Source organism: Mobula hypostoma, chromosome 22 (genome assembly GCF_963921235.1).
Source record: "Mobula hypostoma chromosome 22, sMobHyp1.1, whole genome shotgun sequence".
Classification (NCBI taxonomy): Eukaryota; Metazoa; Chordata; class Chondrichthyes; order Myliobatiformes; family Myliobatidae; genus Mobula; species Mobula hypostoma.
In genome coordinates this window covers 48141168-48213256 of record NC_086118.1, presented here as the reverse complement: position 1 = coordinate 48213256, position 72089 = coordinate 48141168, and the positions used below count along the sequence as shown (strand labels likewise).

At 42.9% G+C, this 72089-nt stretch overlaps 2 protein-coding genes across 5 annotated transcripts in view; one reads left to right on the top strand and one right to left on the bottom strand.

Annotated features, from left to right (window-relative positions):
* Window positions 1-5750, bottom strand: part of tk1 (thymidine kinase 1, soluble) — a 26220-nt gene extending 20470 nt beyond the window's left edge. Inside the window, exons 1-2 of the mRNA XM_063030513.1 lie at window positions 5404-5750; window positions 5200-5231 (exon numbers count right to left, since the gene is read on the bottom strand). Coding sequence (XP_062886583.1) covers window positions 5200-5231; window positions 5404-5460 — 89 coding nt within the window. The 5' untranslated portion in view covers window positions 5461-5750. The remainder of the gene's footprint in view (window positions 1-5199; window positions 5232-5403) is intronic.
* Window positions 5751-18632: 12882 nt separating this feature from the next.
* Window positions 18633-65007, top strand: afmid (arylformamidase). 4 transcript variants are annotated; one of them, XM_063074568.1, is made up of 12 exons: window positions 18634-18963; window positions 23794-23863; window positions 28129-28219; window positions 33021-33125; window positions 35670-35718; window positions 43491-43576; window positions 45494-45566; window positions 47979-48073; window positions 50798-50876; window positions 54153-54288; window positions 61116-61220; window positions 63203-65007. In XM_063074568.1, the coding sequence occupies exons 2-12, from the start codon at window positions 23834-23836 to the stop codon at window positions 63230-63232; spliced, it is 879 nt and encodes a 292-aa protein (XP_062930638.1). In that variant the 5' UTR covers window positions 18634-18963; window positions 23794-23833; the 3' UTR covers window positions 63233-65007. The 4 variants fall into 4 exon arrangements, with proteins under 4 accessions (XP_062930641.1, XP_062930638.1, XP_062930640.1 ...); XM_063074570.1 differs by lacking the exon at window positions 18634-18963 and adding an exon at window positions 19041-19128; XM_063074569.1 differs by lacking the exon at window positions 18634-18963 and adding an exon at window positions 20425-20733.
* The last annotated feature ends 7082 nt before the right edge of the window (window positions 65008-72089 follow it).

Genomic DNA, 72089 nt, shown 5'->3' with positions numbered 1-72089 from the left:
CTGGGTTTCAGATCAAAGCCACAGGGGAGATTTTTAAGACACAGGGGAGCTGTTGGAAATCTAAAGCAACACACACACAAATTGCTGGAGGAACTCAGCAGGTCAGGCATCAAGTATAGAAATGAATAAAGAGTTGAGGGTATGGGCCGAGATGCTTCTTCATAACAGAAGAGGACGGGAAAGGTGCCAAAATAAAAAGGCCAGGGGTGGGGGGTTGGGGGAAGAGAGTAAGGAGAAAGGCCAGGTGATAGGGGAAGCAACATACACAAAATGCTGGAGAGGGGAAGCAACACATACAAAATGCTGGAGGAACTCAGTGGGTCAGGCAGCATCTACAGAAATGAATGAACAGTCAACATCTCAGGCTGAAACCCTTCATCAGGACTGGAAAAAAGGTCAGAGTAAGAAGGTGGGGGGAAGGTAGTAAGTAGTACAAAGTGGTAGGTGATAGGTGAAAATAGGCCAGAGGGGAGGGGTGAAGTAAAGAGCTAGAAAGTTGATTGAAGGAGATAAAGGGCTGGAGAAGGAGGTATCTGCCAAGAGAGGACAGAAGAGCATGGAAGAAAAGGGAAGGCGGAGGAGCACCAAAGGGAGGTGATGGACAGATAGGGTGAAAGGGGGAAAACAGGAATGAGGAATGAAGGGGACAGGCAAAGGGGGCAATTACCAGAAGTTCGAGAAATCAATGTTCATTCCATCGGTTTGGAGGCTACCCAGATGGAATACAAGGTGTTGCTCCTCCAACCTGACCATGGCCTCATTGCAGCAGTAGAAGCAGCCGTGGACTGACATGTTGGAATGGGAATGGGCAGCCACTAGGAGATCCCGCATTTTCTAGTAGACAGAGCGTAGGGCACTCGGCGAAGCGGTATCCCAATCTACGTCGGGTCTCACCGATACACCAGGAGCACCAGATAAGTAGGTGACCCCAACAGACTCACAGGTGAAGTGTCACCCCACCTGGAAGGACTGTTTGGGGCCATGAATGGTAGTGAGGGAGGTGGTGCAGGAGCAGATGTGGGACTTGTTCCGCTTCCAAGGATAAGTACCAGGTGGGAGATAAGTGGGGAGGGGCGACTGGACAGGACAGGCGCGTAAGGAGCGATCCCTGTGGGAAGGAAAGATGTGCTTAGTGGCAGGATCCCATTGGAGATGGAGGAAGCTTGGAAATTTCAGAGAATTATGTGCTGAATGCGGGAGCTAGTGGGGTAGTAGGCGAGGACAAAACAAAAGGAACCCAGTCCCTGGTGGGGTGGCAGGAGAATGGAGTGATGGCAGAGATGTGGGTGAGGGCAGTATTGATGGTGGAGGAAGGAAAGCCCCTTTCTTCAAAGGAGAACACCTCATTAGTTCTGGAATGAAAAGCCTCATCCTGTGAGCAGATGCAGAGGAGACAGAGATGGAGGCCTGAAAAGAGAAGTTGGGGGGGGGGGGGGATGACACAGGGGAGATGACAGGCAGGTGAAAAGAGGTAAAAGGCCAGAGTGGGGAATAGAAGGGGGGGGGGGAAGTGAAGAAAGGGATTCTTTTTCAAACTGGAAAGCAAAATTGATATTCATGCTATAGTATCCAAGACATCTTCAAGAAGTGGTGCTTTAGGAAGGCGGCTTCCATCGTTAAGGAGCACAGAAGCCTGAAGGCACACACACAGGAACAGTTTCTTCCCCTCTGCCATCCGATTTAGAAATGGACACTGAACCCATGAAAACTACCTCACTATTGTTTTTAAATTTCTGGTATTTTGCACTATTTATTTTAGCCTAACTATTTAATAGACATAAATACTTAATGAAACTCAATTTTTTCCTCTATATTTATCATGTATTTCATTGCTCTGCTACCACAAAGTTAACAAATTTCACGATATATGCTGGTAATATTAAATCTGATCCGAAGCCAACAGGTTGGAGGCTACCCATATGGAATATGTGATGCTTCTCTGCTCTGAGAGTGGCCTCATCCTGGCACAGGAGGCCGCCATGGACCAACATGTCAGAATGGGAATCGGAATTAAAACATTTGCCCACTGGGATGTTCCGCTTTAGGTAAGTGGGGCTAAATTTGTCAGGCGTGTTCAAGAAGGATTCCTGACACAGTGTGTGGACTGGCCGACGAGAGGAGAGGCCATACTGGATCTAGTTCTAGGTAATGAAGCTGGTCAGCTGGCAGACCTCTTGGTGGGGGAGCATTTTGGTGAGTGACCACAACTCCCTCAGCTTTAGCGTAACTATGGAAAAGGATAAAAACAGAAAATGGGAAAGTGCTTAGCTGGGGAAGGGCCAACTATGAAGGGATGAGGCAGGAACTAGCGAGAGTAAATTGGAAACAGATGTTCAAGGGTGAAAGCACAGAAGCAATGTGGAGGAAGTTTAGGGGCCACTTGTGCTGGGTTCAGGATAGGTTTGTCCCACTGAAACAAGGAAAAAATGGTAGAAAAAGGGAACCATGGCTGACGAAACACATGAGGCAACTCGTCAAGAGGAAGAAGGAAGCACATGCTAGATATAAGAAGCAGGAGGGGCTCATGAGCAATACAGGGTAGCCAGGGAGGAGCTTAAGAAAGGACTTAGGAGAGCTCGAAGGGGGCATGAGAAGACCTTAGCATGTAGGATTAAGGAGAACCCCAAGGCATTCTACGCGTATGTAAAGAACAGAAAGATATCAAGAATGAAGGTGGGGCCACTAAAGGATAAAGAAGGCAACATGTGCCTAGAGGCAGAGGAGGTCCTAAATGAATACTTTGCTTCAGTATTCACAAGTGAAAAGGACCTTGATCAGGGTGAGGTCGAAATAGAACAGGCCTGTGTGCTGGACAATGTGGAGATGAAGGAAGTAGTAGTGTTGGATCTTCTTAAAAACATCTAAGTCCCCAGGGCCAGACATGATATACCCCAGGTTGCTGTGGGAAGTGAGAGAAGAGATCACTGGAGCAGTAGCTATGATCTTTGAATCCTCTTTGGCTGCAGGGGAGGTGCTGGAGGATTGGAGAATGGCAAATATAGTTCCCTTGTTTAAAAAAGGTAATAGGGAGAATCCTGGGAACTATAGACCGGTGAGTCTTGCGTTGGTGGTCTGCAAACTATTGGAAAGGATTCTTAAGAATAGGATCTACAAGCACTTGGAGAAGTACAGTCTACTCAAGGATAGTCAACATGGCTTTGAAGGGAAGGTCATGTCTCACGAGCCTAACTGAGCTTTTTGAAGAGGTAACAAAAGAAATTGATGAGGGTAGGGCAGTAGACTTTGTGATTTTTATAAATGACCTGGATGAACAGGCGGAAGGATGGGTGAGTAAGTTTGCGGATGACACGAAGATTGGAGTTGTGGATGGAGTTGTAGGTTGTCGAAGGTTACAAGAGGATATAGATAGGATGCAGAGATGGGCAGAAAAGTGGTAGATGGAGTTCAATCTGGATAAGTGTGAAGGACAAACCAGAAGGCTGAGTATAGGGTTAATGGTCGGTTACTTAAGTGTGTGGACTGAACAGAGGGACCTTGGGGTTCAAATCCATACATTCCTCAAGGTCACTGCACAGGTTGATAGGATAGTAAGAAGGCCTATGGGGTGCTAGGCTTCATTAATAGGGGGATTGAGTTCAAGAGTAGGGGGATTGAGTTCAAGAGTAGAGAGATTATGTTGCAACTCTACAGATCTCTGGTGAGACCACACAGAGTATTATGTTCAGTTCTGGTCACCTCATTATAGGAAGGATGTGGAAGCTATGGAGAGGGTGCAGAGGAGATTTACCATGTTGTTGCCTAGATTGGAAAACAAGTCTTATGAGGCAAGGTTAGCAGAGGGCTGGGACTTTTCTCTGTGGAGTGTAGAAGGACGAGAGGGGACTTGATAGAGATCTACAAGATTATGAAAGCCATAGCCAGTACCCGTTTCCCAGGGCACAAACAGCAAACACCAGAGGGCATATGTACAAAGAGAGAGAAGTTTAAGGCATCAGGGGCAAGTTTAAAAAAAAAGAGGGTTGTGGGTGCCTGGAATGACTTGCCAGGGATGGTGGTGGAGGCTAAAACATTAGGGGTATTTAAGAGCCTCTTGGACAGGCAAATGGACGAAAGAAAAATAAAAAGTTACGGGGTAGTGTGAGATTAGTACGTTTTTTTTAAAAAAAAGGAATATATGGGTCGGCACAACATCGAGGGCTGAAGGGCCTGTACTGTGCTGTAGTATTCTAGTGTCTAGTAATGGAGAGGGGGTGCTCAAACGAAGCAGACCCCAATTTACAACCCCAGCAGATTTACAGGTGAAATGTTGCCTCACCTGGAAGGGCTGTTTGGGGCCTTGAATGCTGGTGAAGAGGTATACAAGGGATAAACGCAAACAGGCTTTCCCCCCCACTGAGTTTAGGCTAAACTAGAACTAGAGGTCATGGATTAAGGGTGGAAGGTGAAATATTTAAGCGGACCATGAGGTGGTGAGAGTGTGGAACAAGCCACCAGTGGATTAGGTTTCTACTTCAACATTTAAGAGAAATGTGGACAAGTACATGGATGGGAGGGGTATGGTTCTTGGGACGATGGTCCAAATCGACAGGACTAGGCCCAGACCAGACGCCCAAAAGGCCAGTTTCTGTACTGCAACTCGTTTTTGGGACAAACCATCAAAATCTTTAGCAAAACTTATTTTAAAGGTGCGTCTTAAAGCACAATTATTTTGTTTACAGCGCCGGCTCCAGAGTTTGATCCTGCAAAGCCAAAGCGTTTTCACGATAAGCGGAGATTAAATTTGAAAACGACTTGACGGAGTTAACGCTCCAGCGGGTTACAGGGTTTGCACAGAATTAAAAAATAACCGTTTTCAAATAATATCATTGCACTGTTTCCAAAGTTGGCACCAATATCAGCGCTGAAGGAAATTAACCGGACATGCTGTACTGCCGCCTCTTTTAACAATTAGAGATTACAACCACGAAGCATTTTCCAGAGCTGTTTATAAAGGTAACGTGAGGTAAAAAGATTAAAAGAAAACTTGCAGGTTTTAACTGAGTTACTACTGGAAACACGACATTTAATAAAAATGCCTGAAATGAAAGAACGAATGAAAGCCGAGGTCAGGGCGGAAACGCGGGAAGTCACCGAAACAAAAGGGTGGTGGAACTATAGAATATCAGTACAAGAGAAAAGTGCAGGGAATAACATTTATTCAATCTACTACAAAAATGGCAAAAAAAACAATTGTTTTACCTTTTCCCTGAGAACATCGGTCCAAAGATGATCTGGAATCACACAAAAAAAATCAGTTAAATGTGTTCAAATCTGGCGCCTTTACGAAAGGAAGTGCGATGGTAACGTAAGCTATATCCTCTTCACAAACAGCAAACGCCAGCCAGAGATTAATTTATTTCATGCATTTAGTTGTTCAAGAGCCGACGGTCGTATTTTGCCTACCTGAATTTGTCCCTTCATTTTGTTGGGAGACGGGAGCGAGGGAGACAAGCAGTTCATCCTGCGGCAGATAATACAAAAAAGCTCCAAGGTAAAATAATTTAAACCCACGTAGTTAAAGATCGTAGTTGCAAATATGCTTCTTTCCCGTAAAGATTAGCAAATAACACGTAGAATGACAAGAGACAAAACTAAAAATTTCCACACACACTGCAGCGACTGAATTCAAACTACTCAACGCGCTGATGAATAAAAGTTTGGTCACTTTTCAACCAAGTTTTCGTCATGAGGAAGAATAAGCCAATTGGCTATCAGTTAGCCATGCAATCCCACCCAACCATACAGCTGGAAGGAACCGCTGGGCTAACTTTGTCTACTGCCGCAAAGTGATCTAAATACTGTAACGGCTAACTCGTTAAAAGGTGGTACATTGAATATAAAAAAAAAACATGTGAAAGTTGCAGTTATAACAAAGTTGATACGTGTCTGTGATGCTGCTGCAAGCAAGTTTTGCCTTTGCACATGCGCATACATGTACTTGCCCCTAACAATTCGACTTCTTATCATTGACGGTTCGGAAAAGAAACTAGCTTCCAATGTAGGCAGATAAACGACAGCTGATTCTGTCAGCATGTCGTGTACCTACACAGGGTTTTGCGGCCTTGTGAATTGCCAGAAAGTTACCACTAATAATAAATCAGAATCAGGTTTAATATCACTGATATACCGTGCAATGTATTGTTCTGAGGCAACAGTATAGTGCAATACATAAAAATATTAAAGAATTACAATAAAATGCATAATTAAAATTGGATTAATTAAGTACTGCAAAAGTAGTGCAGTAGTGTTCATGGGTTGGTTCATTGTTCGTTCAGAAATCTCATGGTGGAGGGGAAGAAGCTTTTCCTAAATCATTGAGTGTGTTACTGATGATAATAAACTGAAGATAGGCCTCGTGCAAAGAGATGAAAATGTATTTTTATGCTTATGCAAAATATGATTGTTATGTTTTAAACCACTGCTGCTGCAAAACAAATGATAATAAATATGATTCTCCGTAACTTCCGCCACCTCCAACGGGATCCCACCACTAAGCATATCTTTCCCTCCCCCCCTCTCTCTGCATTCCGCAGGGATCGCTCCCTACACAACTCCCTTGTTCATTCGTCCCCCCCATCCCTCCCCACTGATCTCCCTCCTGGCACTTATCCGTGTAAGCGGAACAAGTGCTACACATGCCCTTACACTTCCTCCCTTACCACCATTCAGGGCCCCAAACAGTCCTTCCAGGTGAGGCATCACTTCACCTGTGAGTCGACTGGGGTGATATACTGCGTCCGGTGCTCCCGATGTGGCCTTTTATATATTGGTGAGACCCGACGCAGACTGGGAGACCGCTTTGCTGAACATCTACGCTCTGTCCGCCAGAGAAAGCAGGATCTCCCAGTGGCCACACATTTTAATTCCACATCCCATTCCCATTCTGACATGTCTATCCACGGCCTCCTCTACTGTAAAGATGAAGCCACACAGGTTGGAGGAACAACACCTTATATTCCGTATGGGTAGCCTCCAACCTGATGGCATGAACATTGACTTCTCTAACTTCCGCTAGGCCCCACCTCCCCCTCGTACCCCATCTGTTACTCTTTTTTATGCACACATTCTTTCTCTCACTCTCCTTTTTCTCCCTCTGTCCCTCTGAATATACCTCTTGCCCATCCTCTGGGTCACCCCCCCCCCGTCTTTCTTCCCAGACCTCCTGTCCCATGATCCTCTCGTATCCCCTTCTGCCTATCACCTGTCCAGCTCTCGGCTCCATCCCTCCCCCTCCTGTCTTCTCCTATCATTTTGGATCTCCCCCTCCCCCTCCAACTTTCAAATCCCTTACTCACTCTTCCTTCAGTTAGTCCTGACGAAGGGTCTCGGCCTGAAACGTCGACTGTACCTCTTCCTAGAGATGCTGCCTGGCCTGCTGCGTTCACCAGCAACTTTGATGTATGTTGCATAAATATGATTCTGATTGGTTCTAAATTAACCTAAGAAATAGGAGCAGGAGTAGGCCATGCAGCCTGTCAAGCCTGCTATGCCATTCAATAAGATCATGGCTGATCTGGCCGTGGACTCATCTCCACCTACCTGCCTTTTCCCCCATAACCCTTAGTTCTCCTAAGGTGCAAAAATCTATCCAACCTAGTCTTAAATATATTTACTGAGGTAGCCTCCACTGCTTCATCGGGCAGAGAATTCCACAGATTCACCACCCTCTGGGAAAAGCAGTTCCTTTTCAATTCCATATGGATTCAAAATCATACTTTACTTTTTTAAAATGTCTGTCACAAGCAGCAGCAGGAGTTGGCCGTCGCATAGCAGTGAGCCCGACGCTGTTACAGCTCAGGGCATTGGAGATCGGATTTCAATCCCTATAAGGAGTATCTACGTTCTCCCCGTGACTTCATGGATTTTCTCCGGGTGCTCTGGTTTCCTCACAGTCCAAAATCGTACCAGTTAGTAGGTTAATTGGTCATTGTAAATTGTCCTGTTATTGGGCTAGGGTCAAGGGGCCTTTTCCATGCTGAATGTCCAAAATAATCCTTCATCCAGCTGCACACATCAAAGTTGCTGGTGAACGCAGCAGGCCAGGCAGCACCTCCAGGAAGAGGTACAGTCGACGTTTCAGGCCGAGACCCTTCGTCAGGACTAACTGAAGGAAGAGTTAGTAAGAGATTTGAAAGTGGGAGGGGGGGGAGATCCGAAATGATAGGAGAAGACAGGAGGGGGAGGGATGGAACCAAGAGCTGGACAGGTGATTGGCAAAAGGGATAGGAGAGGATCATGGGACAGGAGGCCAAGGGAGAAAGACAAGGGGGGGAGAAACTCAGAGGATGGGCAAGGGGTATAGTCAGAGGGACAGAGGGAGAAAAAGGAGAGTGAGAGAAAGAATGTGTGTATAAAAATAAATAACAGATGGGGTACGAGGGGGAGGTGGGGCATTAGCGGAAGTTAGAGAAGTCGATGTTCATGCCATCAGGTTGGAGGCTACCCAGAGGGAATATAAGGTGTTGTTCCTCCAACCTGAGTGTGGCTTCATCTTTACAGTAGAGGAGGCCGTGGATAGACATATCAGAATGGGAATGGGATGTGGAATTAAAATGTGTGGCCACTGGGAGATCCTGCTTTCTCTGGCAGACAGAGCGTAGGTGTTCAGCAAAACGGTCTCCCAGCTGCACAGCTTGCACTAGTAGTGAAAAACCGATTGAAAATCTGCTTTATTTGTCACATATACACCAAAACATATAGACGGAAAAGAAGGGGGAAGAAGCCAGATTAAGAAGGTAGTAGGGGGAGGGAGGGGAAAGAGTACAAGCTGAAGGTGGGTGGGTGGGAGAGGAGTTATCAAATACGAAGCTGGGAGGGGATAGGAAGAAGAGATAAAAGGCTGATGGTAGAGGAAGGGAAACCCCAATGTTTCCTCTACCATCAATGCTGCCCTCACCCACTTCTCCTCCATTTCCCAGACATCCACCCTCATCTGATCTTCCTTCAGCCATAACAGGGATAGCATTCCCCATGTCCTTACCTACCACCCCACGAGCCTTCATATCCACAAAACCATAAGACCTAGCAGCAGAATTAGGCCATTCAGCCCATTGAGTCCGCTCCGCCATTTCATCATGGTTGATCCCAGATCCCATTCAACCCCATACACCTGCCCTCTCACCATGTCCCTTGATGTCCAACTAATCAGGAATCTATCAACTTTTGCCTTAAATATACCCGCGGACTTGGCCTCCACCGTCATCTGTGGCAGAGCATTCCACAGATTCACCACTCTTTGGCTAAAAAAATTCTTCCTTACTTCTGCTCTCAAAGGTTGCCCCTCAATTTTGAGGCTGTGCCCTCTAGTTCTAGATACCCCCACCAGAGGAAACATCCTTTCCACATCCACCTTATCTAGTCCGTTCAACATTTGGTAGGTCTCAATGTGATCTCCACGCATTCTTCTAAATTCCAGTGAGTACAGGCCCAAAGCTGCCAAACACACCTCGTATGTTAGCCCCTTCATTCCTGGAATCATCCTTGTGAGCTTCCTCCAGACTCTCTCCAATGACAATATATCCTCTCTGAGATAAGAGGCCCAAAACTGTTGACAATAGTCCAAGTGCGGCCTGACTAGTCTCTTATAAAGCTTCAGCAATGTTTTCTTGTTTTTATATTCTATTCCCCTTGAAATAAATGCCAAATGGTACTTATGCACAAGAAATCTACTCACCAATAAGATGCTGGAGGAACTGAGCAAGTACATCATTCTTTGTAAATTCTGTGATCTACATAGAAACATAGAAATCTACAGCACGTTACAGGCCCTTCGGCCCACAATGTTGTGCCGACCATGTAACCTACTCTAGAAACTGTCTACAATTTCCCTACCACATAGCCCTCTATTTTTCTAAGCTCCATGTACCTATTTAAGAGTTTCTTAAAAGACCCTATTATATCCGCCACTACCACTGTCACTGGCAGCGCATTCCACGCACCCACCACTCTCTGTGTGAAAAACATACCCCTGACATCTCCCTTGTACCTACTTCCAAGCACCCTAAAACTATGCCCCAATCTGGACCAAACTTGAATCACTGAATGATGCTTGACAGCTGTGGCCAGATTTGAATGCTATTACCCCTTATGAAATAAAAGCATGTGGCATGGGTGACAACAGGGCTTCCCTACCAAATGAATTTGATGCTTCTGTGCTCACTTTGAACGTCAAAACATGGAGGTATCATCATGAACTCCCACAGCCTCTGATGACCCTCTGACTGCAGGCTCTGAGGCCAATGTGAGAGTGTCCTTCAGGAGAGTGAAACTATGGAAAGCATCTGGCCCGGATGGGGTACCTGACTGAGTACTAAAGTCCTATGCTGATCAACTGGCTGGAGTGTTCACCAATATCTTTAAGCGTCTGAGGTAGCCACTTTAATTATACCAGTGTCTAAGAAAAACGTGGTAACCTGCCTCATTGACTATCATCCAGTAGCACTTGCATCCGCAGTGATGAAGTGCTTTGAGAGGTTGGTGATGAAACGTATCAATTCCTGGTTGAGAAATTACTTAGATCTGCTCCTATTTGCTTGCTGACCCAACAGGTCCACAGCAGATGCTACTTCATTGGCTCTTCAGTCAACCCTGAAGCATCTGGATAGTGAAGAAGCACACACCAGGATGTTCTTCATCGATTACAGTTTGGCGTTCAATATTATCGTCCCCTTAAAACTAATCAATAAGCTTCAAGACCTTGGCCTTGATATCTCCTTGTGCAATTGGATCTTTGATTTCCTACTTGCAGACCCCAGTATGTTGGGATTGGCAAAAACATCTCCTCCACAATCTCCATAAACATGGGTGCACAACAAGGCTGTGTGCTTAGTCCCCTGCTCTACTCACTTTACATGTATGACTGTGTGGCTAAGCACAGTTCCAATGCCATATTTAAGTTTGCTGACAACACCCGAATCGAAGGTGGTGATGAATCAGCATGTAGGAATGAGATTGAAAATCTGGCTGAGTGGTGCCACAACTAAAGTCCCTCACTCAATGTCAGCAAGATCAGGGAGCTGAGTGTTGACTTCAGGAGGAGGAAACTGAAGGTCCATGAGCCAGTCCTCATCAGGGGATCAGAGGAGGAGAGGATCAACAACTTTAAATTCCTCAGTGTTCTCATTTCAGAGGATCTGCCTTGGGCCCAGCACATAAATAGCATTACAAAGAAAGCACTGCAGTGACTCTACTTCCTTAGAAGTTTGCAAATATTTGGCTTGACATCTAGAGCTTTGACAAACCTCATAGATGTGTGGTGGAGAGTATATTGACTGGTTCCACCACTGATATGGAAACACTAATGTCCTTGAATGGGAAATCCTACAAAAAGTAGTGATTATGGCCCAGACCATCACGGGTGAAGCCCTTCCCACCACTGAGCACATCTACACCAGTACTGTCACAGGAAAACAGCATCCATCAACGACAACCCCATCACCCAGTTCATGCTCTCTTCTTGCTGCTGTCATCAGGAAGAAGGTTCATGAGCCTCAGGACCCACACTACCAGGTTCAGGAACAGTTATTACCCCTCAGCCATCAGGCTCTTGAACCAGAGGGGATAACTTCAGTCAACTTCTCTTGTCCCATCAATGAACTGTTCCCACAACTGATGGACTCACTTTCAAGGTCTCTTCATCTCATGTTCTCGATATTTATTGCTTATTTGTTATTAGTAATTTTTATTTGTATTTGCCGTTTGTTCTCTTTTGCACATCGGTTGTTTATCCATCCTGCTGGGTGCGGTCTTTCGCTGATTTTATTGTGTTTCTTGGATTTGCTGTGTATGCATGCAAGAAAATTAATATTCAGTTTGTATATAGTGAGTGACATATATGTACTTTGATAATAAATTTACTCTGTACATGATTAGCTAATTAGATATTTGGATTAACGAGCTGGTGTACTGGTGTACAGGCAGTCCCCAGGTTACGAACGTCTGACTTACGGACAACTCATACTTACGAACGGAGTGCAATAAGCCTATTATATTAAAAATGTGAGTTAAATACAATGGTTTGTAATAACGAACGCACGCTCGTGAAAACATTGTACGGCTTCAGCAGTTCATCGGCTCAAAGAAGGAAAACGCCGTCCGCCATTTTAAGTTGGCTCACATCACCGTACAGTAACTTCGTATTTGGCTTAAAATTTCCTCTTATTTACCCTTGCAACCATGCCTCCAAAGCGTAAATCCAATGCAAATGCTGGTGATGCATCAAGGAAAAGGAAAACGATCACGATTGAAAATAAAGTGGAAATAATAAAGCGATCGGAAAGAGGTGAAATGCCATCACTCATTGGAAAAGTGTTAGGCGACAGTCGGTCAACAATCGGAACAATTTTAAAGGATAAAGTGACGATAGCATTTGAGGAAGAAGACTGGGACCTAAAAACTCCAGAACCCAAAAAGTTTTTGACAAAAGAGTTAGCTGAAGCCTTTTGTCTCATTGAAGCAGGGATGGCAAAGTTAGAGGAGCAAGATCCCAATACAGAGAGGTTCACCAAAGCTTACTGTACAGTTACCAAGGGCCTCAGCTGCTACCAGGCCAATAATGACAAGAAAAAGAAAAGCTCTGCAAAGAAAGGTAAAATACGTACTATAAACCATTTGACTAACTGGCACTAAACAAGAACCATATGTATGTGTTCCGACTTACCTACAAATTCGACTTAAAGACAGACTTAGGAATGAATCTCGTTCGTAACCCAGGGACTGCCTATACTTAATAAAGTGGCCACTGAATATAGTGTATATGTCGCAGAATTGTAAGCATGGATGTGTTAGGCCTCTTAACCATGTTGTGTTGGAGTATTTGTTGTGTTGTTGTAAAGTCCATTCACTGGAAGTGAACCAGTCAATAAAACTGGGTCTTTCCCCATATTAGCAAAATGAGTTCCCATTGATTATCTCTACTTTCTGGGTAGAAAGAGAAGAGAATGGAGAGATAAGGGGCATTGGGCAGCATATAAAAAAATAGATGTACTTATCAGCAGGTCATGCAATATCTATAGAAGTGTTCTTTCATGATTTTTAAAACAAGGTGATTTTTATTGCACACTCGCTAACACGAGGTGTCAATGGAAGAAGTCCTTAGTCTGATGGCAAGAGGATCTAGGATGATTATGAGGGTCCGGATGCTACCTGACCCGCTGAGTTCCTCCAGCATTTTATTGATGAGTAGGTTACTTGTGCGTAAGCACCATTTGATAGAAGTGCTACGTTTGCACGGCGTGGGATAGTCATAATCACAAACAAAAGAAAATTGCAGATGCTGGAAATCCGAGCAACACACACAAAATGCTGGAAGAACTCAGCAGGCCAGGTAGCATCCGGACCCTCATAATCATCCTAGATCCTCTTGCCATCAGACTAAGGACTTCTTCCATTGACACCTCGTGTTAGCGAGTGTGCAATAAAAATCACCTTGTTTCAAAAATCATGAAAGAACACTTCTGGCATTTAAACTCGAAACTGGAGCAGAAGTGGGCCATCTGTAACCTGAGAAAAGAAGCTTTCTGTGAGAATTCTTAAGTGTGATTGTCCTTTCAGCCAGATGGGTGACATCACCATTTTCAGTCATAACAAGTTGCCGCCTAATTGAAATACAGTAAAAGGGGAAATGTATAAGACAGATATCACTATCTTTGTGGGAAGCTTTCCTGTTATGGGTGCTATTCATTGCTACTGACCACATGAGCTGAGACTTTATAATTTACACTAACAATTGCACATATCGCTCCCAGCAGCAGCTACTGGTATTGGTGCTATCAAAGAAAAGGAGATGGCTCCTTCAGCCTGGCCTCCATTCAATAAGGACTTCTTAAACACAAGATGTACTTATCTGCAGGTGCTGGAAGTCTAGAGCAGCACCCACAAAACTGTTGGAGGAACTCAGCAAGCCAGGCAGCATCTATGAATAGATATGAAGAGTCAACAGTGCTTCCGGTAACTTCTTCCCTTCTCTCCTTTTCTATTCTCCATTCTGGCTCACCTCTTACCCTTCCTGTTCTCCTCACCTGCCTCTCACCTCCTCCTCCTCCCCTTTCACCTCTCCTATCAAATTCCTTCTTCTCAGCCCTTTACCTTTTCCACCCATCTCCCCCTAGCTTCTCACTTCACTCCCTTCCCCCACCCAACAACCTTCCTCCTCACTTCGTCTCACCTATCACCTACCAGCTTGTTATCCTTCCCCTCCATCCACCTCTTATTTTGGCTTCTTCCCCCTTCCTTGCCAGTCCCGATGAAAGGTTTTGGCCTGAAACATCGACTGTTTATTCCTCTCTATAGATATTGCATGACCTGCTGATAAGTACATCTATTTTTTTTATATGCTGCCCAATGCCCCTTATCTCTCCATTCTCTTCTCTTTCTACCCAGAAAGTAGAGATAATCAATGGGAACTCATTTTGCTAATATGGGGAAAGACCCAGTTTTATTGACTGGTTCACTTCCAGTGAATGGACTTTACAACAACACAACAAATACTCCAACACCACATGGTTAAGAGGCCTAACACATCCATGCTTACAATTCTGCAACATATACACTATATTCAGTGGCCACTTTATTAAGTATAGGCAGTCCCCGGGTTACGAACGAGATTCGTTCCTAAGTCTGTCTTTAAGTCGAATTTGTAGGTAAGTCGGAACACATACATATGGTTCTTGTTTAGTGCCAGTTAGTCAAATGGTTTATAGTACATATTTTACCTTTCTTTGCAGAGCTTTTCTTTTTCTTGTCATTATTGGCCTGGTAGCAGCTGAGGCCCTTGGTAACTGTACAGTAAGCTTTGGTGAACCTCTCTGTATTGGGATCTTGCTCCTCTAACTTTGCCATCCCTGCTTCAATGAGACGAAAGGCTTCAGCTAACTCTTTTGTCAAAAACTTTTTTGGTTCTGGAGTTCTTAGGTCCCAGTCTTCTTCCTCAAATGCTATCGTCACTTTATCCTTTAAAATTGTTCCGATTGTTGACCGACTGTCGCCTAACACTTTTCCAATGAGCGATGGCATTTCACCTCTTTCCGATCGCTTTATTATTTCCACTTTATTTTCAATCGTGATCGTTTTCCTTTTCCTTGATGCATCACCAGCATTTGCATTGGATTTACGCTTTGGAGGCATGGTTGCAAGGGTAAATAAGAGGAAATTTTAAGCCAAATACGAAGTTACTGTACGGTGATGTGAGCCAACTTAAAATGGCGGACGGCATTTTCCTTCTTTGAGCCGATGAACTGCTGAAGCCGTACAATGTTTTCACGAGCGTGCGTTCGTTATTACAAACCATTGTATTTAACTCACATTTTTAATATAATAGGCTTATTGCACTCCGTTCGTAAGTATGAGTTGTCCGTAAGTCAGACGTTCGTAACCTGGGGACTGCCTGTACACCAGTACACCAGCTCGTTAATCCAAATATCTAATTAGCTAATCATGTACAGAGTAAATTTATTATCAAAGTACATATATGTCACTCACTATATACAAACTGAATATTAATTTTCTTGCATGCATACACAGCAAATCCAAGAAACACAATAATATCAGCGAAAGACCGCACCCAGCAGGATGGATAAACAACCGATGTGCAAAAGAGAACAAACGGCAAATACAAATAAAAATTACTAATAACAAATAAGCAATAAATATCGAGAACATGAGATGAAGAGACCTTGAAAGTGAGTCCATCAGTTGTGGGAACAGTTCATTGATGGGACAAGAGAAGTTGAGTGAAGTTATCCCCTCTGGTTCAAGAGCCCGATGGCTGAGGGGTAATAACTGTTCCTGAACCTGGTAGTGTGGGTCCTGAGGCTCATGAACCTTCTTCCTGATGACAGCAGCAAGAAGAGAGCATGAACTGGGTGATGGGGTTGTCGTTGATGGATGCTGTTTTCCTGTGACAGTACTGGTGTAGATGTGCTCAGTGGTGGGAAGGGCTTCACCTGTGATGGTCTGGGCCATAATCACTACTTTTTGTAGGATTTCCCATTCAAGGACATTAGTGTTTCCATATCAGTGGTGGAACCAGTCAATATACTCTCCACCACACATCTATGAGGTTTGTCAAAGCTCTAGATGTCAAGCCAAATATTTGCAAACTTCTAAGGAAGTAGAGTCACTGCAGTGCTTTCTTTGTAATGCTATTTATGTGCTGGGCCCAAGGCAGATCCTCTGAAATGAGAACACTGAGGAATTTAAAGTTGTTGATCCTCTCCTCCTCTGATCCCCTGATGAGGACTGGCTCATGGACCTTCAGTTTCCTCCTCCTGAAGTCAACACTCAGCTCCCTGATCTTGCTGACATTGAGTGAGGGACTTTAGTTGTGGCACCACTCAGCCAGATTTTCAATCTCATTCCTACATGCTGATTCATCACCACCTTCGATTCGGGTGTTGTCAGCAAACTTAAATATGGCATTGGAACTGTGCTTAGCCACACAGTCATACATGTAAAGTGAGTAGAGCAGGGGACTAAGCACACAGCCTTGTTGTGCACCCATGTTTATGGAGATTGTGGAGGAGATGTTTTTGCCAATCCCAACATACTGGGGTCTGCAAGTAGGAAATCAAAGATCCAATTGCACAAGGAGATATCAAGGCCAAGGTCTTGAAGCTTATTGATTAGTTTTAAGGGGACGATAATATTGAACGCCAAACTGTAATCGATGAAGAACATCCTGGTGTGTGCTTCTTCACTATCCAGATGCTTCAGGGTTGACTGAAGAGCCAATGAAGTAGCATCTGCTGTGGACCTGTTGGGTCAGCAAGCAAATAGGAGCAGATCTAAGTAATTTCTCAACCAGGAATTGATACGTTTCATCACCAACCTCTCAAAGCACTTCATCACTGTGGATGCAAGTGCTACTGGATGATAGTCAATGAGGCAGGTTACCACGTTTTTCTTAGACACTGGTATAATTAAAGTGGCTACCTCAGACGCTTAAAGATATTGGTGAACACTCCAGCCAGTTGATCAGCATAGGACTTTAGTACTCAGTCAGGTACCCCATCCGGGCCAGATGCTTTCCATAGTTTCACTCTCCTGAAGGACACTCTCACATTGGCCTCAGAGCCTGCAGTCAGAGGGTCATCAGAGGCTGTGGGAGTTCATGATGATACCTCCATGTTTTGACATTCAAAGTGAGCACAGAAGCATCAAATTCATTTGGTAGGGAAGCCCTGTTGTCACCCATGCCACATGCTTTTTATTTCGTAAGGGGTAATAGCATTCAAATCTGGCCACAGCTGTCAAGCATCATTCAGTGATTCAAGTTTGGTCCAGATTTGCCACTTTGCACATGAGATGGCTTTCTGGAGATTGTATCTGGACCTCTTGTATCTTACTTGGTCAGCAGCCCTGAATGCCACCTATCTGGCCCTCAGCAGTTTGCGGATCTCATGGTTGATCCAGGGCTTCTGTTGGGGAAGACTGAATGACTTTGTGGGCACACACTCAACTACAACTGTGTTTTATTCATTCTGATCCTTTGATGAGTCCTCGAACACCAACTGGAAGCAATCCCGTAACTGCTTCTCCACTTCCCACAACCACCTCTTCGTTGTCTTTATCTCTAGGGCCTTGCTTTGTAGCCTCTGCCTGTATGCAAATAGGAGAAGGACAGACAAGTCATCAGATTTCCTGAAGTGCAGTCTAGCCATTCCTAATCTTAGAGTAGCAGTCGTTGAGTGTGTTTTTTTGCTGTGTGGCATCACAGCAACTCAATGCATAAAAGCACGCAGGCATGGTCAAGAGGTTCCGTTGTTGTTCAGACTAAACTTCAGAATGGGGAAGAAATGTGAAGAAAGTGACTTTGTCCGTGGAATAATTGTTGGTGCCAGATGGGGTGGTTTGAGTATCTCAGAAACAGCTGATCTGCGATTTTCACTCATAATAGTCTCTAGAGTTTACAGAGAATGATGCATGAAACTAAAAGCATTCAGTGAACAGCTTTTCTGTGGGTCAAAATGCCTTGTTAATGAGAGAGGTCAGAGGAGAATGGCCAGACTGGTTCAAGCTGACAGGAAGGTGACAGTTACTCAAATAACCATGGCTTACAACATTGGTGTGCAGAACAGCATCTCTGAATGCACAACGCATTGATCCTTGAAGTGGATGGGCTACAGCAGCAGAAGATCACGAACGTACATTCAGAGGCCACTTTATTAAGTCTCCTATACTATTTTATTTCTTCTATTGTGAAAATCCAGGTGGAAATATTGCAGAAACTCAAGACTATGAAGTAATTACATGCATTCTGCCATTTCAAATCTGATGACTATTCCTCCCCTCTATAATTTCTGCACTAGGATACACAGTATATTAACTCTTGAGGTCATGGTATGCAATTTTGTTCTCTGTGATCCACCTACTCCATATCTTGGCACTAAGATTGGGCCACGTTTAGTAAATTGACTTACTGGGGTGGATATAACAATCTAAATCATTATAATCAGGACAACCCACATTATACAGTGCTTAGTAACTTGCTGATGGCCAGTTAATATTTGCATTAGTTTGGTTCACATCCAAAAGGTTAGTCATAGTGGTAGGTTTGAAAAGAGCAGCGTGTTCTATTCAGTGACGCACATAAAATGCTTGAGGAATTCAGCAAGTCAAGCAACATCAGTAGAAGAAAATAAGTAATCAATATCTTGGGCCAGATGAAGGGACTCAGTCCTCCAGCATTTTGTGTGCGTGTGTTGCTCAGGATTTCCAGCAGAGTCTCTTGTGTTGGCTGGTGTACTGTGGTGTGCACAATATTTTTCTTTAAACCAGGATTTAGTCTTCTGCTCTTTTGCTGATTAGCAGTGATGAAAGAATAGAACCATTGTGGACACCATGGACAGATTTGTGTCACGTCTATAGTTAACTTACACGATGGATTTTCTGAATTTGCACCAACAATTAGAAACAACATTGATCCAACGCTCCCTGTCTAATTGATGCAGTTTGCGAAAATCTAAGGTAAACTGTGATGCCAAAATTATTTTTGAAACTTATGCTTTTGTTGAAGAACTGTGTGGTGGAAAATACAGTGATATTGGGGTATGAATTCAAGCATTGATCACAGCCAGGATCCAAATTTAAGTGAAATTGTACTTCAGGCCACTTTGGGAAAATACAGGCAAGGTGAGCATTAAGATCAGACATTATTTTCAATATTCAAAAGTTAAAAGTAAATTTAACTCAGGGCTCCACCACCAACTTACAACAACAGATTCAGGGGAAGATGAGCAACACAGATAAATTAGAAAATCTTACTATTGTATAAAATAGGAATGCTTTGTCTGTGTATGCATTACTATTCAGTTGGTTGGTGGAGGGGAGAGGGATGGGGGGGAGAGAGGGGTGGAGGGGGGGATGGTGATGAAGGTTGGGGGGTGGTTGGGATAAACAGTCAAGATGCAATTGGCAACTGGTTGTATTGAATGTAATTTGTTGGTGTTGCAATAAAAAAAGTTTAAAAGTAAATTTATTATCAAAATACATATATGTCATCATATACAACCCTGAGATTAATTTTCTTGTGGGTATACTCAGTAAATCCATAATAGGTAATAACCATAATAGAATGAATGAAAGACCACACAAACTTGGGGGTTAAACCAGTGTGCAAAAGGCAGCAAACTGTGCAAATACGAAGGATGTCATGCCAAATCTTCGCCAACTCCTACAGAAGTAGAGGCACTGCTGTGCTTTCTTCGTAACTGCTCTTACATGCTGGGTCCTCCAAAATGCTAACACCGAGGAATTTAGAGTCGCTGACCGTCTCCGCCTTTGATTCTCTGAGGAGAACTGGCTCATGGACTTTTGGTTTATCTCCTCCTGAAGTCAATAAACAGAATAGGAATCAGAATCAGGTATATTATCTGGCTCCTTGGTCTTGCTGACATTGTGGAAGGGGTTGTTTTTGTGGCACCACTCAGCCAGATTCTCGGTCTCGGATTGGTGCAGAAAGAGGGCTTGCCTGCCGGTTTACACTTACTTCATTGATTGGTCCAATCTATTGCAATTTCCACTCCTGTGAATTAAAGTAACCCGTAATTGAATGTGGCCCACTGTTACTGCCGGGAAAATGGAGTAAGTGGGTCACAGAAAACAAACTGTGCAGTGTTTGCCCTCGAGAGTAAGTGTCCATGTTTTTAGAACTGGAAGTGTACTCTCCAGTACCATCCTCTTCCACCAGCTCCAACGCTGAAGTTTTGGTTGGATCACTCTTTGCCTGCAACCTCGCCCTTGACCTTACTATCACGGGTAACCCTATCAGGAGCTAAATGTTAGATGGTATCGCTCGGGAACTCACAGATCTCCCTTCAACGGCAAGGTGAAAAATCCTCAGAGAGGTCTTTACAGTACAGATCAAGACTGTAGATCCTTTCCAGTTCCTCACACTTGCTTGTTCTAGATGCAGTATCATCAGAAAGTGTACAAACATTGGGGAAGCTGGAAAGCAAAACAGCTGGTGTTTTTGATTTTCCAATGACCAGGAGTGAAATTAAACCATGAAATTTGTTGTAAGATTCCCCAAACTTGTTTCGGTTGATGTATTGTGCCATCCTATTACCTGAGTGCAATGAGACACTTTTGAAGCATGACCTATGCCCAGATGTTACCGGGACTTTGTGACTTTTGAACAAGCTGTATTTGAACAGATATTTACCAATGATCTAAGTGGTTCCGAAACGTTCCACTCTTCTGTATTTCAAAGTTCACCAGGTGAAGCACTGTTGTTGGGTAAGTGTGAAATTAAAGCTATAAGCTGTGGTTTCATTTATAGGATTAAAATCAAGATTGTTGGTCTAGTGTTGTTGTTGCCGCTGCCTCGAGCTTCTGGAGTGGTGAGGGGTAAAAATTAGTGGAAGATTTACGATGATGGAGGAAGCTGAAAATGCATTTCACACTGTGTTTTTGCCGTGTTTCACTACACCCATGCCTCTGTCTGCTTTCTTTCCTGTCCTGATGAATGGTCTGAACCTGAAATGTAAATTGATGTATAGGAGAATGAGGAGAGATTTGACCGAGGCATACAAAATTAAGAGGGGTATAGATGGGGTTGATGCAAGCAGGCTGTTTTTCCATTGAGGTTGGGTGAGACAAGAACCAGAGGCCATAAGTTAAGGATGAATGGTGAAGAGTTAAGGGGAATCTGAAGGAGAGTTTCTTCACCCAGAGGGTGGAGTGAATGTGGAATGCGTATGCCAGACAGGCTGTGGATTTGATTTCAACATTCTAAGAGAAGTTTTGATAGGTACATGGATGGAGGGGAGCGGGTACGGAGGGCTATGGTCCAGGTGTGGGTCGATGGGACTAGGCAGAATAATAGTTTGGCATGGACTAGATAGGCCGTAAAGCCTGTTTCTGTGCTGCAGTGTTCTATGATTCTATGGTGCCTGATCTGCTGAGTTTCTCCTGCATTTTGTGCGTTAAACCTCATCTAAATTGCCTTCTAGGATTCCCGCCAATTTAGATTGCCAAGTGGAAAGTCGGCGCAATGGAGACCATGATGCATGGAAAGCAGGCAATGATTTGGGGTGGGTGGTCAGGGAGAGATGATGGGAAAGTTAGAGGAGGAGGCAGGGAGAAAGCAGGTTGGGGATCCCGGGAGAAGGGGATCAAAGGTTGTGGGTGACAGGGAAGGCAGATCCTTTGCAGGAAGAAGGTTGGAAGCCCTGGGCAAGAGGGAGATGAGTCACAGGGGAAGGCTGCGGGTCTTGGAGAAGGGAGATTATGGATCAGGAGAAGGTTGGAGGTCAAGAGGGAGAGCGCATGGGTCACTGAGAGCAGAGGTTGTGAGACCAGAGGACGCTCAGCGGAAGGATCGGGGTTTAAGCAGTGTGGTGTGGGGGGAGTGATTATTACAGATCAATGTGAGATTTAGGTTGATCAGTGAGAGAGTGTGATCAGTGAGGCTGGCTTTTGTATGGACGGATATTGGGACAGGATGAACTCATGAACTCATGTGTTGGCGGGGGGAATAATCTGATTTTTAGATTATACTTGCCTATCATTACATGTGTAATTTTCTACCATTGTTTCATGTTGAAGGCCTGAATTGTATATCTGATTACCTGATATGGTGATTAGATTAGCAGAAGAAAAGTTGAGCAGCTTTAATTTCCTGGGTGTAATGATTGACTATTTATAGAATAAATTATTGACTTCTTGTAAGATACCTGCAGAGTATTGCTAACCCTACATCGTTAATTCTGTCTCTATGTGGTTGTTGCCTGAGCTGCTAAGCATTTTAATATTTTTCTGGAAAATGATACAATAGGGTCTTTTAAGAGACTCCTAGATAGGAACATGGAGCTTAAAAAAATAGAGGGCTATGTGGTAGGGAAATTCTTGGCAGTTTCTAGAGTAGGTTACATGGTCAGCACAACATTGTGAGCCGATGGGCCTGTAATGTGCTGTAGATTTCTATGTTTCTATGTGCGCTTCATTCTTAGAGCGAGGTTATGAATACGTACAACAATATAACAGCATAATTTTCAACATGCTCAAAGTCAAAGGTTCTGAAACTCTGGTGCACATTCTCGTGCCAAACAAAAGCTAAAGCAACACACACAAAATACAGGAGGAACTTATCAAGGTCAGGCAGCATCTATGAAAATGAATAAACAGTCAATGTTTTGGGCCAAGACCCTGCTTCAGGATTGAAATAAAAAGGGGAAGGTACCAGAATTAAAAGCTGGGGGGAAGGGGAAGGAGGGTAGCTGGAAGGTGATAGGTGAAACCAGGTGGATGGGATAGGTAAAGGGCTGGAAAGGATAGTGGACCACAAGAGAAAGGGAAGGAGGAGAGGATCCAGGGGAGGTGATAGGCAAGTGAGAAGAAGTAAAAGGCCAGAGTGGGGAATATAAGAGGTGGAGAGGGGGAGGGGAAAAATTAACTGAAAGAAGAAATCAATATTCACGCCTTCAGGTTGCGGGCCACCCGGACATTTCTGGTGACGGAGAAGAGGGGGTAATATCCAGCAGACACTGATCCATGACAGATTTGTGGATGCCACACCTTGTGGGGGAAGAACGATGGGGTTGGAGTGAAGATTGTAGCAGATGGTCAAACAAAAAATCCCAGGAGATGGTTTTACAGTATTTTTTTAAATATATTCTTATTGTAACTTAGAGTCATTTTTATTCACTGCTGCCGCAAACAAAAAACAAACCATGGCATATGTCTGTGATAACAAACCTGATTCTGATTCTGAATGTAGGTGATCGGGAATGGTTGTTTATTATTTATTTATTTACTTACTTATTGAGATACAGTGTGGAATTGGCATTTTTGGCCCTTCGAGCTGCATCCACCAGCAATCCCCCAGTTTAATCCTAGCCTAATCATGGGACAATTTACAAAGGAAACCCACATGGTCAAGGGGAGAACATACAAAGTCCTTACAGGCAGTGGCAGGAATTCAACCTGGGTTGTCTATACTGCAGAGTGTTGTGCTTAACCATTACACTACCTTGCCACCCTAATGGTGGACTGTTGGACTGATTAATTCATATCTCAGGGATTAAAATATAAAACTTAAATTGATGTGCATATTTAGGCAGGTAGTAAGTCTGGAAATTTGTATACAATAATGCCAAGTTTGGGAACCTCTGCTCTAAGCAACGTACTGAATACGAATCATACAAATGTCTGGTGATATCTTTGACCGCTTTGCATTAATATTGTATGTAATCTATTATCATTCTTCATTAAATATGGCTTGAGATTAAACAGGCAGTCATTTACTGCTCAGTGCATCTCTGACATTGACGCTTTCATTTCCGATGCTGATACCAGGCTGTGGAAGTTTCGAGGAGGATATTGAATAACAGGCAGAATGAGCTCGTGGAGGGCAATGAATAAAGAGGTCAGTACATTTATTCTCACATCTTTAATCTCAGGGAAGAAAAAAAAATCTATTTACTCATGTGCATTTCACTGCTTCTGTCATCACTAACAATGAAGCATCTCTTGTCAATGAATTGTTACACTGAACGGTCCTTCTAGGACCTTTGATTTATTTATTTATTGAGAAATAGCGTGGAGTAGAGTCTTCTGGCCCTTTCAGCTGTGCCACACGGCAAACCACTAATTTAACTCTAGCCTAATCGTGGAACAATTTACAATAACCAATTAACCTTCCAACTGGCACGTCTTTGGACTGTGGGAGGAAACCAGAGCACCCGGAGGAAACCCATGTGGTCACGGGGTGAGTGTACAAACTCCTTATAGACAGCGGCGGGAATTGAACCTGGGTCACCTGTATTGTGAAGCGTTGTGTTGACCACTACACCACGGTGCCGCCCCAAATGGCAATGCCCCCACAACCTTAAATGGTGACAACACCCAATATGGTTAGAAACTGCAATGTAAGCATTGTAGTGAAGGGAAGTGTTGAAGACACGTAGGTAGCACTGCTTTCGAGTTGTATGGGGGCATCACTTTACCAGGAACATTATCTCAAGTTTCTGTGATTTCACCATGCTGAGCTGTGTCTAATTGAGGGCAGAATTCTGCGGATTTTGAGCGCAGTTCTGTACATATCCTATGTCAGGATGTTTTGGAACTCCTTGTCCCTTATCCTACACAAGGGGTGGTCAGGTTGAGTAAACAAAAGTTAAATATAAAACGGGAAACTTGAGATCCATCTGCTCTCTGAGTAGTATTTACGTGATGAAAATAGCAACAAGTATCAGTGAACCAAAAGCGCTCAGCATTTTGAAAATGTAACAAGTTTTAAAAGGCAGAAGTGTCAGGATCACCACTATTTCAATGCTCCCTCCAGTGGTCACAAAAACAACATAACTAGCGATCTAACTTATTTTATTGTGGTACTTCTTGGACAGGGTTGACTTCGAATATAAAACAAATCAGTACGTGACTATTCTATGTTCTGAGGCATCCTCCAGCTGTTTGATTCCACTCTGATTTGGGGGTTTCGAGATGGCTAAAGAGACTAACATGGGAGCTTCAGATTCTCCCTGATGGAGCAGGAAACTGGGTTGCTGGTGGTCCACCGCTGGGACATAAGTTCGACGTGTTCCTGATGTTCTCAACAGCATCAAAACTGCTGTCCCTCCAGGTGAAGCAACACTCCTCCTGCAAGCCTGTCGGGGTCATCTGTGCCTCAAGGATCTGTACTGGGTCCAATGTTGTTTGTAATATAAATGATCTGGATGATGGGGTGGTAAATTGGATTAGTAAGTATGCAGATGATACTAAGATAGGTGGTGTTGTGGATGATGAGGCAGGTTTTCAAAACTTGCAGAGAGATTTAGGCCAGTTAGAAAAGTGGGCTGAAAAATGGCAGATGGAGTTTAATGCTGCAAAATGTGAGGTGCTACATTTTGGTAGAACTAATCAAAATAGGACATATGTGGTAAATGGTAGAGCATTAAAGAATGCTTTAGAACAGAGGGATCTAGGAATAATGGTTCCCTGAAGATGGAATCTCATGTAGATAGGGTGGTAAAGAAAGCTTTTGGTTTGCTGGCCTTTATTAATCAGAGCATTGAGTATAGGAGTTGGGATGTAATGTTGAATTTGTATAAGGCATTGGTAAGGCCAAATCTGGAGTATTGTGTACAGTTCTGGTCACCGAATTATAGGAAAGATGTCAATAAAATTGAGAGAGTACAGAGGAGGTTTACTAAAATGTTGCCTGGGTTTCATCTCCTAAGTTACAGAGAAAGGTTGAACAAGTTAGGTCTTTATTCTTTGGAGCGTAGAAGGTTGAGGGGAGACTTGATAGAGGTGTTTAAAATTATGAGGGGGATTGATAGAGTTGACGTGGTTAGACTTTTTCCATTGAGAGTGGGGAAGATTCAAACAAGAGGGCATGGGTTGAGAATTAGAGGACGAAAGTTTAGGGGGAACATGAGGGGGAACTTCTTTACTCAGAGAGTGGTAGCTGTGTGGAACGAGCTTCCAGCAGAAGTGGTTGAGGCAGGTTCGATGTTGTTGTTTAAAGTTAAATTGGATGGATATATGGACAGGAAAGGAATGGAGGGTTATGGGCTAAGTGCAGGTCGGTGGGAATAGGATAGGGTAAGAGTTCGGCATGGACTAGAAGGGCTGAGATGGCCTGTTTCCGTGCTGTAATTGTTAAATGGTTATATGGTTACATCTTCTGTATCCGATTCTCCTGGTGTGGCCTCCTCTACATCGGTGAGACCCAACGTAAAATGGGGGATCACTTTGTTGAGCACCGTCGCTCCACCCGTAACAAGCAGGATTTCTCAGTGGCCAAATATTTTAATTTCACTTCCCATTCCCATTCTGACAAGTCGGTCCATGGCCTCCTCTACTGCCTCGATGAGGCCACTCTTAAATTGGAGAAGCAACACCTCATATTCCGTCTGGGTAACTCCCAACCTGACAGCATGAACATTGATTTCTCTAACTTCTGGTATCTTCTTTCCCCCTCTCTTTTTCCATTCTCCATTCTGGCTTCTCTCTTCCTCTTCTCTTCTACTCACCTCCCTTGGGTGTCCCTCCTCCTCCCCTTTCTCCCATGGTCCACTCTCCTCTCCTATCAAATTCATTTTTCTTCAGCCCCTTACCTTTTCCACATCACCTCCCAGCTCCTCACTTCAACACTTTTCCCCCAACCACCTACCTTCCCCCTCACTTGGCTTCACCCATAACCTTCTAGCTTGTACTCTTTCCTCTCCCCCCCAGCTTCGTATTCTGGCTTCTTCCCCATTCCTTTCCAGTCCTGATGAAGAAACTTGGTCCAAAACGTTGAATTTTTATTCCTTTTCGTAGATCAGGGGTTCCTAACCTGGAGTCCATGGCATAAAAAGGTTTGGGAACCCCCATGGAGATGTTGTCTGACCTGCTGAGTTCCCCCAGCATTTTGTATGTGTTGCTCCTTCTTCAGTTTGTCTAGGCATAGCCCAGAGATTCCTGTGAATTTTTGAGAAGTTCCCCTTCCTCAAGTAAATTTTGAGCATATCCTTGAATCTTTTTCTCTGTTCACCTGATAGCTTCTTTCCATAACTGAGCTTGGAAGAAAGTTTTGGAAGTCTGGTGTCAATACATGATCCTCCCTCAGTACTGGGGACTTTGGCGTGGTGGAGGATTCTGCTGTGGGTTCACTTACTCCTCCAGTGAACTTGGAAGATTTTACAGAAATAGCATTGGTGGTATTTTTTCCAGTGCTTGAGGGCCTGGCACAATAGCTGGTGCCAGTGACCCAGGTTCAATTCCCGTTGCTGTCTGGAAGGAGTTTTAACATTTTCCCCATGACTGCGTGGGTTTCCTCTGCATTTTCCAGTTTCCTTGCACGTTCCAAAGACGTACGAGTTACTAGATTAATTGGCCATGTGGGTGCACATAGGCCAGCAGGGCCTGTTACCATGCTGTAGCTGAATAAAAATACAGTTCTTGCTGTACGTAATCTAGAAGCACATAGGAGTACAGAGATCACTGCTGTCCCGTAGACCACAGGTTTTGTGCCAGGTGCTTGATTTTCTAATATTACTTTCCTCAACCAACTAAAGGATGTACTGGTACATTTAAGGCAATGATGAGGTTGTGGTTAGTTTTGGCAACCTGCTCTGCAGCAGATCTACCCCCATGGCATGGGAACAGGAACATGGTGATCAGTGCTCGGCCCCTGATAGCTTAGCAACGATCCTAGAAATAATTCATCACCAATTAACTTAGGTTCATTTCCTTTGAATGAAATGTTATAAGGATGCCTTTATGCTCGAATGGAAACTTAATGCTTTCTAAATTTGTGATCTACCAGCATCCATCCATATTTCATGAGGACTAAAATGAAATTATGGACTCCACGTAAAAACCTTTACATCTGTTTAAAAGCGCCAGGATAGAACCATGTTGATAAACAAAGTGCATTTGTGGTTCCTACACTTGGATTTCAAATTTCTGCGTTGATTTCTTTTTCTGAATTTTACTTATGAATTATAGTTGGACCTGTGATTTGGTTCATGTGGATGAAATAATCTTGGAATGGAGATCAGGCCTGTGTAGATGATAACAAAATAACTGCACGTTCATTGCGTCCAATAATCCAAATCAGGTGAAAATGGTTTGACTGTCTGATGTGCTTAGTTAACTTGAGAATGTACAATAACTGTATTTGTTGACATTTCTTTGATTTAGGAGCTAGAAGCACAGTACTCTCCCAGTTGCTGGTCACATCGCATGGACAGGTCTGCAGTAGTAGAATCCCACATCAGAGAACTTACTGAAGGTTAGCTGTGCGATGGGTATATACAGCAAACAATTACGTCTTTGTAACATAAATGTTTTATTACATTGGACGAACTCCATTCTACATTAAGTACCGTAACACCTGATCATCTGCTTTTGGTGTACAAGTGCTTAGTGACAAGCCACCAGAAAGACTCTGAGGAATAGCAGCAAATGGTAGACAACAGCAAATTAATCTCAAGATAGTACATGGTGACATACAAGCCCTTTGGTAATGAATTTATTCTGACTTGCTATGACTTTAACTTTGAGAAAGAACTTATGTTGTTCAAAGTTCAGAGTAAATTTATTAACAAAGTATATATATGTCACCATATAGAACTCTGAAATTCACTTTCTTGTGGGCATACTCAACAAATCTAAAGAATAGTAAATATGACAGGACCAATGAAGGATGAACTAGAATGCAGAAGACAACAAACTGTGCAAATGCAAATATAAATAAATAGCAAAAATTATCGAGAACATGAGATGAAGAGTCTTTGAAAGTGGGAAAGTGGGAAGTGGTGGTGGGAACATTTCGATGTGGGGCAAGTGAATTTGAGTGAAATTATCCCCTTTTGTTCAAAAGCCTGATGGTTGAGGGGTAATCACTGTTTTTGTATTGGTGGTATGAGTGTGATTTATCATTTCTGCTCTTATTTTGCAGAGACTGATGTTAACGTTACAACTTTTCAATTTTTAACAACACAAGATTCTGCAGATGCTGGAAATAGAGCAGCACACACACATACAGCAATGCTGTAGTCTCTCCCCTAACACCATCTTCTTATTGTCGTTTCTTCCCCCTTCCTTTCCAGTCCTGATGAAGGGCCTCAGCCTGAAATATCGACTATTTATTATTCTCAATAGATGCTGCCTGACCTGCTGAGTTCCTCCAGCATTTTGTGTGTGTTGCTCTCAATTGTCAACAAACAAGATTTGAACATATTTCAAGCAACACACATCAAAGTTGCTGGTGAACGCAGCAGGCCAGGCAGCATCTCTAGGAAGAGGTACAGTCGACGTTTCAGGCCGAGACCCTTCGTCAGGACTAACTGAAGGAAGACCTAGTAAGATTTAATTGTTTCTGGGATGTAGGCAATGTTTTTGTTTGTTATAGATGGTCATTTAAGAAACAACTAAAAAATGGGGATGGTCAATATTTGCACATTGGCTGGCACATCCTGTATTTAAATGGGACATTGGCTGTTGTATAAGTTAATAATATGGTATGCCCTTTCTTAGGAATAATTTTGCTGGCCTGGAACCCAACCAATAAGGGAGGAGACCAGGCCAATCTGAATGAGTCCAGGACAGTTTTCACATGTCGTCACTGACTAACTAGACTCTGAAAATTCACACTCGACCCTCAACTGCACTTTATTTACTTGTGCACAAGGAGAACAGCATGGTCCCTGTCACCCACGCTGTTCTGAAGTCTGAACAGAGAAATGCAATTTTTATGCAGAATTGACTGACAATTACCGATACTGACCATTTGGTAAACTGTGTATGTTTGAATTCCTTGATTGCCAGTTCAATCGTCATTCATAATCATCATCATCATTATGTTCCGTGTCGTATGATGGTCCTCCATTTGTCTTTAATCTGAGAAGTTCTAATAAACTCTTCAAAACTCTTGCCTGTCCATTCCTTGATGTAACTTATGAATGTCATGCATGCGCTGTCAACCATGCCTTTTTCTTCCATCAATTTGTCCCGTCACTGCAAGATGTTGAGCTTCTCTTTCCTCAGTCCCTGTCCCAGAAATTACAGCTGCCGTTTCCTGATTGATGATACATGATCATAATAAATGGTGGTGCAGGCTCGAAGGGCCGAATGGCCTACTCCTGCACCTATTTTCTATGTTTCTATGTTTCTTCTTATTCTGGCTTTTCACAACACTTCCTCAATAGAGATGTTAAACGTCACTGAAACTTTGAAGTTAGTAAAATTGTCCCTTAGTTGGCGTGTGTTCTTAAAGTCTTCCAGTACATTCTTACCTTGTCTCCAGACCTCTGCTGTGCAAAGGGGACTTCCTGTTGGATCACCGACAGGTGGTAAGGATGGGCTCCCTCACTTCTGCCCCTCTGATCCTCAACACAGGTGCCCCCAGGGTTGTGTCCTGAGTCCCCTTCTCTACTCCCTTTACACCCACGACCGCGCTGCCACACACAGCTTCAATCTGCTGATCAAATTCGCAGATGACATGACTTTGATCGGCCTTATTTCGAGCGGTAATGAGACAGCCTACAGAGGAGAGGCTGACACCCCGACACAGTGGTGCCAGGATAACAACCTCTCCCTCAATGTCCAAAAAACAAAAGAGCTGATTATGAATTACAGGAGGAACGGAGACAAGTTCACCCATATTAACATCAATGGGTCTGCAGTTGAAATGGTGAGTAGTTTCAAGTTCCTTAGTGTACACATCACCGAAGATCTTGCCTGGACTGTACACACCGGCTGTGTGGCAAAAAAAGCACAACAGCACCTCTTCCACCTCAAGCGACCGAAGAAGTTTGGTATGGGCCCCCAAATCCTCAAGACCTTCTACAGGGGCACCATTGAGAGAATCCTGACTGGCTGTATCACCGCCTGGTACGGGAACTGCACCAACCTCGATCGGAAGCAGGTGCAGAAAGAAGGTCTGGAAGATCACTGGGGATACCAGTCACCCCGACTATAAACCGTTCCTTTTGCTTCAGTCTGGCAAACACTACCGCAGCATTAACGCCAGGACAGACGGGCTACGGGACAGCTTCTTTCTACAAGCCATTAGACTTTTAAATTCACATGTCTGTACATTGCAATGGAGTCATAAGGCAAAGATTTTTACTCCCTCACATTGTGGGATGGATGTAAAGTTTAAATAAATTCTAAAAAAAAAATTCTATGCCCTTTAAAGACCTTTCTTGCCTGGGCTGTCTGCCCTCTATCTGCAGTGTATCCTTGCCTGGACAATATGCTAACCTTTGCCTTGCCGCAATTTCTACAATATCACCTGATAAACAGAGGTGAGTACATTCAGCTCTTTGCCAGTCTTCGAAATAAATCAAAATTTACCTCAGATTGATCATCCCATTGGAAATTTTCACTGGGAGGAATGCTTCCTGGCCGGGCATTTACAATCCCTACCCCTAACAAACCCTGATTACTGGAAGATCAACTAATAATCAATCATTTACTTTTGAAACGGACCCTCTGGCAGGCAAAATCTGATAGATTCCCTTCCTCAGAACGTAGAATATAGAAGAGCACAGCACAGGGAAAGGAACAGGCCCTTCTTGCCACTGGAACCAATTTAATGAAGGAACTAAGTTTCTCCAACAACATTCATGGATGCTTGTTTGCTGATGTTGGACTACATTATGGCTGCAGTCCCTCAGTATATCTGGACATTTTTAATGAACTACGCAAACTACACACCCACAGGGCTCTCTGTTCTTGTATTATTTTAGAACAGTATCCACTAGATTCTATTGCTTCCTGTCATTCTCACATCCTTCAGCGTATAATTTCATCTGCTGCTTATCTGCCCACTTCACCTACCTGTCTACATATCCTTGAAGTCTTTTCCTATCCTCCTGAGTGATGTATGACCTGCAAATCTCAGAAACTGTGCCCTGTACATGCAAATCCAAGTCACTAAAGGACACATACTCTATAAACTCTATAGGCAGAGATCATGATGCCCAAGTTTGAGGACTCCGTTGTACACTTCCCTGCAGTTTGAAGGGCAGCCTTTCACTAAATATTGTTCATTATTATTATTTAACTTTGATCAAATTTGAGCAGCATGTCAGCATAGAGGTTAGCACAATACTTTACAGTACCAGCAACCTAGGTTCAATTCCTGCTGCTGTCTGTAAGGTTTGTATGTTCTCCCTGTAACGGCCTTTGCCCCAACTGACTCCTGTTGCCTAGGGTGAATGCCGTCGACCCTGCCAAACAATGCAAATGCTTTGGTGCGGATACGGTGTGAGGCACCCAATGATCAGCCACGACACAAATATCAAACAATACACCAAGTGCGAGTAAAGAATTAAATTTTATAGCAAGTTTTGGTGATGGGTTAGTAGCAACAACTAAAAGAAAAGGTGCCACATAAGTAACTTATCAGTCTTGTGCACATAATATTTTAATACATTGGAGCTCACGCCTCCAATTCCATCCACAACATCCTTCCAAGACTCCGGCCACCATCCGAACCCCTGAGGTCCGGTATCCGCCGCCCTGGAACCGCTGTCCGTTCCCCGCAAGCCCGTCCTCCCTGCTCGCCTCCCGAAAAAGCCCGCACTCCTCAACTCAGCACACACATACAAGATAACATACCATGACTTCCATTGGCTAGCAAATGAATACAATTTCCATTATCACTAAGTATAACCCAATCCCCTTGCTCAGTAGTTAACAGTACGAGAAGCCATTTTAGTATAACACTTCAGAGAAGCCATTTTGTAATAGGCAATTAACAGGTAACAGTCCAGCTAATATTACTGAGAACCCTACATCCCTGTAACCGCGTGGGTTTCCTGGGTGCTCCAGTTTCCCCCCACAGTCCAAAGACATACCAACTGGTAGGTTAATTGGTCTTTGTACATTGTTCCATGATCAGACTAGGGTTAAATCAGGGGTTGCTAGGCAACTGTAAGGGCCTGTTCTGAGCTGTATCTCAATACATAAAAAATATAGAACATAGAAAATTGTATCTTAGCACCCATTAAAAGCAGCACCATTCTTAAAAGTTGTTTTTAAGAGAATTAGTGTAACAATAGATTTTTTTTCTTAATGTTTAGGCACCACTAAAGGTCGCAAAGTAGCTCAAACTAAGTTAGATGAAGCCTATGGACAAGACGATTGTGAAAAATTGGATATTTATCTACCTCCAAACCCAGCAACAGGTTTGTAGAACAACATAATCCAGTAATACAGCTTTAGCATAATGCTGAGTTTTTCAGGATACTTGCTGCTGTAACCTGATTCAAGATTCAAGGTTATTTATTGTCAATCCTCAGTACCACAAGTGCAAAAGAGATCGAAATGATTGTTACTGCAGATCTAAAGCAGCATAAAGAACACAATAAAACATATAATAAATGTAAAAAAAATACAAGAAAATCTGCAGATGCCAGAAATCCAAAGCAACAATAAATACAATAAATATAAATACACAAGATAAACTTTTTTACATAGACTGATTGTACACACGGTACACAACAAGACGGCAGGTACAGGACTGCCTGTTCATCAGGTGACTCTGACAGATAATGGTAAAGTAGTGGTGGTGTGGGGTGTGGAGGGGGTCAGTTAACGTTTTCAGGAGTTGATCAGCCTGACGGCTTGGGAGAAGTAACTATTTTTGAGTCTGGTGGTCCTGGCGTGAATGCTGTGTAGCCTCTTCCCTGATGGGAGTCGGACAAACAGTCCGTAAGCAGAGTGAGTGGGATCCTTCATGATATTGCTGGCCTTTTTTCCGACACCTTTATGTGTATATATGCCCTTGATGGCAGATAGGCTGGGGCTACATTGGCAGTTTTGTCCACCCATTGTAGAGCTCTCCTGTCCACTGCAGTTCAGTTTCTGTATCACATGGTGATGCAGTTTGTGAAGTATTATTATAACATTGTGGGCATGATCCTTTGTGTCATGAACTGTGTTTTGGGAAATCACTTTTTCTCAGCTTGTCTCTTCTGAAAACAGTGACTCTTTGTCCATTCTAATACTCTATGGTGCTGTATTACAATTTCCAAATTACTGTATTTCATGGGGCATTTTAGAATCTAAATCCACATTATTTTGATATAGAACAGAGGTCTAAAGTTGTTTTTTTCCTAAACAGCTTGTGCATTTCCAGGAACTGTTAAGTTTGCATTACAATTATGTGAAAGACTTTGACTTTTATAGATCCTTATGAAGAAAGGAACACAGTGTTTCTGACAACATGGCGTAATCCAGAGAACCGGAGATAAAGCTGGGCATGTAACTTGCTGCAATCACTTTAGTACACAAACAAAGGCAGTGCACAGGTCCTGGTTACAGCAGGGTTATCTTCCTGTGACCTGTTTGTTATATGAACAGTTTGCAAGTCGGAGGTATCGCTGCAGACCGTCAGAAGATCGGGTTGGAAATTCTGATTAGTTGATTTTGAGCCCATGAGCAAATCCAGTTCAGATTCAGACTCATTTATTTTCACACACACATCAAAACAGTGAAATGCATCAACACCACCTAAAGATGAGCCGGGGGCAGCCCACAAGTGTCACCACACATCCCAGCACCAACACAGCATTCCTGCAATGCTTAGCAAAACAACAGCAACAAAAACAACAAAAACAAAGCATTGGTAAAGAACCAAAGAGAAAGATACAAGATTCATTTATTATCAAAGCACGCATAAATTATACAACCTTGAGATTTGCTCGCTCACAGGTAGCCACTGAGCAAGAAGCCTGAAGGAACCCAATTAAAGAAAAAAGAATAAAAATAAAAATAAAAGACCAACCCTTGATGTGCAAGAGAAAGAAAAAAAAAGCACGTGAACAATTGAAGTGAACAAGAACCAGTAAAATCCACAAAATGAGAAGCAAATCTAGGTTGTTTTTGTTTTCTCAGTGCTAGGCTTTAATGTCCCTCTCTATAGTCACCCAGTGAACATGATGCTTCTTGTATTGTCTTGTACATATAGTGGCCACTTTATTACGTACCTCCTGTAACTAATAAAGTGGCCTCTGAGTGTGTCTCCGTGGTCTTCTGCTGTTGTAGCCTATCTATTTCAAGGTTTGGCGCATGTACATTCAGAGATGCTCTTCTGCACAAGTCTACTGTAACGTGTGGTCATTTGAGTTAATGTTACCTTCTTGTCAGCTTGAACCAGTCTGGCCATTCTCCTCCGAGCTCTCTCATTAACAAGGTGTTTTCAGCAATAGAGCTGCCGCTCACTGGATGTTTTTTGTTTTCTGTAAACTCTGGAGACTGTTGTGTGCAAAAATCCCAGGAGATCAGCAGTTTCTGAGATACTCAAACCACCCCGTATGGCACCAACAATCATTCCACGGCCAAAGTCACTTAGATCACTTTTCTTCCCCCATTCTGATGCTTGGTCTGAATAACAACTGAACCTTCTGACCATGTCTACGTGCTTTAATGCTTTGAATTGCTGCCACATGATTGGCTGATTAGACATTTGTATTATTGACCAAGTGTACATCTGTACCTAATAAAGTGGCCACTGAGTGTTTAATTTCAATAAAATATCAGGAGTCAAAATTCAAAAGTTAATGCGTCAGCAAAATAAAAGTGCACCTGCTGCTATGAACGTGCAAATACTAATGTCCTGACATTGCAAGTTAATATTATTGAATCATCTGTAAAGTTTGTCTTGGTGCATGGAGTTAAAAGGACTGGAAAAATGGGCCTCTAACTCTAATTTCCTTTTCATATTGCAGCTTCCGCTCTGCTCATCTACTTTCACGGGGGGTATTGGCAGTCGCTGAGGTGAGTTCTGAAAAACGGTGCTGCGTTTGTGTATACACAGTCTCATCCATCTGCTCAGTCAGTGCCAATGTTCTGTATGTCCCTCTCAGGCTGGAGGAGCAACACCTCATATCATGTCTGGGTAGCCTCCAACCTGATGACATGAACAATGATTTCTCTAACTTCTGGTAATTCAACCCTCCCTCTTCCATTCTCAATTCTGGCTCCACTCTGAACTTTTGTCTTCTCCTCACCTGCCTTTTCCCTCCCCCTTCCCTTTCTCCCAAGGTCCACTGTCCTCTCCTATCAGATTCCTTCTTCTTCTGCCCTTTACCTTTTCCACCTATCACCTCCCAGCTTCTTACTTCACCCCCCTCCCCCACCCATCTGGCTTCACCCATCACCTTCTAACTTGGACTCCTTCCCCTCCCCCCACCTTCTTATTCTGGCTTCTTCCCCCTTCCTTTCCAGTCCCGATGAAAAAAAAACTACTGATGATGCATATTCTGTTTATCTTTTCCCCTTTCCCTACAGCTTGAACAATCCCCCACCCAAACATGCTGAAATAATGCTGTTGCTGATTCTAGTGCTCCCAGTGCAGCCTCCTCTATATTGGTCAGACCCATCACACACCGGAGGGCAATGGTCCACACTTTATCCATTTCCACAGATGCAGCCTGACTGCCAAGTTCCTCTAGCATTTTGTATGTGCTACTCTGGATTTCCAGCATCTGCAGAATCTCTTGTGTTACTGTATGTCTACTTTCTTTGCTCTCTTCCTGCCTGTTTGAGGCTGAAATGAAGGTCCTCCATCTGTCCCTGTCCTTGGTCACTCAAAAGCAGAAGGATTCTCCATTGCTGTTTCCGTAACAGTTTTATTTTACCAGTCAGAGTGGTTAGCTCTGAGTTGAACCCCCGAACCTGGAGGACCGGTGGACCACTCTTAGTCTGGCTTCTGCCCTTTGACCTGTTTGGCATGGGTGACCCTACCAAGAGCAAAAGCATAAAGCCCTGACTCCAGCCGGCATAGCTCTCCAGTTCATTGAGGCACGCCAACCTCCAAACCACAACAAGGTTGTATCCTCTTGGAGGTCCTCTTCCTTTGCTATGCCTTTTTGTGTGAGAGATGAGTGAGGGAGGGGGGCAATAAGAAACTCAATGGATTCTTCAGCCCTTTTGTACCATAGTTAGAGTGAAATAAATAAAGGATGGCTTAAAAATAATCCTTTTATTGTGTTTAGCTGTCACTAACTGGTGCCATGGTGATCAGACACTGAGAATAGTTACAATGATACTGGTGTCCAAAGGCAAACTACAGCAGATGCTTGAAATTTTAAATTAAACAGAAATTGGTGAAAAGTATTAGCAGGTCAACAGGAGAAATAAACTGAGTTGAAGTGAGTTTTCATCAGAACGGGAATATTCTTTATACTTATACTTTATTGTTGCCAAACAATTGGTACTAGAATGTACAATCATCACAGCGATATTTGATTCTGCGCTTCACACTCCCTGGATTACAAGTATTAAATATTAAAGATAGTTAAAATTAGTAAATATTAAAAATTTAAATTATAAATCATAAATAGAAAATAGAAAAATGGGAGGTAAGGTAGTGCAAAAAAACCGAGAGGCTGGTCCGGATATTTGGAGGGTACGGCCCAGATCTGGGTCATATTCTGGGTCAGATCTGGGAGATGAGTTATTAACTTCAAACTTTCTGCATAATCACTCAAAGAGTTGAACTGCACGTGCATGTAACGAGAGCTGCATAACTCATCTCCTTCTACCTTAGGCCACGAACCTATCAATCACCCCTGCTGTTGTCACTTTCTGGAGGTCCAAAATACGTACGCTCCACGACCGCTGGACTAAGTGTGTAATGTAGGAGGGGACCATGTTGAAAAATAAATGTGCTAGGTTTTCTAAAATTGAGTCCCTCTACCCTAGGCCACGAACTTATCAATCACCCCTCGTATATTGGGGGCAACTTTGTCCATCCGTTATTAAAGGTGGAATTTCCCGGTGACCACCCAATTCAATTTGACTTTCTATTCCCATTCTGTCATGTTGGTCCACGGCCTCCTCTACTGCCACAAAGGGGCCATACTCAAGTTGGACGAGCAACACCTCATGTTCCAATCAGAAACAAGAGAAAATCTGTAGATGCTGGAAATCCGAGCAACACACACAAAATGCTAGAGGAACTCAGCAGGCCAGGCAGCGTTCCTGATGAAGGGTCTCAATCCGAAACATCAACTATAATCTTTTCCATGGATGCTGCCTGGCCTGCTGAGTTCCTCCAGCATTTTGCGTGCATTACCTAACATTCCATCTGGCTAGCCTCCAACCTGATGGCATGAACGTCAATATTTCTCCAACTTCTGGTAATTTCTCCCACCCCCCTTCTCATTTTTCCATTCCCCATTCTGGTTCTCTTCTTCTCTTCACCTGCCCGTCACCTCCCTCAGGTGCCTCTTCTCCTTTCCTTCCATCCATGGTCCACCGTCCCATCAGATTCCTCCTTCTTCAGCCTGTTATATCTTCCAGCAATCACCTCCCAGCTTCTCACATAATCATCCTCCCTCCCCCACCCACTCATCTACCCCTCACCTATTTCTCACCTATCACTTATCACCTTGTGCTCTATCTCCTGCCCCCCCAACTTCTTACTCTAGCTTCTTCTCCCTTCCTTTCCAGTCCTAATGAAGGTCTTGGTCCAAATTATCAACTCCATAAATGCTGTCTGACCTGCTCAGTTCCTCCAGCATTTTGTGTGTGTGTTTCAAAGGGAGTAATAGAAACAAGATACTAATGTCTAGAATATCTAGATCGGGGTTCTTAACCATGGACCCTTTTGGCAGTCCAGTGAATCCGATGGAGTCCTTCTCAAAATAATATATTTAAATCTATGAAATTAAAATACAAAAGAAGCCAATTATATTGAAATATAGTTATCAAACTATTTTGAAAAAATTGTGATATAGTAATATATATGCTTCTGTATTAATGCATTAAAAACAAGGCTATACATTCGACATCTACATATAGTGGCAGGTCTAATAGCTATCCTAATTTCAAAGTAATGATGAGTGTGCTGTAAACGATATTTTGAAATATTTGTAACAATTGTAATGTGATATGAAAATATCTGTGATTTCTATTAGTGACGAAGTCACAGATACGGCTAATACTACTGTGGTTTGTTGCCTACATTCATAATTGTAGAAAATGCTATATTTCAGTTACAGGTTAGTGAAAATAATGATGTAAATTTTTTTTCCATCCAAGTTCACGGACCCTCTGGAATCTATATATGGACCCTCAGTTAAGAACCCCTGATCTAGAATATCAGTCTTGATAAAGGGTTTCGGCCTGAAATGTCAACTGTTTATTCCTCTCCATTGATGCTGCCTGACCTGCTGAGCTCCTCCAGTATTTAGATAGATAGATAGATATACTTTATTGATCCCGAGGGAAATTGGGTTTCGTTACAGCCGCACCAACCAAGAATAGAGCATAAATATAGCGATACAAAAATGACAAACAATCAAACAACAAAATGCAAACTGTGCCAGATGGAAAATAAGTCCAGGACCAGCCTATTGGCTCAGGGTGTCTGACCCTCCACGGGAGGAGCTGCAAGTTCGATGGCCACAGGCAGGAACGATGGCCCAGTGTTGTATCTCGGTGGAATATGGCCGAAGTCCAAACAGCAAAAAGTTCAATATCCGGTCTACAAGCATGCTCCTCGATCATAAAATGACCCGGATTGCACCATCTGTTGTTTGTGTGTGTTGCAGGATTTCCAGCATTTGCAGAATCTCTTGTGTTTATAAATTAAGCAATCACACTTCTGCAACTAACAGTTCTTTTAGGATCACACTTCTACATTTGTAAAGTGAAATGGATCAGGAGATTGAGGAAAGTCTGAGGAAAATTTGCAGTTGCTCTGTCAGCAATCTTCTGCAAGTGATAGGATAGTGGAAATAAAAAGCAGCACTTTGAAAACAACCAATTTTTTTTTATAAACACAACAGATTCTGCTGATGCCTGAAATCCAGAGCAACACACACATAAAATGCTGCAGGAACTCAGCAGGTCAGGCAGCATCTATGGAGAGGAATGAAGAGTCGATATTTCATCCTGATGAAGAGATTCAGCTTATTAATTTCCATAGATGCTGCCTGACCTGCTGTGTTCCTCTGGCATTTTTTGTGTGTTAAAATGGATTTGTCACTGTAGATACAACTATTTTGGAGGGAGTCTTTTAATTAATGGAGGAAGTTGGTGAAACTTTGCACACACTGGACTAGTGGGTGAACCAGATGACAAACCATCAGGATTTCAAACAGGCACGAAAATTTAAAATGTTAGTCCCAATTAAAAATAAACACAAGAGGTTCTGCAGATGCCGGAAATCGGAGCAACACATACTAAATGCTGGAGGAGATCAGGCAGCATCGATGGAAATGGCTAAACAGTCGACGTTTCAGGCTGAGACCCTTCATCAGGACTGAAAAGAACAGTCAAAACGCTAGAGTGAGCTATTTTAAGTATCAGAAGAGAATCAATTTTAAGTATTAATCAAAGTCAAAATCTTAAATAGAGAAGAAGTTGTGTTACACTGGACTAAAGTGAAGTAAGAATAATTTCAATATATCTACCTATTAGTTAGCAACAGTGCGGAATAGGCCATTCCCCCTTCTAGCTGTGCTGCCTAGGAATCCCCCGGTTTAATCCTTGCCTAGTCATAGGACAACTTATCATGACCAGCTACCAACTGGCATGTCATTGGACTGTGGGAGGAAACCAGAGCACCCAGAATAAACCCATGTGGCCACGGGGAGAGTGTTCTTACAGGCAGCAGTAGGAATTGAACCTTGGGTGGCTGGTACTGTGGTACTGTAAAGCGTTATCTAACGACTAGGCTACTGTGTCGCCCCGATCAAACTGGCATGGGTAAAATCTAAAATGGTAATGGATTAATTTACCATAAGAGATGACTTAACTCTGGGAATGGCACATTTATGGAACAGCTTGTAATGTAGTGTAGTCAACACTAATATAGTGAAGATTCTTTAACATCTGCTGGACGATGCTGAGGATGTTCTATGAGTCTGTGGTGGCCAGTGCTATCATGTTTGCTGTTGTGTGCTGGGGTAGCAGGCTGAGGGTAGCAGACACCAACAGAATCAACAAACTCATTCGTAAGGCCAGTGATGTTGTGGGGATGGAACTGGACTCTCTCACGGTGGTGTCTGAAAAGAGGATGCTGTTCAAGTTGTATGCCATCTTGGTCAATGTCTCCCATCCACTACATGATGTACTGGGTGGGCAGTTTTTTCAGATATATAAAGAGTTAAAGAGAGGCGAGAGGGGATATTGGACCACTGGAAAGTGATGCTGGAGAGGTAGTAAGGGGGGACAAAGAAATGGCAGATGAACTTATTAAGTATTTTGCGTCAATCTTCACTGTGGAAGACACTAGCAGTAAGACAGAAATTTGAGAGTGTCAGGGAGCAGAAGTGAGTGTGCTTGCTATTACTAAGGAGAAGGTAAACACAAAATAATCTGCAGATGCTGGGGTCAAAGCAACACTCACAACATGCTGGAGGAACTCAGCAGGTCGGGCAGCATCAGTGGAAAAGATCGGTTGATCGTCAGTCCTGACGAAGGGTCCCGGCCCGAAACGTCGACCGATCTTTTCCACTGATGCTGCCCGACCTGCTGAGTTCCTCCAACTAAGGAGAAGGTGCTCGGGAAGCTGAACGATCTGAAGATAGATAAGGAGCAGATGGTCTAGGACTCTGAAACAGGTGGCTGAAGAGATTGCGGAGGCATTACTAATGATCTTTCAAGAATCACTAGATTCCAGATTGGTTCCAGAGGACTGGAAAATTGCAAATATCACTTCACTCTTTAAGAATGGAGGGAGACAGAAGAAAGTAAATTATAAGCTAGTTAGCTTGACTTCAGTAGTTGGGAAGATGTTGGAGTCCATTATTAAGGATGAGGTTTTGGGGCAGTTGGAAGCACACGATAAAATAGGGCAAAGTCAGCTTGAGGAAATCTGCCTGCCAAATCTGTTAAAATTCTTTGAGGAAATAACAGGCAGGATAGACAAAGGAGAATCAACAGAATGTTGTTTACCTGGATGTTCAGAAGACCTTTGACAAGGTGCCACACTTGAGGCTGCTTAATAAGATAAGAGCTCGTGGTATAACAGGAAATATACTAGTATGGGTAGAAGATTGCCTGACTGGCAGAAGGCAAAGAGTAGTAATAAGGGGGACCTTTCCTGGTTGGCTGCTGGTGTTCTGCATGGGCCAGGGTTAGGATTGCTACTTTTCACATTGTATGTCATTGATTTGAATGACAGAATTGATAACTTTGTAGCCAAGTTTGCGGACGATACAAAGAATGGTGGAGGGGCAGGTAGTGCTGAGGAAGTGGAGAATCTGCAGAAGGACTTAGACAGATTGGGAGAATGGGCAAAGGTGTGGGAGATGGAATAAGCATAGGGAAATCTATAGTCATGTACTTTGGTAGAAGAAATAAAGACACAGACTATTTTCTAAGCAGGGAGAATTTTCAAAAATCAGAAGCACAAAGGAACTTAGGAGTCCTTGTGCAGGATTCCCTGAAGGTTACTTACAGGTTAAGTCAGTGGTAAGGAAGGCAAATGCAATGTTCGCATTCATTTCGAGAGGATTGGAATGTAAGAGCAAGGGTGTAATGCTGAAGCTTTGTAAAGCATTGGTCAGACTGCACTAGGAGTATTGTAAGTGGTTTTGGGCCCCTTATCGAAGAAAAAATGTGCTGACATTGGAGATGGTCCGGAGGAAGTTTACAAGAATTATTCCAGGAATAAAAGGGTTAATGTATGAGGAGTGTTTGATTCCTCTGGGCCTGTACTCACTGGATTTCAGAAGGGGGGAGGGAGATCTCTTTGAAACCACTGAATGTGGAGACATCTTCATATGGTGGCTAAGTCTAGGATCAGAGGGCATAGCTTCAGAGTACAGGGATGTCCATTTAGAACAGAGATGAGGAGGAACTGCTTTAGCCAGGGGTAGTGAGTTTGTGGAATTCATTGCTACAGATGGCTGTGGAGGCCAAGTCATTGAGTATATTTAAAGCAGAGGTTGATAGTCAGGGCATCAAAGGTTATGGGGAGAAGGCAGGAGAATGGGGCTCAGAAGAGTAAAAAATCAGCCATGATAGAATGGTGGAGCAGTCTTGATGGGCTGAATGGCCTAATTCTGCTCCTATGTCCCATGGTCTTCTATTCTGAAAGATCAGGTATTAGTTTAATATGTATTAATATGATGATATTTACAAACCTTCTATCCCCAACTTTCTAACAGCTTCTATCCCATTATTATAAGATTATTGAATGGTTCCCAGTACAATAGAAAGAACTCTTGACTCATAATCTGCCTTGGTATGGCCTTGCCCTTATTGTCTGCCTGCACTGCGGTTTCTCTTCAACCTGCAACACTTTATTCTTCAGTCTGTTATTGCTTTCCTCTTGAGGCACTGATGTGATGAACCAATCTGTATGGATGGCATGCAAAACCATGTTTCTCACTATACCTTGCTGCAAGGTGACAATAGTGAAGCAACAAACTTCAAATCTAAAATGGTTTACATCTGCTGGGCCTTCACAGTCTGGACGGCATAAACACAAATAACTGTAAATGGTATACTTTGAACTATCATAACGATCACATTTGCTAATACCAAAAATAAATAAAAAATTTAATTAAATTTACATCACTTTTTCATAGCAAAGACTTGTCTGGTTTCATGGTGCCTCCACTGGTTAAAGCTGGAATAATTGTTGTTGCTATTGACTACGCACTTGCACCAAAAGGTAAGTGTAATCCAGACTCTTAATGAAACATAGAAACATAGAAACATAGAAAATAGGTGCAGGAGTAGGCCATTCGGCCCTTCGAGCCTGCACCGCCATTTATTATGATCATGGCTGATCATCCAACTCAGGACCCCACCCCAGCCTTCCCTCCATACCCCCTGACCCCTGTAGCCACAAGGGCCATATCTAACTCCCTCTTAAACATAGCCAATGAACTGGCCTCAACAGTTTCCTGTGGCAGAGAATTCCACAGATTCATCACTCTCTGTGTGAAGAAGTTTTTCCTAATCTCGGTCCTAAAAGGCTTCCCCTCTATCCTCAAACTGTGACCCCTCGTTCCGGACTTCCCCAACATCGGGAACAATCTTCCTGAATCTAGCCTGTCCAATCCCTTTAGGATCTTATACGTTTCAATCAGATCCCCCCTCAATCTTCTAAATTCCAACGAGTACAAGCCCAGTTCATCCAGTCTTTCTTCATATGAAAGTCCTGCCATCCCAGGAATCAATCTGGTGAACCTTCTTTGTACTCCCTCTATGGCAAAGATGTCTTTCCTCAGATTAGGGGACCAAAAGTGCACACAATACTCCAGGTGTGGTCTCACCAAGGCCTTGTACAACTGCAGTAGTACCTCCCTGCTCCTGTACTCGAATCCTCTTGCTATAAATGCCAGCATACCATTCGCCTTTTTCACCGCCTGCTGTACCTGCATGCCCACTTTCAATGACCGGTGTATAATGACACCCAGGTCTCGTTGCACCTCCCCTTTTCCTAATCGGCCACCATTCAGATAATAATCTGTTTTCCTATTTTTGTCACCAAAGTGGATAACTTTACATTTATCCACATTAAATTGCATCTGCCATGAGTTTGCCCACTCACCCAACCTATACAAGTCACCCTGCATCCTCTTAGCATCTTCCTCACTGCTAACACTGCCACCCAGCTTCGTGTCATCCGCAAACTTGGAGATGCTGCATTTAATTCCCTCATCCAAGTCATTAATATATATTGTAAACAACTGGGGTCCCAGCACTGAGCCTTGCGGTACCCCACTAGTCACCGCCCGCCATTCTGAAAAGGTCCCGTTTATTCCCACTCTTTGCTTCCTGTCTGCTAACCAATTCTCCACCCACACCAATACCTTACCCCCAATACCAGGTGCTTTAAGTTTGCACACTAATCTCCTGTGTGGGACCTGTGAAGGAAATTCCACATTTTTCATGGGATTTTTATATTTTTATGTTCTATATTTTAAACTTTTATCTTGCAGCACTTTGCTGCTGATTTTAAAACCCCACATAGCACGGGGGCATAGATGCCAAACAGTTGCCAGTAGCTACATTGTTGTAAAGGATTAACTCAAGCAATAAAAGTTAAAATTAAACTTCAATTCTCATCTATCGGTTTTTTCCCTTTATTGCCTTTACTGCACGTTATTTCTAATGAATTTTATTGTAATGATTGCATAACCATTTTACAATGCCTATTACAGCCATGTTCAAAAGATTCTGTGTGCAAAATCTGTATTTCCACTTTAAACAAGTCCAATAAAGGGGCCTTTGATCTTTAAAAACAAAAGCTCCAAACTCTAGTGTGGGGCTGTGACAAGAGATTTGTTTGTGCTGGACAAAAGCACCTTGGGGATATATATTTTACCTTCATAGAATCATTGCATTGTTCTTGCAAAGACCAGCTCCCTGAACAGAAATTACTTCAGTCACATCATCCTGCTCTTTCTCCATGGTTCTGTAAATTAATTTTCATCCAGAGTCTGTCTGATGCCTTTCATTTTTTCACATTAAGCAACTCTTTGACTGTTTATCTTTGTTTTAAAAATGTAGGTATTTTCCCACTGTTTTGAAGCCTACAGTTTCAATTTAATAAAAAGACATTTCTTTCCTCCATCTTCAGGTAACATGGACTTAATTGTGTCTCAGGTCTGTCGTAGTGTGGCCTACATCACGCAGCAATATCCTGGTATGAGGTGAGACAGAACTAAAACTTCATAGCTATAAGACTGGGAAAAATCAACAGGGTGGGGGATTAAAGGTAGCTGGCAATGGTGGTTAGTGGTGTTTCGCAAGAGCTTATTTGGATTGTCAGACATAAACAGGTAGGATTAGTGTGTAAGCAGTAAATTAACTTCAGTGCAGTACAATGTGACGCAATAGAATATTGATAGGAAAAATACAAAGGGCCAGACTCTGCTTGGAAAAGTTCCAGGTGTCAGAGGTCATAGAGTGTGTGAAGTTACCATAACCAGAGGGAAGGTTCTGGGGAAACTGAAAGGTCTGAAGGTAGAAAAGTCACTCAGACCAGATGGGGTATACCCCAGAGTTCTTAAAGAGGTGGCTGATGAAATCGTGGAGGCATTAGTAATGATCTTTCAAGAATCACTAGACTCTGGAATGGTTTCAGAAGACTGGAAAATTGCAAATGTCACTCCACTCTTCAAGATGGGACAGAGGCAGAAGAAAGGAAAATATAGGCCAGTTAGTTTGACCTCAGTGGCTGGGAAGATGTTGGAGTCGATTATTAAGGATGAGGTCTCAGGGTACTTGGAGACTCATAATGAAAAAGGCCATAGTCAGCATGGTTTCCTCAAGGGAAAATCTTGCTTATAAATCTGTTGGAATTCTTTGAAGAAATAACAAACAGGATAGACAAAGGAGAATTGGTTGATGTTGTGTACTTGGATTTTCAGAAGGCCTATGACAAGATGCCACACATGAGGCTGCTTAAAGAGCTAAGGGCTCATGGTATTACAAGAAAGATTCGAGCATGGATAAAACAGTGGCTGATTGGCAGGAGTCAAGGAGTGGGAATAAAGGGAGCCTTTCATGGCTGGTTGCTGGTGACTAGTGGTGTTCCACAGGGGTCTGTGTTGGGACCAATTTTATGTTATATGTCAATGATCTGGATGATGGAATTGATGGCTTTGTTGCAAATTTTGCAGACAATATGAAGATAGGTGGAGGGGAAGGTAGTTTTGAGGAAGTAGAGAGGCTACAGAAGGCCTTAGACAGATCAGGAGGATGGGCAAAGAAATGGCAAATGGAATATAGTGTTGGGAAGTGTATGGTCATGCACTTTGATAGAGAAATGAGAGGGTTGACTATTTTCTAAGTGGAGAGAAAATACAAAACAAACTGAGGTGCAAAGGGATTTCAGAGTCCTTGTGCAGGATTCCCTAAAGGTTAATTTGCAGGTTGAGTCTGTGGTGAGGAAGGCAAATGCAATGTCAGCATTCATTTCAAGAGGACTAGAATAGAAAAACAAAGATGTAATGTTGAAATTGTATAAATCACTGGTGAGGCCTGACTTGGAGTATTGTGAGCAGGTTTGGACCCCTTATTTTAGAAAGGATGTGCTGAAACTGAAGAGGGTTCAAAGGAGGTTCATGAAAATGATTCCAGGATTAAATGGCTTGCCATATGAAGAGTGTCTGATGGCTCTGGGCCTGTATTCACAAGAATTTAGAAGAATGAGGGGTGACCTAACTGAAACCTATTGAACGGTGAAAGAGTTCTAGAGCGGATTGGAAAGGGTGTTTCCAATGGTGGGAGAGTCTAAGACCAAAGGACATAGCCTCAAAATGGAGGAGTGTCCATTTAGAATGGAGATGAGGAGGAATTTCTTTAGCGAGAGAGTGGTGAATCTGTGGAATTCTTTGCCTCAGGCAGCCGTGGAAGTCAAGTCTGTATGTATATTTAAGGCAGAGGTGGATAGATTCTTGATTGGCAAGGGATATGGGGAGAAGGTAAGAGATTGGGACTGAGAGAAAAATTGGTTCAGCCATGATGAAATGGCAGAGCAGACTCAATGAGCCAAATGGCCTAATTCTGCACCTATTTGTTATGGTCTTATGGTTACATTTATCAGAAGTAATTGATTAAGCTGAGGGTTGTGTATTCTGTAAGACATTAAGGCTTAAATTAGTCAGTGTTAAACTGATGAATAAATTATCCATTTCCAGTTAGCCTTTAATAACCGTGAAGAATTAAGTTCAAGGAAATGTCAATTTATTCATTAGGGGTTTTTTCCATTGGAAAACATGCTGTGGAACACATGGAGAGGGAGCAATTGTGGGTAATTCTTTCTGGTGAAGATAATTTGGTCAATTCCCGAGAATATGCTTTTGCTGTTTGGAGTAAAGAATAAGGGGGCGAGGTCTGAGCTTCAAATTCACTGAAATATGTCCATCCAAACAGCAGAACAAGGTGCAGTGCAGTTTCACAGTGGGTTATTGGCAGAGAAGCTGACCTTATTTCTAGAGGGAAAATTGCAATTTCACTGCTTTCTGGATAACATTTTCTATACAGGAAGGGGGGTGGAGAGATGAAGTTCACAGTAACTCACAGAAGTTTGCAAGTTTTCCCCTTTGAATGTCTTTCAGTGTTTACATCTGTGGTCATTCTGCGGGTGCACATCTGGGTGCTATGGTGCTGTGCACAGACTGGGCGGAGTACAGTGTACCACCTAATATAAAAGGCAAGTACTGAATTCCTTCACCTTAATTTAAATGTTGTTGTCTAACTTTCAGTTAATTCAGTTTCAATAATAGGAAGGTTCACAGGAACTGATTTTCATCTTGTCTCTCATAAAACACTGTCAAGTTCAGGCAATCCTTTTCTCCTGTTCCTCAAATCATTTGTGCCTTTCTAATCAATATTTTGCACATAAAATTGAGTGATGTCACCGCTGGGAATGGAGTTTCTATTTTGGTAACGCAATGTCAGAAACAAGTCTTCTCTGGTCAAATAAAAACAATGAAATGCTTCAAACTTTCCTTTAGCTACATAAGGAATAGTACTAAAACCTAAAAATGAAATGGAACACAATGTACTTTAAGATGACCCTTGAAGAATTTTTGATGAAACTGCCTAGCCAACACCAGAAGTGAGCAAAAGCTGAATAAGATATAAATGGTGAAGATTTCCACTGGGTCTAAAAGATAGGTTTATGCTTCAGGCTGAAAAATATGCTTATTCTTTTACTCAATTTGCTGTCTTGCTGCTGCCATCAGGAAGAAAGCACTGGAAACTCAGGACCCATACCACTAGGTTCAGAAACAGTTATTACCCATCAACCACCAGGCTCTTGAACCACAGGGGATAACTTCACTCAACTTCACTCGCCCTGTCATTCAAATGTTCCCACAACCTACAGACTCACTTTCAAGGACTCTTCATTCATATTCTCGATATTTACTGTTTGTTTGTTTATTTATTTATTTTTTATTTTTCTTTTTATTTGCACAATTTGCTGTCTTCTGCACATTTTTTGTCCACCCTGTTGGGTATGGTCTTTCATTGATAGTATTATGTTTCTTGGATTTAGTGGATTTTCTTGCAAGAAAACAAATCCCAGAGTTGTATATGTTAACATATATGTACTTTGATAATAAATTTACTTTGAACTTTGTACTCAGGAAATTGGACAATACTCAATGGATGTGTGTTTTTGGTACAGACACATTAAATACACAACACACACTACACCCAAGCTTTGATATTTTATGTAATTGACCAAGATCTGTGGATGCCTGACGTTTGCTGATGCTTCAAGTAGATTATTACTGAGCAGTAAGTCATAGAGAAATACAGCACGGAAACAAATCTTTTGTCCCACTAATCCATGCCGACCAACAGTCCCATCTAACCTGCATTTGACCCAAATCCCTCTAAAGTTTAGAGTCTAAACTCTTCCTGCCCAATCTTTCAAATGTTAAAGTAAGTACCTCAACCACTTCCTCTGGCAGATCATTCCATTATACTGACAGCCCTGCGGGTTAAAATACTGCCCATCAGGTTCCTATTAAATCCTTTCCCTCTCACCTTCAACCTATGCTCTGTAGCTCTTGATTATGCAAATCTGGGAAGCAGACTGTGCGTATTGACCTTTTCTATGCCTATCACCATCTTATGCACTTCTGTTGGATCACCCCTTACCCTCCTACACTCCAGTGAGAAAAGTCCCAACCTACTCAACCGCTTTCTGTGACTCTGTCCCTTGAGTCCTGATACAATCTTCATAAATCTCCTATGTTCTGCTTCTAGCTTTATGGCATCTGTTCTACAACAAGGTGACCAAAGCTGAGTACAACATTCCGAGTGTGACCTCACCAAAGTGTTGAACAACTGCAACGTAACATCCTAACTTCTACACTCAGTGCCCCGACTGATGAAGGCCCGTGTACCAAAAGGGTTCTCCACTGCCTGTCTACCTGCAACACCACTTCCGGGGAGCTATGTTCTTATACTCCCTGTTCCTTCTGTTGTACAACAGTCCCCAGAGCCTGACTGTTATGTTTTGTAACTTCAAAACTTTAAACTCATTCAAAGGAAGACAGGGAAGTCCGAAAATACGGGTGTAACTTTTGTCTTTTACTTCAAGCAAGATGTGCATGTATCATGTGATAGCGTGACAACGTATGGAATTAATGTATTTTTATATATAACCCGTAATGATTATTTATATGAACAAGAATACTTAATCAAACAATATATATACAAGATTACTCAAATATTATTGAAATATTAAATACACAACACCTACCATTAACTGTGAAAGTCCTGCTGTTACGTTTTGTAACTTCAAAACATTAAACTAATTCAAACGAAGACACGAGAGTCTGAAATGCAGGTCTGACTTTGAGTTTACTTTAAGCAAGACATACAATTTACGTATTTAAACATATAACCTGTAATGAATTATTTAAACGACCAAGAACGCTTAAACAATCAAGACAAGAGCTGTTATTCCTCTCCATGCCTTTTGGCACATCAGGCGGCAACCTTGTTTGCTTTTTTTTAAACGAGGACCAGTTGACGCTCAACCCATCAAGGATGGAAAGTGTGCAAGGAAAGGAGCCGGATTCGAACCCAGTACCACTCCCCTGGAAATCCGGTGCTGATGCCACTACACCACCAGCTAGCAATACAACAGAACTCAAATATTATCAAAATATTGAATACACCACACCTATCCTCATTCATCTTCCCAAAATGCAACACCTCACACCTAGCCGATGAAAATCCATTTGCCATTTCTCGGTTGACCAAGATCTCTTTGTAAATCCGGATAGCCTTCTTTACTGTCAGCATCACTGCCTGCTTTAGTGTCATTGCAGATTTACTAACCCTGTCTTGTACTTTTTCACCCCAGTCACTCTCTGATAGAAACAATATAGAAACATGTTTGATATCTCTACAGGTGCATTGCTTGTCAGTGGAATTTACGACCTCCGTCCAATTGTCCACATGAGTGTCAACGATCCTCTTCAGATGACTGAGTACGTGTGTTGGATGATCACTGCCAATTACATTGATTATATTAACAGAATCAGGTTTAATATCTCTGGCATATATTGTGGAATTCCGTGATAAATAGTGGGATATTGTGGCATATACTGCTGAGTTCCTCCAGCATTTTGTGTGTGTGTTGCTTGGATTTCCGGTATCTGCAGATTTTCTCTTGTTTGTTAATATCACCGGCGTATGTTGTGAAATTTGTTGTTTTGTGGCAGCACTACAGTGCAATGCATAATAATAAAATAAAAATAAATTACAATATATTTTAAAATTTAATTTAATGCAAAACAAGAGCAAAATTTGAAAAATAATTAGTTAATGCTTATGGATACATTGCCCATTCAGAAATCAGATGGTGAAAGGGAAGAACCTATTCTTAAGATGTTGAATATGTCTTCAGACTCCTGTATCCCCTCCCTGATTGTAGCAATGAGAAGAGGGCATGCCCTGCGTGATGGGGGTTCTTAATGACAGATGCTGAGGCATTGCCATTTGATGGTGATGACAAGGTACACATGACAAGATAATAATTTTGCAACTAAACTCAATATGAAAATGTTTCTCCAAAGTCCAATGTCTTTATTATTCATGCTTCACACATTCCGGATTGGTCTTTCCCCATTTAGCTTTCTGATTATTCTAATTCAGTACAGAGATCCTAATATTTTCTTTTATTTATTCATTTTTGAGATCCGCCTATTGCTGGCAAAACCAGCACTGAAGAGGTGAAGAGCTAACTTTTCGAACTGCTTCTGGTGAAGATACATCCACCATGCTGGTGGAGGGGGAGTTAGACCATAAAACATAAGAGCAGAATTAGGCCATTTGGCCCATTGTTCCATTCTGCTCTGTTATTCCATTGTGGCTGATTTATTATTCCTCCCTATTTTCCTGCCTTCTCCTTGTAACCTTTGATGCCCTTACTAATCAAAAATCTGTCAACCTCCACTTTAAATATTTTCACTGACTTGGCCTCAACAGCCATCTGTGGCAAAGAATTACACACATTCACCACCCTCTGGCTAAAGAAATTCCTTCTTATTTCTGTTTTAAAGCGACATCATTTTATTCTAAGCATGTGCCCTCTGGTCATAAATACACCCAATATTGGAGACATCATCCTCTCCATGTCCACTGTATTTCAACCTTTCAATATTTGATAGATGTCAATGAGAGTCCCCTCATTCTTCTAAACTCCAGTGATTACAGGCCTGGAGCCATCAAACACTCCTCATACATTAAAGCTTTCGAACCTGGGATTATTTTTGTGACTCTCCTTCAGACTCTCTCCAATATCAGCATGTCCTTTTTTAGATAAGGACTTCAAAGGGTTCTGAGATTTATATCCAGTGACGATAATGTATTTTCAAGTAAGGGTGGATGGAATACAGCTTGAAGGTGAACATTCAGATGGCAGTGTTCCTCTTTGACTTAATCCTTTGTCTTTTCTTGGTGTTAAAAGTGGTGTGTTTGGGAGAGGTTGTTGCATTGACTTAGCTGAGTAATTGCAGAGTGTTTTGCAGCTGGATACTCGCTGCAGACACTGTTGCATTGATCGTAAAGGCTTCTTCTTCTTCTTCTTCTTGGGCCCTTACCTCCCAGTGGTGCAGAGGCCATTGATGACCTCTTTGTCTCCATTGTCCAAAATTGATCACATGGTTGGAGTTCATCAATGTTTCTGTAAACCATTGTATCCACTATACAGGGAATTGGCTTATGCAGCTTTGCCAAAGCTATATTGGCCAGTCTTACCCATTTCCACTTCCCACGACGGGACATAGGTTTGGACTTCGAGAGGCGATTTGATATTTAAGCTGCTGGATTGGTACCAACTGATCGGGCCATTTGTCCTGAACACAAGAGATCCTGCTAGTAATCTTGAGCAACACACACAAAGTGCTGGAGGAACTCGGCAAGTCAGGCAGTATCTATGAAGGGAAATAAGCAGTCAAGGTTTGGGCCTGAGACCCTTCAGTAGGACCCTTGAGTCTTGATGAAGGGCCTCAGCCCAAAACACTGACTGTTCATTTCTTTCCATAGATGTTGTCTGAGGAACCGTTTGTCCTGACTGGATCATTGGAACTGCACTCATTCAGGCAGGAAGAAAATATTTTATCAAATATGTGACTTGCACCTTCTAGATGATGGAAAAGTCTTACAGTGAGTCCCTAACTGAACCAGAACTACATGTCTCCTGGTCCAATCTTTCAGCCATGGTATGTGGTGAACCAAGTTGAACTTCTGGTCAACGTTGACCCTTAGGAAACTGATGATGGCAAACTCAGTATTAATAATGCAATTGGATATCACAAACGGGCTCTAATCCCTCTTGATGGGTTTGGCCATCGCCTCACACTGATGTTGAGAATGCTTCTTACCATTTATCAGCCCATGCCCGAACCCTGACCAGATGTTGGGGGCGGACAAGCATAGACTGAATAGTTCTGAATGAAACTGGGCCCTGCATGATCAGTGAACTTCCCCATTTCTGACCTTATGATGGAACAAAGCAGCCAGAGTTGCTTTGTCCCAGGACACTGCTCCAAATACTCTTGCAGTTGTCATCCCCAGATACCTGGACTCTGAAAACTTGCACTCATTCCTCAATCATATTTCATTCACCATAAGTAAACATATCATTCCCACAACTTACTAAGCATAAGCCATATGTCTTTTGAATGTAGGAGGAAACACACATAGGCACAGGGAGAAGTACAAACTGCTTACGGACAACGGTGCGAATTGAACCCCGATCTTATAGCTAGCGCTGCAAAGCAGTAAGCTAAACACTATGGTTGGGTTGAGTTGTTCTCCGATCTTGGCAATTTACTTGCAAATTTTTTATCACCATATGCCTCGTCATATGCTGAAGAAATTTTTGTAAGTAAGTTGCCAAGATCAGAGAACAACTCAATTGAATCATCGACCACCCAAGCTACATATTTTCTGAATTATTTCCAACCACTGTGCTAATATATTATTCTTTGAAGTGAATGGACTGACACATAAACCGATGGTAATATGTGCCATTTCTCTTTCTATGAAATGGATCGAGCATTTTAAATGATAATATTTTCATTTGTGTTTTGAATAGAAAGAGAAATGTCATATATCATAGATTTCAAATTTAGCTGGTTATAAGTGACAAGTTCAGTTTTCCAATATTCTTGGTTGAAGTTCTTGTGATTATCATTATAATAAAAGTCTTTGCTGGCAGATTAGGGTTTGATGGATCATGATATTTTTTTAAATCACAGGGATGATGCTATCCGAAACAGCCCGATGGAGTTTGTGAATACCATGAAAGGATTGGACAAGAGCTTGGAGATTGTTGTTGCAGTAGCTCAGTATGATTCAAGTGAATTTAGGAGACAATCTCAGGAATATTACCAGGTACATTTGCTTTCATCTAAAATTTGTATCTTTATAATCTGTTTCTCTTCAACAGCCCTATTTTTTTCAACTACTATCAGATGTCTGTGCAAATTTTGAAACTCCAAACTTAAAGTAGATTTATTATCAAAGTCTGTACAGTATATGTCACCATGTACTGGCTTGAGATTCTTTTTCTTGGAGGCATTTACAGGAAAATAAAGAAATTCAACAGACTGACAAACAACGGATGTGCAACAGAAGACAAATTGTACAAAAGAAAGTTTAAAAAAAAATAACACTGAGAACAAATTGTACAGTCCTTGGAAGTGAGTCCATAGCAGGAGTTCCCAACCTTTTTTTATGCCTCGGACCCCTACCATGAACTGAGGGGTCCTTGGACCCCAGGTTTCGAACCCCTGGTCTATGGTTGTAGAATCAGTTCAGAGCTGAGCTGAGTGAATTTTCCCTCGCTGATTCAGGAGCCTGATGGTTGTAGGGTAATAGTAGTGCAAATGCTTGAGTTGGGTAAGGGGTTGTCCATTCGTGGGTTGCTTGCGGCTGCAGAGGCTGATCTGGGATACACGCGACTGAAGTGCTAGGATGGATTCTCTTAATGGAGGATGCCTGTGTGAGACCCTGGTTAACCTGGGGAGGCTGACGCTCGGGCAGCCATCACGCGGTCCTTGACAGATCGGGGTCTGGGTCCGGTGGCATAGAATCCAAGATGACTGGCGACCCTTCACTGCTGCAGCCTTCCTCCACCCTCATCGCTGTTGTGATGTGTCGTCATCTTCCGCCAGCTCCTCTGTTGAGATCTTGGTTGGATCGCACTTTGTCTGGACTCTCCCCCTTGACTTTACCGCCATGGGTGATCCTACCAGGAGCTAAGTACTTAATAGCTAAACACCAGACGGCATTGTTCTTGGGATCTCAGAAACTCACAAGCCTTCCCCAACACAATAAGGTTCAAAGTTCAAAGTAAATTTTTATTATCAGAGTACATATATGTCATCACGCACAACCCTAAGATTCATTTTCCTGTGGGAATACTCAGCAAATCTATATGATAGTAACTATAACAGGATCATTGAAAGATCAGTTAAAGACCACAAACTATGTAAGCACAAAAATAAAAAATAGCAATAAATAACGAGAACATGAAATAACAAGATAAAGAATCCTTAAAGTGAGATCATTGATTGTGGGAATATCTCAATGGACGGGCAAGTGAGTGCAGTTATCCCCTTTCGTACAACAGCCTGATGGTTGAGGTGCAGTAAACTGTTCTTCAAGCTGGTGGTGCGAGTCCTGAGGCTCTTGCACCTTCTACCTGAGAAAAGAGCATGGCCTGGATGGTGAGGATCTTTGATGATGGATGCAGCTTTCCTACAACATGATATGCTCTGAAATTGAGAGGGCTTTACCTGTGATGTACTGGGCTGAATCCACTACTTTGTCCGTTCAAAGGCATTGGTGTTTCCATACCAAGCTGTGATGCAGCCAGTCAATACCCTCTCCACAACACATCTATAGAAGCTGATCGTAATTTTTGATGACACGCCAAATCTCCACAGACTTCTAAGGAAGTAGAGGTGCTATCATGCTTTCCTCATGAGTGCATTTACATGCTGGGCCCAGGACATGTCCTCTGAAATAGTAACACCCGGGAATTTAAAATTGCTAACCCTCTCTACCTCTGATCCTCCAGCAAGGACTGGCTCATAGACCTCTGGTTTCCCTCTCCTGAAGTCTACAATCAGTTCCTTGGTCTTTCTGACATTGAGTGAGAAGTTGTTCTTGTGACACCACTCAGTAAAATTTTCAGTCTCTCTCCTGTGTGTTGATTCATCACCACCTTTGGTCTGGCCCACAACAGTGGTGTCACCAGCAAGCTCGAATATGCTGTTGGAGCTGTACTTAGCCACACAGTCATAGGTGTAAAGTGAGTAGAGCAGGGGGCTAAGCTTGCAGCCGCGTGGTGCGCCCGTGCTGAAGGAGATGGTGGAGATGTTGTTGATGATCCTTGGAGGAATGTAGTATAATCACTGTTTTTGAACCTGGTGGTGTGGGATCTAAGGCTCCTGTACCTCCTGCCTAATGGCAGCAGCGTGAAGAGAGCATGGCCTGGATGGATGTCGTTTTCTTGTCGCTTTCACTGCTCACGTAATGGTTTCTCTGTAGCAGCAAGGTTTGGGTTATGACTAGAGATAACGAGGCCTTGGAATGTGGGCCGTCCAATGAGAGGGATGTTGTTCTTGCTTGTGGGTCTGGGAGCAGGGATTTTGCAGTCTTTTGCCGGGGAGAGATGAGGAGAGAAGCCGCGAATGGAGAGAGTTGGTAGACCGCCAGATGGAGAGGACTAGGAGTAAGGGTCCAAGGGTTGGCTACAGTCGGAGGAGGTTGATGGAAAACCAGTGGACTGAACCGTGAGCTCCAACGTTGCACATTAGACTGTTTCATGAGAATAGGCCCTTTTCTTTTTTTTTGTTTCTTTATTAACCATACAGTCAAATTATAAATCTCAATCGTTTAATCGCATATTGTGTACTGTTTGTTATTAGGTGGTACTGATTTGTAACAGGGGACACATCGCGCAGCATCCACCCAAACAAGATTTCTTAAGTTTGACCGGGTCGAGGGCTATCTTCCCCTAGATTAAGCTCCTAGCTGAACCGAGAGTTACACTTGTGGCAGTGCTCATTTTAGATGTGTTCGAGGATATTCAAGAAGAACTGAAAATGGAATAAACATGTAACATTGTTTAGCAACCTTCCATGGGAGACACTTGAAATAATGCTTTTGGTCAAAGTTAATAGGGTTTTGTGTTTCTATCAGGATTTTGAATGTAAATTTTTATTAGGTACACCTGTTTGTTAATGCAAATATCTAATCAGCAAGTCAATGCATAAAAGCATGCAGACATGGTCAAGAGGTTCAGTTGTTGTTCAGGCCAAAACATCAGAATGGGGAAGAAATGTGATCTAAGTGACTTTCACTGTGGTATGATTGCTAGTGCCAGATGGGGTGGTTTGAGTATCTCAGAAACTGCTGACCTTCTGGGATTTTCAAGCACACCTGTCTCTAGAATTTACAGAGAATGGCGCAAGAAACAAAAAACATCCAGTGAGCAGCAGTTCTATGGTCAAAAACATCTTGTTAATGGGAGAGGTCAGAGAAGAATGGCTGGACTGGTTCAAGCTGACAGCAAGCTGGCAGGAACTCAAATAACCATGCGCTATAACAGTGGTGTGCAAAACGATATCTCCGAATGCACAACACATTGAATCCATTGATGGACCACAGAAACTGAAGCCCACAACAGGTTCCACTCCTGTACGTAATAAAGTGACCACAGAGTGTGTAACCCTTTCTTTAGAATACAGTGCACCGCAAGTTCTGAGTTTAATAGAAGCCTTGCAGCTTTTGCATATGATGATTGAGTGTTAAGATAATCAGGTAGATATTTTGTTGGCAAGCATTATAGAATTATTTCTGGTGTTCATCAAGACTCTTTGTGTTGACAAATAGAACACGGCAAGATTTTGCGACAGGTAAGTGGCCAGATAACCTTTATTCAGCAATTTTCAATTGAATATTGATTCCCTCCCTCCCATCCCCCCCCTCCCCCCCCCCCCAGTGCAATGTGATAACAGTCATTCTCAAAGGTTTAGTGTCACTCTGGAAGTAGCCATTTCCCAGTATGAGTCCCTGTTGCACCCCCTAAAGTGATTCCACATGAGAAGTAAAGGAGTCACCCATTAGATGTTACCTGACTTGCTGCGTTTCTCCTGCATCACTTTACTTCACTTCATTTGGCTTTGTTTCAGATTTCTAGCATTGATCGGCCTTTCTCTGGTCAAATAAAGAAAATCATTTTTTAGATCACTCTAACCTTAATAAAAGAATTGAGTAGTTTCACAGAGATACAAGTCCAATTGGTTCATAATCCCTTCATTTCTGTCTCTCCTCTAGAGTGCAATGGACATTGACTGGCTTTAGTTTCCTTGTTACATTCTCTCTCTCTCCCTCCCCTCTATTTCTCTCTCCTGCTCTCACAAACTCTCCCCCCTTTCTCTCACTCTCTCTCTCTCTGCCAGTCTCCCTCCTTCTATCTCTCTGTCTCTGTCAGTCTGCCCTTCTATCACCCACTCTCTCCCTATCTCCAGCAATTTCCATTTCCAGCAATTCTGGTTTTATTTCGTATTTCCAATATTTTCCTTTTACAAATATTACTTGCTTGAAGCCACTCCCTAGTGCAAGCTTGATGCCTCCAGAAAGGGTGAACTATTTATTATTTTGATCTCTAGAAACTGTGCTAATACCTTCACACTTCCATCGGCTGCGCTATAATCCAAAAGCAATTTAAAATCACTGGAAGATAATTCTGAAAAACAGTCAGTTTAAATTACTTTGCTGGAGACCCACGTGGATTCTCTCTCCACATTCCCCCATTATTGAGGACTATAATGATGTTAAAAATTGGCTACTTTACCTTTCCCTTATGATACTTAATATTTTTGCAAAGCAATTTTTTCTCTTAACGTAGAAGACTGCACCATAATTTAAACCAGTGCAGAATAGAATAGCTGCAAGATTTTCACATTAATGGAGCAATTTCATTCTAGTGGTTTAGCACAGGAAAATTGGGGAAAGAAATCATTATAATTGATTTAAAGATATTTTGTTTATTTATTTTATCTTGTGAGATACAGCATGGAATAGGCCCTTCCAGCCCTTTGAGCCGCACCGACCAGCAATCAACCGATTTAACCCCAGCTTAATCAAGGGACAATTTACAATAATCAATTAACCTAGCAACCAGTACATCTTTGGAATGTGGGAGCACCCGGAGGAAACCCACGTAGTCACGGGGAGAAGGTACAAACTCCTTATAGACAGTGGCTGGAATTGAACCCGGCTGATACTGTAAAGTATTGTGCTAACCACTATGCTACTAAGCAGCTTTAAAGCGAAATGTTGACTGTATGGAGCACCTTGTAATAACCCATCCAACTATTAAATCAGAAGGAAAATAGAATGGAATTATGTGCACTGATATAAATAATGGTGTTAGTGAACTTAACTACTTTTAAGGCGGTAATTCCATGGGTCGCAAGTATCTATTATATCGACTTGGGGAAAGATCTTAATTCCTCATTTAAAGCCAGAGAGAAGATTGGAGATCAGGGGGAAGATATGGGATAGAGAGAAGAGATTGGAGATGATACAGGTGGATGAATCAAGGAAAAAAATGGTGGGAAGTAGATTGTGTGACAGGGTGACTTGTGACCCATGGAATTACAGAGGATAGGATTGCTAAGATTTTTTTTCAATCTTGATCAGAGATAAGGGTCTTTTCTTAAGGCAGAATGATGGAATCCTTGCTGCTGGACTCCCACAGTGACCTCGCTCAGGCACTTTAAGAAAAGCAGAAGCAGGTTTTAATGTTCTGGGTAAAATACACCAATAAACTGGGTGAAATATTGTAACTATGGCAAAGGTTGTGCATTGCTTGACATTGCTACGCATGTCTAGTAAACTCCCTGTATATACATGCTTATAAGTGCAGTGGGCTGTGACACAATTTCCTGCACCGTGCTATGTGCATAGAAGGTACAATTCGGTTTTTTATAAAATTTCATCATCTAGCACATATCATAAATTTGCCATAAAATAGAATTTCTTGGGAGATATCTTAAAAAGCTATTGGGGCGAAGAAACTAATAGCTTTCATAAAGACTGCTGGCCTGAGCATTAGCGGGAGAAAACAATATATCAGTGTAGAAGGCCCCTGGGTCAGTGTCCCATCTCTAAACTCGAACTTCTGTCAACAACTGCCAATAAATTCTGTACTCCAATCACCAAACAAAGGCCACAGGGACGTCAAGAGGCACTATGACCAAAAAGATGGCATTAATCCTGCACAGATGCAATCACAGGCAGCAATCAAAAAATACACCTGCATCCTGAGAGGATGGTATCAAGTCCTAGCAGGAGGCAATTATCTTCTATTGTCATTGAGAGAATCTTAAGTTTCACCTCAAAACCTCTTGAATATCATATTAAGCAGCCTTTTTAAATGATTAATAATACACACAAAATGCTGGATGGACTCAGCAGCTCATTGGATGAAGGGTGTTGGTCCGAAATGTCGACTGTTTATTCCTCTCCTCAGAGGCTGCCTGACCTGCTGAGTTTGTCCAGCATTTTGTGTGTGCTACTCTGGATTTCCAGCATGGGCAGAATCTTTTAATCATTAGTTTGAGATTATGGGGCTGTATTCAGAAAACTTTCACCAGATTAATGCCTTGTAATAACTAAGATTTACTGGGAGGGTTTCAGATGAACAGTACATTATTCAGTGCACTCCCCATTCTTTGCTCCAATGCTAGAGTGTTTTCTCAAGTTCAAATTCAAGTTTATTGACATTCCACCATACACATGTATATAACTAAATGAACCATCATTCCTCTGTGTGCAAAACACAGTAAATATAGTCACACACAGCTCATATAGCTACGATCCAGCACATATAGTCTCAAAATAATATTACCAGTGTCATTGGGCTTAAATCCTGGACCTTCTTCCCTCAGTAGCACAGAAAGGATGTTATGAATTAAAAGAAAGAGTCTCACCAGTACCTTTCAAAGGCAATTAAGAAAGTGCATTGCTGTCAATGAATAAAGTATTCTTCAGTAAGTCTATTAAGAGGCTGACAGAACTCCCATTACACTATCCTTCTAAAGACTCTAAGTAATTTGTATGTGAAAATGTCGCTGATGACTTTATGATGCAGAAGAAGGTACATTTATATGTGATTTTAAAAAAAAATATTGTTCTTTCAGGCTATTAAGGCTGCTGGATTCAATGCATCTTTTCATGATATATCAAACAGGGATCATTTTGATATTATGGAGAGACTCATGGAAGAGAAGTACATTCTGACACAGGTAAAGATTTCTCAGAGTTTCCTTGCCTTTCCCCTGCTGAACTAGACTTCAATCTCATTTGAGCTGTTTTTCTGGAGGAGGGTCACTGCAGAAGACATTCAGCACGTTTAGATCCAGGGGAAACTCAGGAGGCTGACTGACTACAGGCTGTAAGTGGGGACAAGTCACATCTTATGAGGCGAGAAGGAATAGTCAGAGAGCACCACGGCACAGAAACAGGCTCTTTGGCTCATTTAACCCTTGCTGAACCATTATTCTGCCTAGTCCCATTGACCTGCACCTGGACCATAGCCTCCATACCTCTCCCATCTATGCACTGATCCAAATTTCTCTTAAATGCTGTAATTGACCCCGCATCCACTGACGGTTCATTCCACACTCTCACCACCCTCTCAGAGAAAAAGCCTTCCCTCATGTTCCTCCTAAGTCTTTTACCTTTAAACCTTAACTTATGATCTCTAGTTCTAGTCTCACCCAACCTCAGTGGAAAAAAAGCCTGCTTGCATTTACCCTATCTATACACTTTATAATTTTGTATATCTCTATCTCATTCTCATACTGTATATTCTAGGGATTAAAGCTTTAACCTTTTCAAGCTTTCCCTATAACTCAGGTCCTCAAGGCTTGGCACCATCCTTGTAAATTTTCTCTGCACTCTTTCCATCTTATTGATATCTGTCCTGTAGTTAGGTGACCAGAATTGCACACAATACTCCAAATTAAGCCTCATCAATGTTTTACACAATTTCAACTTGATAGGGACAGCAGAGTGACGGGAATAAGTGAGTGACCATTAAGGAATATTGTCTCTAGAAGGCGGGACCCAACTACTTCTATGTGTTTGTATCAGTTTTCTAGGTTAGAATCTCTTGTCGTTGAACTGGCAATAACTACTGATCAAAGCAACACTCACAACACGCTGGAGGAACTCAGCGGGTCGGGCAGCATCCGTGGAAACGATGAGTCGACGTTTCGGACCGGAATCCTTCGTCAGGACTGTAGAGGGAAGGGGCAGAGGCCCTATAAAGAAGCTGGGGGAGGGTTGGAAGGAGAAGGCTGGTAGGTTCAGATGAAAAACCAGTAATTTGAAAGACAAAGGGGTGGAGGAGGGGAAGCAGGGAGGTGATAGGCAGGAAAACGATGGGTAGTAGGAGGCAGAACCATGAGGGAGGTGATAGGCAGCTGGGGGAGGGGCAGAATGAAATAGGGATAGGGATAGACTCAACGTTTCCGTGGATGCTGCCCGACCTGCTGAGTTCCTCCGGTGTGTTGTGAGTGTGGCTTTGATCCAAGCATCTGCAGATTATTTTGTGTTTACTACTGATCAATGTAGCAAGACATTTCTGAGAAGCACAATTAACCTCAAAAATAATATTTTGCAAGTTTTTAAAGTAATATCCTTGATCACTCCGATGACCAGCCACATGAACTAGACTTCCAAGTGAATCTGCATCTACTTCAATTGTCTTTGAAAACCACGCCATTAAAGCTGGAAGTCTTGGCAATGGCTATCAATGAAGACCTCCATCTTTAGCTATTAACAAAAGCTCTACTTCACTTTAAGGGCAAGTAGTTCCTTCTGAAAACAACTACTTAGCAACCAATCAGCTTCCTGCACGGTCTTACTTTTCCAGGAATTACAGACAGCGGCGGGAAGTTAACCTACTTTGCTGGTGTTGTACTAGCATTGGGCTAACCAGTACCTGCCACTCCAACGCCATCCTATTCTCTAGATAAGATTCTGTAATAGGATTTAGCTTGAAGGTCATTGAATGTTTAGTGTTGTGGTCTTGTAATTTAGGGGACTTAGATAAGTACCTGTTTGATATAGATGTTTGGTTGAGTGTTTGACTGGTTGTTTTGTAAATAAATAGCTAATGTGTGTATTTGCAATCAGTGTCTTATGCCTCATACTGAACATGCTTCCTCGTAACATCAGGTATATACAAATCGTAATCTAATTTCATGTTTGTTTCTTTTAGGTTCTGCTGAAAATGATGTCTAAAAAATGAACAGTGAACTACAAAACCTGTGGGAGGAACCTCAGGATTCCTAATGAAGCCCTTTAATGTTCTGATCTTATTGCTAAGCACGCTAGTCAAATCAGGATCACACAAAACAACACAGATAATTTGTTCTCAATAATACAAGTTATAAATATAAAGGTTATGATGTTTGGCCGTCTAAACTTAAGCCATTGGTGATTAGTGGTATGTTTCCTAATTCCAGAAACTAATCAGAAGAAACTCACAGGAGCCAGGAAATGTTTTATCTACTTAGATTTTTTCCTTTTTTTAAGGGGAGGCACTCACCTATGACGTGGTGGTGTAGTAACGTGTGCCATTCACATACTTCTTGTGTAACCCATAATGAATTATGTAAAGAAAGAATGCTTAACGAACAATATATTTACTATTTACTCAAATGTTACTGAAATATTAATTACACTACAATTAGCCCTGTAACTTAGTCTTTCATGCATACAGGTGAGTAACCCTGTCCACCGTTCTTTTGCACATTGAAACCCTGTGAAAAGAGAAACGATCTTCCAATTAGAGCACATTTCCACCAAAGTGTAATGTGGGGTTCATAGTCATAGTCATATTTTATTAATCCCGGGGGAAACTGGTTTTCATTACAGTTGCTCCATAAATAATAACTAGTAATAGAACCATAAATAGTTAACTAGTAATATGTAAATTATGCCAGTAAATTATGAAATAAGTCCAGGACCAGCCTATTGGCTCAGGGTGTCTGACCCTCCAAGGGAGGAGTTGTAAAGTTTGATGGCCACAGGCAGGAATGACTTCCTATGACACTCAGTGCTGCATCTCAGTGGGATGAGTCTCTGGCTGAATGTACTCCTGTGCCCACCCAGTACATTATGTAGTGGATGGGAGACATTGACCAAGATGGCATGCAACTTAGACAGCATCCTCTTTTCAGACACCACCGTGAGAGAGTCCAGTTCCATCCCCACAACATCACTGGCCTTACGAATGAGTTTGTTGACTCTGTTGGTATCTGCCACCCTCAGTCTGCTGCCCCAGCACACAACAGCAAACATGGTTGCACTGGCCACCACAGACTCGTAGAACATCCTCAGCATCGTTCGGCAGATGTTAAAGGACCTCAGTCTCCTCAGGAAATAGAGACGGCTCTGGCCCTTCTTGTAGACAGCCTCAGTGTTCTTTGACCAGTCCAGTTTATTGTCAATTCGTATCCCCAGGTATTTGTAATCCTCCACCATGTCCACACTGGCCCCCTGGATGGAAACAGGGGTCACCGGTACCTTAGCTCTCCTCAGGTCTACCACCAGTTCCTTAGTCTTTTTCACATTAAGCTGCAGATAATTCTGCTCACACCATGTGACAAAGTTTCCTACCATAGCCCTGTACTCAGCCTCATCTCCCTCGCTGATGCATCCAACTATGGCAGTCATCCGAAAACTTCTGAAGATGACAAGACTCTGTGCAGTAGTTGAAGTCCGAGGTGTAAATGGTGAAGAGAAAGGGAGACAAGACAGCCCCTGTGGAGCCCCAGTGCTGCTGATCAAAGTTAACTACAAAGCAAACAATTCTTGCACTTTCATTGCCGTAGGAATAATTCTGGATATTCCTAGATCTAGATGTCCGAATGACAAAATGATTGCATACTTCTGGAAATTTATTTTGATTGTAAATATACTGTTAATTAAATATTACATAACGTTGCTATCTTGCTGCAGTAATGTTCCAGAAATAGTTTGAATCTAATTAATGAAATAAAAAACTCTGTGGAAAATGTACACTTGCACCATAGAAGCTATGATTTTTTTCGATAACCCAGGTGGCAGATGACTGTACTTGAACCAGGAGACTCAGTTCAGTTCATGGTAACATATTTTGTTGGAATGGAACTGCTCTGACAAAGCAGTGTGATGTTACCTCCTGTGAAACATCAATTTGGTTAGTCATGTTGCTTAAAATGAACATCTTAATGCAATATGAAGGAAGCTGTGAATACATCTCTTCTCCTTTATGAAGATTGAAAATACATCCAGTTGTCACTTTATTAGGTATCTCCAGGACTGCATATGTCTCTTTTTCTCCTTTATGATGGGCAGAACATACATCCAGTAGCCACTTTTAGGTATCTCCCGGACTGAATAAAGTGAGCACTGAATTTATGTTTGTGGTCTTCTGCTGAACGGAGAAGCCATTTTTATATAGAATTGACTGGCAGTTACAGATATTAAATCACAAACACAAAAAAAGACTGCAGATGCTGTAAGTCCAAAGAGAAACACACAAAATGCTGGAGGAACTCAGCAGGTCAGGCAGCATCTGTGGAAAAGAGTGAAGAGTTGACGTTTTGGGCCAAGACCCTTCTTCAGGACTGAGAGCGAAGGGGGAAGACGCCTGAATCGAAAGGTGGGGGGGGGGGTGGGAGTGGTATTAACTATTTGGTAATCTTGTGTATATTTAAATTCCTTACTTGCAAGATCAATCAACATTCACAATATAGGTGTTAATAGAAACTACAAGCTAACAATTAAAAATACTCTGAAGTTAGTGAAGTAATTGTCCCTTATTGGTGTATGTTCAGTGAATCCTTGCATCACATCCTTACCTTGTCTCAGTAAGCTAAATGGCTCTGGTCCCCGGCTGTGCAGAAGGAAGCAATGCTCTTCAGAGGGCTTTCTTCCCTGGGCTGGTTACACAATATCTGCTTAACTCTTGCCTTGCCATACTTTCATACCATTAGTGTGTGTACATTTAAATGATCCATTAACAACATGCCCTATACCTTCACCACGGCAGCAGGTTTATGGGAAACATTTTCTTGACGTGGACATTGATTGCAATCCCGTAATTGGTGTTAATTTATAATCTGGAACCTTTTAACTAACAGGATGACAGGAATGCTCTGAAGCTCCTCTTCAGTGAAAATAGACACTCAGTGGCTACTTTATTAGGTACCTCCTGTAGTTAACAAAGTGGCCATGGAGTGTATGTTCGTGGCCTTTTGCTGCTGTAACCCATCCACTTCAAGGTTCAACATGTTGTGCGCTCAGAGACGCTCTTCTGCACTCCACTGTTGCAACATGTGGTTATCTGAGTTACTGTTACCGTCCTGTCACCTTGAACTGTTCTGGCCATTCTCCTCTGACATTAACAAGGTGTTTTCACCCACACAACTGCTGCTCACTTGGTGGTTTTCTATGTTTTGCACCACTATCTGTAAAATCTAGAGACTGCTGTGCATGAAAATCCCAGGAGATCAGCAGTTTCTGAGACATTCATAACACCCCGTCTGGCACCAACAATCGTCCCACGGTCAAAGTCACTTAGATCACATTTCTTCCCCATTCTGATGTTTGCTCTGAACAACAACTGACCTTCTTGACCATGTCTGCATGCTTTTATGGATTGAGTTGCCGCCACGTGTTTGGCTGATTAGATACTTGCATCAACGAGCAGCTGTACTTAATAATGTGTCTACTGAGTATATATTACACAATTTGTAGTTCATCATCTAAACCTGAATCCCAGTGGTCTCACCCTTTGACCATTAATCACTAATACCCACATCTACTGGGGATTGTATGGAGTAGATTTGTAAAGCCATTGGTGACGTAGCTGATCACGTCTTGCTCCATTTCTGGTCACCTACAGTATCTGTAACAAAGATATCATCACGAGGAGTGAATGGCTTTGGTTTCGGGAGAAGCTGGACAGACTGGGGAATTTTCCCTGGAGTGTAGATGACTGAAGAGTGTAGATCGACCACAAAACATACCAGCAGAATTAGGCCATTCAGCCCATCAATTCTGCTCTGCTATTCAATCATGGCTGATTTATTTTCCCTCTCAATCGCCTCTTCTCTCCATAACCTTTGGCACCTTTACGGCTGATTTATACTTCTGCGCCAACTCGACGCCGTAACCTACGCAAGTGGCCCACGCGCATTGTGAGCATTTATACTCGTGCGTTGGTGTGTCTGCCGTTGGTGTGTCTGCATCGCTCTGCAATTTGCGCACATCACGCATACCGCACACACCTGCCCATGCAAGGCTTCATGGTCATGGTAGGCTTTCTCGGGGTAAATAAGTTTAAAGTGAGCGTCTTTTTTCGTAAAAGCGAAATGTGTCCTCCATAATTTCGGAGGTCTGTAAAGCTTTATGGAAAGCATTGCAGCCAGAGTTCCTTCCCCGCCCTTCAGTCGCCCAACGGGAAGCTATTGCAGCGTAGGAGGAAATGCGATGTTACCAAGCAGACCAATCACAGCTGTTGCGGGCTGCGTTGCCGCGACGCATAAGTTACATTTTGGGAGGGGTGCGCGTCAGGCTACGGCATAGGGATCCACGTAGGCACTGCGTAGGGTTCGTGGCTATGCCGTACCCACGGCGTCGATTTGACGCAGAAGTATAAATCAGCCTTTACTAGTCAACCTCCTCTTTAAAACATACCCAATGACTTGGTCTCCACAGCCATCTGTGGCAATAAATTCCAGGTTCACCACCCCCCAGCTAATAAGGTTCCTGCTTATCTCTGTTCTAAAGGGACCCCCTTGTATTCTGATGCTGAGCCCCTCTGGTCCTAGACTGTGTTCCTTACGTGACGACGGCTTCTTGCACTCAGACAGAACTCATATATTTCATCACTTTTGCTGCCAATTTTGATCCTGGTCTCGGGTTAAAATGGTTGACCTCTGACTTTTCTCTTCCTGTCTGGATCTCTCCATCTCAGGGGATAGACCAGCTATAAATATTGATGAGAAATGCACAGTCTTCTACAACCATATTGATACTACTTCCCAGCACCTAGCCTCCATTAAGAGTTCACTTCTATTCTTCCGGTTCCTAAACCTCCATTGCATTTGGCCTGACGGTGAGCTATTCCACATAGGACTTCTGAAATTTTTATTTTCGCGTCACAGCAAGGTTACAGGTCCTTCCAACAGAATGAGCCCATACACCTAATGATACCCATGTGACCAATTAATACGGGCTGCTGCCGCTGTAATAGTGTTGCACTAACCGCTACGCAGTCATGCCTACCTTCTTTCTGAACCATGGCTTCTCCTCTACCCCAGAGCGGGCATGTTCTCTTGCTGTTTTGGCCAATAACGATCCTTTACATAACATCACAAAGACAAATCATTTCTTCATTATCACTTTGCTGCGTGCGGGAGCTTGCTGTTTGCAAATTAAAACAGAAGCAAGTCACGTGGACCATTCAGTCTGCACTGGCTCTGAGAGCGGTCTCTTTAGTTCCAACCCCACACATTCCCCTCAAACACCCATCAACACCACCTCCCCTCTTCCACGCCTCCAAAACCTTGTTGTAGGGTTTGGAGGCTTGTGTGCCTCAATGACGTGGAGAGCTATGCTGGCTGGAGTCAGGGCTTCATGCTTTGGCTCTTGGTAGGGTCAGCCATGCCAAACAGGTCAAAGGGTAGAGGACAACCTAAGAGTGGTCCACCGGTCCTCCAGGTTTGGGGGTTCAGCTCAGGGCTAACAACCCTGTCTGGTAAAAACCAAACTGTTTCAGAAACAGCAATGAAGAATCCAACTACAACCGAGTGATACAGTATTCCTGAGTCTCTACCCGGGACTTATATGACTGACAGTAGTGAAAACTGAGTTTACCAACCTTATGAAGGAAGCCCAGAACAGCACCAGAGATGGAGGACCTTCATTGCTGCCCTAAACGCCAGTGGCGTAATGGGTAGTAACATAACCTCTTCCATTCGTCTCCTAGCAATACTTACCCAAGGACTAACTTACACTGGTCAGCTAGTCCTCCAGCCAGCACCTCTTTAGGATGTGGAAGGAAACTGGAGCACCCCAGCGAAGTAGGTGAAGATGCAAACATGTACTCTTGGCAGTGTTGAGAATCAGAGAGATCTTGGGGTCCGTGTCCATAGGACACTCAAAGCTGCTGCGCAGGTTGACAGTGTTGTTAAGAAGGCATATGGTGTGTTGCCATTCATCAACCGTGGAATTGAGTTCAAGAACCATGAGGTAATGTTACAGCTATATAAGACCCCCCTTGGAGTGCTGTGTTCACTTCTGGTCACCTCACTACAGGAAGGATGTGGATACTATAGAGAGAGTGCAGAGGAGATTTATAAGGATGTTGCCTGGATTAAAGACTGTGCCTCATGAGAATAGGTTGAGTGAACTTGGCCTTTTCTCCTTGGAGTGATGGAGGATGAGAGCTGATCTTATAGAGGTGTATAAGATGATGAGAGGCATTAATCATGTGGATAGCCAGAGGCTTTTTCCCAAGGGGGCATAGTCTTAAGGTGCTTGGAAGTAAGTACAGAGGGGATGTCAGGGGGTAAGTTTTTCACAGAATGGTGGGTGCATGGAATACACTGCCAGTGATGGTGGTGGAGGAGGATACAACAGGGTCTTTTAAGAGACTCTTAGATAGATACATGGAGCTTAGAAAAGTAGAGGGCTACGCGCTAGGGAAATTCTAGGCAGTTTCTAGAGTAGGTTACATGGTTGGCACAAAATTGTGGGCCGAAGGGCCTGTAGATTTCTATGTTCTATGCTGGACTCAGAGAGCACCAGAGGTCAGGATTGAATTCCAGCTCCTGGAGCTGTGAAACAGCTGCATCACTGTGTTTTCCTGACAGGAATACATCCCAATACTGAATGTAAGGAGTTTCTTCTTTTACGTTACCACACAGGCTATTTAAAATAGCTTCTTTGTTATGTTAACTGCTGAGAAAGTTCTCTCACTAGCAGCTTGTTTGGGTCATATTATTGATAAGAGGACGAACGAACCAATTGGGATAGATGTTATTCTTTCTTGGGTGTCTGTAAGCTATTGTGATGCGCGGGTTTTTGGGGCAGAAGGCGCGATGGGGAGAGAGACAGAGCGCAGACGCAGTGCTGTGAGCTGGCTAACGGGGTCAGACCCCGAGCAGGAGTTCGAGGTCCAGGGTCTTCGGCGAGGAGAGGAGACGGAGACAGACTCGTGTGGAGCGTCTGGTCGACCACCGTGGTTGGTCCCAAGCAGCGGGTTGAAGTGGTCAGAGGGGATCGAATGGTGAAGAGAGGATCATTACTAGAGCTCCAACTGTTTGTGCATGAAGAGATTGAACTGTGATAAGTTTGGCGCCTTTTATTTTCCTTTTATATTTTATCTCTATTAATTATATAGTTCCAATAATATCTGTAAATTGTAATCAATTAATCGTATATGGTGCTTGTCTGTTATTTGGCGGGGTGGGGTACATCACCCAGCATCCACACAAACTTGATTACCCAGTTTGGTGGGGCTGAAGGCTGCTTCCCCTAGACGACAGCGAGTTGAGTGAGCCTGAGGCTTACCGGGGGGGGGGGGGGCTACACTGAATATATGTTCAAAAATACGTCACTATTTGTGACATGCTGAAGGTCTGCAGTGGCTGCAACATTTCTATATCAATCCATGTTTTTTTTTCCGTGACCCCTTTGATACGCTTGGTTTGGGAGCTAGGTGGATACAACACACTGGGGAGGGGGGAGGTCCTTTGTGGTCCTGATACTCAGGGGGTTCATCATGGTCATCAATGGATTGGGGCAACAGGTCAATGGGATCGTCTGTCTCTCAGCCCCAGATGGGTCCACCTGGTTCAAGCCAAGCCAGGTCAGGTTTGTTGTCGTGTGACGAGGCACAGGTATCACGAGGAACTTGTTTGCAGAGGTGTCACGGGCACGTGGGTACAAATAACACTCAGAATGTAAATTATAAAGATGAGAAAATCTGCAGATGCTGGAAATCCAGAGCAACACACACACACACACACACACACACACACACAGTGCCGAAGGAACTCAGCAGGTCAGGCAGCGTCTAGGAAAACAGTAAATAGTCAACATTGTTTTCAGGCTGACAGCCTCCTTCATGACTGAAAGGGGGGGGGGATGTTGGAATTATACAGTGGGGGGGGGGGGAAGAGGCTAGCTGGAAGGTGATGGGTGAAGCCAGGTGGGTGGGAAAGATCAAGGGCTGGAGAAGGAAGAATCTGATAGGAGAGGGGAGTGTACTAGAGGAGAAAAGCAGGAGGGGCCCAGGGGGTCATAATAGGCAGGTGAAAAAAAGTAGAAGGTCTAAGTGAGGAATAGAGGAAGGGAGAGGCAGGGAGAATTTTGTTCACCAGAAGGAAAAACAATCTATATTCATACCATCCAGCTGGAGGGTAAATTATACATAAATTTACATCAATATAAATTGTACATATCAAGACAGATAAGTGAGAAAGGAGAAAAAAGCTGTGCGAAACAAATTTATTGCAAAAAAAGAGCCAGGTCCTTGGTAGCAGCTGATTTGTTGGTAGTGCTCCATTGCTGAGATAGGACTGTGCAGCTGGGCTCAAGAACCTGATACTTGTAGGAAAGTAGCTGTTCCTGAACCCGGTAGTTCAGCCTTCTGTACTTCCTTCCTGAAAATAGCAGTCAGAAGGGGACATGTCCCGGATGGCAGGGATCCTCGATGTCCTCATTGATTGCTCTCGGTGCTGTCAATAGTGCGGAGGGCCGTGCCTTTGATGGGCCGTCCACTACTCTCGATGGCCCTCGTGCATTCCTGCGCATTGGAAGTGCTGTAACAGATTCTGGTGCAGCCAGCCTGGATAACGTGTGCCTATAAAGGTTCGTTAGAGTGTTTGGTCACACACCAAATCATCTTAAACTTGAATGGAAGTAGAGGCACTGACTCACCTTCTTCGTTCTCTCTAAACTTGGGTGTGGTAAACCATATATATATGTTGTAACTGGGTTACCTGTCTGGACATGCCTGGACACGCCCCTTTGCTGACTGCTCCTGTGGCTCCTCCCACTGAACCCTGAATAAAGGCGATTGTGCCACTGCTCCTCCCTCAGTCCAG

Excerpts from the sequence above, each read along its gene's own strand:
- afmid (XM_063074568.1), top strand. The coding sequence starts at position 23,834 with ATGAGCTCGTGGAGGGCAATGAATAAAGAG. Across the intron at positions 28,220-33,020 it reads CATCAGAGAACTTACTGAAG|GCACCACTAAAGGTCGCAAA; the intron begins GTTAGCTGTGCG and ends CTTAATGTTTAG. Across the intron at positions 43,577-45,493 it reads CTACGCACTTGCACCAAAAG|GTAACATGGACTTAATTGTG; the intron begins GTAAGTGTAATC and ends CTCCATCTTCAG.